Source organism: Dermacentor variabilis, chromosome 6, assembly GCF_050947875.1.
Source record: "Dermacentor variabilis isolate Ectoservices chromosome 6, ASM5094787v1, whole genome shotgun sequence".
NCBI classification, from domain to species: Eukaryota; Metazoa; Arthropoda; class Arachnida; order Ixodida; family Ixodidae; genus Dermacentor; species Dermacentor variabilis.
In genome coordinates this window covers 11453565-11525653 of record NC_134573.1, presented here as the reverse complement: position 1 = coordinate 11525653, position 72089 = coordinate 11453565, and the positions used below count along the sequence as shown (strand labels likewise).

At 46.9% G+C, this 72089-nt stretch overlaps 1 pseudogene; it reads left to right on the top strand.

Moving 5' to 3' along the window:
* The first annotated feature begins 59912 nt into the window (after positions 1-59912).
* Positions 59913-64295, top strand: LOC142584486 (uncharacterized; annotated as a pseudogene).
* The last annotated feature ends 7794 nt before the right edge of the window (positions 64296-72089 follow it).

The window sequence follows — 72089 nt, the reverse complement described above, 5'->3', positions numbered from 1 at the left end:
AGTTTACAGGGAACGCTGGTTAATGAAATGGGCCGATAGTTTAGTATTGAAGCTTTACTACCTGATTTATGCAATGGAACCACCTTCCCCACCTTCCAATCAGGAGGGATGGTACAACTCTGTAATGACTGTTCAAAGATTGCACAAGGAATCAATGATGAGCAGGTAGATGTACTTTTCAAGAACTTCGTTGTAATGCCGTCGACGCCTGAACAAGATGAAATCTTCTGTTTTTCAATTAAACATGTCAAACCAACCGAATCAATGAGTATTGGATCCATGGGTAGAAAGTCAGGTGTACAAGGATGAGGGAAAACATTCGGCAAGGCAGAAGAAAAACACCAGGCAAAAAATCATTCAACACTTTGCAGCAATCGCTCTGGTGTATTGGAGTGTTGTGATCATCGCAAAGATCTGTTGTATTCGGCTTATTCCCGCTGACCACATTGCAAAATTTCCTCGGATTATCTCTAAGAAGGAGCGGTAGCGTGTGCTAGTAGAAATGTTGCTTTGCTTCATACGAAGTTTGTTTATAATCCGTTTTAGCGGTGGCGTAAGCGTGCCAGCGTTCGGCCGTTTGAGTTGCCTTGGCCCGCCGGAATAGTCTTTTTTTTTTCTTGTTCAGTAGGCGCCGCAGACGCGCGTTAAACCACGGGGCATGAGAGATAGATATAATGCGTTTCTGAGGGATGAATTCATTAATTAAACAATTGACTTTATCTTTGAATAAGGTCCAATTTTCATCAATGTTGCGCGTGTGGACACTTGGAATGAAGTCAGTGACAAAATCCATTAGTTCGCTGTTTATAGATTCAAAGTCAGCATTTTTATAGTCTGATAACTTTTGGCGTTTCGGTAACGGGAACAGATATGCGCAGTTCAAAATAAATGAGGCAATGATCACTCAAACCAGGTAAATATCTTAAACATGAAACAAGCCGCGGTGTAGTAGTGAGAAGGAGGTCAAGAATGTTAGCAGATTGGTCAGTAGTTCGTGTAGGCTGAAGCACAAGTTGCTTAAAATTAAAATCCGTACAGAGGTTGATGAAGAGAGAGCGCTCAGATGAGCAGTCAGATGGGGGAGGATATTCGTGCCAGTTAATTGCTGGAAAATTGAAATCACCAAGAAGGAAGAGTGGACATGAGGGGAACCGGACAATTAACTCATTTAATACATCATGGAGATCTGAATTAAATGTTAAGGGCGAACTGGGCTGGCGATAGCACACACAAAAAAAGTAAAATCACGATATCCGAGAGTGACACGCGCACACACGATCTCCAAAGGAGTAGCAATATCTATAACACAACAACTCAAGCCGTCACGTACGGCGATCAACACTCCGCCACCAGTACGCGAGACACGATCACAGCGAGAAAATTTGAAAACTTTTTCACATTCAAAGATTTCATAGTCTGCAATATCACTCGAGAGCCAAGTTTCAGTTCACTTCACTTTATTTCCTTAAATACCCCACAAGGGGGTGTTACATAAGGGGTGGGTTGTACAGAGATGCTACAAATGCCACAGGTATTTAACAAGACAGGTATATGGATACACTTTGAATGAAACGTAATGGACAGGTGATTGAAAGAATGTCGTGGGGAAGGCCATTCCATTCTGAAGCTGCGCGGCAAAAAAAAAATGATGCAGAAAAAGTAGTGGTGCCAGAACGGGGTCGGGTGACTTGAAGTGTATGGCCCGTGCGGGGGGATGTGCGAGCGGCGGGAGCGATGTAAGGTGGATGGCTGAAAGAACTGCGATAAAACTTGTGGTAAAGTGATAGTGTGGCGATCCTGCGGCGAGACGAAAGAGTGGGCAGACCAGAGTTATTTTTAAGGGATGACACGCTGATATCATATGAATAAGAAGAATGAATGAAGCGAGCAGCACGATTTTGCACTGCTGCGATAGCGTTAATCAAATAAACTTGGTGAGGGCTCCAGATTGGTGATGCGTACTCAAGTTTGGGTCGAATTAGCGATTGGTAAGCCAAAAGTCTTACGTGGTAGGGTGAGTGACGCAGATGACGTTTTAGAAATCCTAATGATCGGTTAGCCGATGAAATGATATTCGTGACATGGGTGCGCCAGGAAAGATCAGGGGTTAGTGTTACACCAAGGTATTTATAGGATTCACTTGTTTCAACTGGTATGTTAGCGATATAGTTAAGATAACAACGTCAGCTGAACACGAGTCGATGGCTGAAGACAGGTCATCAGGTTTAATACGCACACTGCGCACATTGGAAAAAAGGAAGGAAATTGGTTTAGCCACCGGGCGAGCAGATAGCTACAGCGATGAACTACTAGCGGCGAACGAGGTATTCCCGACAGTATCCGTGGAAGCCGAAACAGATGTGCCTCTGTTCTCGCTGGAACGATTTTCGGCAATATCTACTTCACAACCACGGTCGCTGGATGAACAATAGACGTAGCAATTTTTCTTGATGAACAATCGGTTCAACCGCAAGAGATACTTCTCTCCCGAAGCCTTACCGAAATCAGCCAACTTTTTGCGGGAATGGCGTGTGGCGCGAGAGAAGTCTTCACTGAATGATACTTTGGAATTTTTGAACTTCGTACGTTGCGATATAATCTTGTCTCTTAATTTGGGAGAACCGAATTTAACTATAATGAATCGACATTTCTCCGAGACGTACGAGCCCAGTCTGTGAGCACCATGAATACCTTCGCCGGGAAAAGATAGATCTAGTTTTTCTGAAAGAATTTTTCGAACGTGTTCTTCAGATTCTGCCAATGTTTCGGAGCTAGTGTCCGGGATACCGAAAAAGATCAGGTTATCTCGACGGGAGCGATCCTCGAGATCGCCTAGCCGTGAATTTATAGCACCTGACTCCGCACGAACTGCTTCGGATATGGCATCGTTGAGCGCAGGAACACGTTCACTGTCCAGCGACAGTACCTGGGATTTGACAGCCGCAAGCCTGTTAGTAAGGTCGCATACTTTCTGCTCTAGCTCAACTTGGTTCGCCTCAAGCTGTGGTAAAGCATCCATCAACTCACTGTGACGGGTATCCGATTTTTCAGACAGGGCAGCAATAGCAGCTAGCACATCGGCATTTGGATTAGTATCAGTTGGTCCCGGGTTTGACTCAATGTCGCCTGCTAACATCAAAAGTTTAACAACATGAATACAATCACATACTGTAGAAACTAACACTAGTGGGCAGGGGAAGAGCAGCGTACAAATATTGCTGGTACGTTTAGCGTGCAAGGAAGGGCAGTCACCAACCTGTACAGCAAGCAAGCAGAACAGATTGTCAAGCGTGCGCATGGTAGTCGCTCTTTCCTGCCCACTGAAGAAGTCGTTGGAACCGCAGGCTTTCATATGTTCGGTTGACGCCGTTGATGTGCCGGGGCCGCAAGGTGTCGTTGGTCGCAGTATAACGTTGGCCAGAGCGTTAAAATCTTTGGTCCAATTTGTTGCCACAGAGCACGGTGATGTTGCAGCGGTGTCGGCATATCCCCGGGCTGGTGCAGATAGCCACGTGCCAAGAAGAACGGGAATCTGTACAGCAAGGAAGCAGAACAGATTGTCAAGCGTGCGCATGGTAGTCGCTCTTTTCTGCCCACTGAAGAGGTCGTTGGAACCGCAGGCTTTTATATGTTCGGTTGACGCCGTTGATGTGCCGGGGCCGCAAGGTGTCGTTGGTCGCAGTATAACGTTGGCCAGAGCGTTAAAATCTTTGGTCCAATTTGTTGCCACAGAGCACGGTGATGTTGCAGCGGTGTCGGCATATCCCCGGGCTGGTGCAGATAGCCACGTGCCAAGAAGAACGGGAATCTGTACAGCAAGGAAGCAGAACAGATTGTCAAGCGCGCGCATGGTAGTCGCTCTTTCCTGCCCACTCGCAGATACACGTAGTTCTCGAACAAAACACACCAAGCACTTAACAGAATACAGATTTCACAATGACATATTCAGGTACTCCTTTTTCCCACATGCAATCCGTGAACGGAACATGTTGCCTGATGACGTTGTCACCTGTACATCACTCGAAACTTTTATCGCCAAGTTATCAAACTATGCTCTGTAGCTACCATCTGCACATAGGTGAGCTGCGTCGTACAATGGCATTCTAATTCACTTAGCAGTATCTTGTATTCTGCCGTGACATAAACACATGCTGAATCTTGTCTTTTGCGCATCGCACATCCAAAAAATTTACATTTTCTTTTATTGTTCTTCTGTGTGCTAAACCTTCCAACATGGCGTTTGCTACCATTTTTCCCCGCTCCTTTATAGAAATTGTGTAATGATTATAGAGTGCATATGTACTGCCTTGTTCACCCAAACTTATCTATGTCCGCACCTACTTGAACTGTGTTCTCTTGAAGATGTATCCTGCCCATTTCCTGCAACAGCCTCATATGTGAGGCTAGCAGTATGTTCAAATAAATAAATAAATAAAATGTCTGCACATTGGCCCAGCACATATTAACTTTATATTATTGCTGCAACTGAAGGAAGCTATGCTAAAGAAAAGAGCAGCAGGGCTTGGAGCCGAGAAACTGCATGCCATAATCATAATAAAATCAGCATTTGCCATGACTGGCACGAGCTATGTCAACATGTACAAGCATCAATGACCAGAAAATTAAACTCCACCAAAAAGGAAGTGCACTAAACGAGACATTTGCTTGAGCTTTGGCGAAGTGGAATCACCTGGCACTTCTGCTTTCATGGCCTCACCAATAAAATAATGTCGCATAAGTAATACAATATTGCTTTTGCTGTAATGGACTTTTTATTGTTTATTTGCTTATGTTACTATATAATTTTTTGATGTAGTTTTATAGTTGCAACAAAGCACTAATTTTTTGTTATAATTTGTATTGAAAGATTTCAATTATGGGGGTTGTTACTCTTACATGTTTTATGCCAACCCATTGCCCAAGTTGTATATTAGCTTGTGCCACTAGATGTGTGGTTGTGTTTGTGATGCTATCGTGTTCGTTGCATTTCCGTCATTCCAGCTTTGTCATGCAGCTCTCGCGCTACCTGCGTTGAAACCAGGTGGCTCACATGAAAAGATCCGGTTGTCTCAGCAGCAGCACACCCACCCGTTGTTGGTCGCCTCCGTTTAAGATTCAAAAGCAAGTTTCACACGAGTGTTCATTTCGGAACGACCGATAGAAACACTTCACTTTGGCATAGCCAACAACCTGTAAAATACTTCACATAACATCAATTCCCACATTGCGTGCGATTACGCAAGTTTTATCTCATAGTTTTCATGTAGCGCCTTTTGGACCTTTATGTGGGGGATAATAAAACGGCTTCTTATGTCTAGCTCCACTGAAATATACATAATTCGACACCTTGCATGCTAAGCTGCAGCTTGTTAAGTCCCAAACAGGCATCAAGAAAGCCAGGACCGTAAATGATACTGGGCTGGACAAATCAGTTTCCAGATTTATGTTGCGTTCTTGACCTCCTTTCCACAGTTCCTGTGACAAGTTTGTGTGAAAAGACATTCTCAAAGCTAACATATGTAGAGGCCAGGCTGAGAAGCTTTATGTCAAGAAAGGCTTAGCTGGCTGATGGTGCCTTTGGTGGAGAAATGAATTGAAATTGTTTTTTATAATGCTATGAAGATAAATAACACTTTAGAATGCAGACTTATGCTGCAACTTTCTTTTCTGCCATGCAACACCAAAAAAGCAAATGAGTAATCTGCATATTGTATCCCAGCTGTATTGTGCCTGCCACGTTACCAGACCCTCCCGACATAAACATAGTCATAGCATCAAGCCAATATTTGCCCGCACGAATTTCTTCAAACATTCATTTTTCCCTAAAACAATATCCGACTGGAATTCCCTGCCTCATGACTCACCTCTCCTTTCTTCAACATTTTGAGAGCCTGTATATAATTATGTATATGTATGGTTAGAAATGATGATTACTTATTAACTGAGCATAGTGTGCTTCTTTGTCTATGTACCTGTGTTTGGGGCATGTGCTCTAACAAAGTGTATTTGCTTTGTAACCTTGTTAAGTTTTGTTATTATATTTTCTGGATGTAAATTGTAACTTCACCATTGTTGCTGATCCTAATGCGTAGTGCTTACTAACAAATGTATGTACCCTCTTCTGCTTGGACCAATCCGGTCTGCAGTACTCTGTAAATAAAAAAATAAATAAATAAATTTATAGTAGCTTATTGCTTGGTCAATTTTCTAGTTGAGCATGACATGCTTCATGCTTAAAAAATGAACTGTTGAAAGAATTCTTGGAGTAATATTAGGACAGGCAACTCTAACTGAGTGATCACTGCTATTGTCGCAAAATGTGGCAATCAGCTAGGCAGATGCTGTCACGACAGCGTAGTGTTTGTGTGAGTATAGAAGATACAAAGTTGAAGTTGTGAAGTTCAAAGCCATATTTTAACAACCCCTCTTTATATTGTTGGCATTAGAGAGCTTTACATTAGTGAACGCAAGCAGCATGCGTAAACAAAAACCCTATTTGGGTATTTCTGGGATCCATGTGGTTTGCATAACCAAGCAGCACACGAGTCACTTGCATCCTCTTATCCAATACTGTTATTTTCATTGTAAATCAACCAATATCGCAGTAAGTTTGATCAACCTGCATTAATATGCTAGAAATTTTTAAGCACTTAAGGCGTGTCGGTTGAGTGTTTAAAGCACTTTACCACACCCTTGGCCAGTAGACTTGTGCTTTCCGGTATTGTTTGCTAATCAACTCTTGAAGTGTTTACATTGTTTTTCTGTGCTGTAAGATTCGTTTGACAGCCCTAATAAAATTGGTAAAGTGAAGGCTCGGGCTGTTGTATTGGCCATGTCATTCTAAAACTGTAATGTCTGACACTATTAAAGCATTTGGCAACTTTAATAAGCTTCAGCTCATCACATATATGTATTGCGGTGGGATCATGCAGCATGTAAAAATAAAAAATACCGGCAAATAGAGAGTTCGAGAGCACCTGAGCTTATAGTAAAGGGGGCGGGGCAGTATATTCAGGGTAACGGGGACATCAAAGCTGTAACTAGGGCTGCTACATTACCCGTCATCGCAATACATACAATACAATACAATACAATACTGTTGGCTTCGTCACATTACAAAAATGCGTTGCGGTGAAGTTATTGCAAACGGATATATATACGCATACATTTGTCCGAACTTTGCACAGAACACTGCGTCCCACTTCTAAAACCAAGAGCGTGAAAAATGGGCAGAGATGCAGCTGAACATCACACAGCACGGTATCAAGCTCCACCTCACCGTGTTTATCGCGCCCTTAGTACCAATAATCTTAAACATCTACTCTGCATATTAGTTCGGGGATTCTGGCAGACCATGTCATGTCACTAAAGGTCCGTTAGGTTCGCAGAACTACGCGATAATTGTCGTAAAGTCCACGATAAAGGTAAATCACATGAAGTCACGGATGGCGCACTAGCGCTGAACACGATTGAAAACATGCGTTGCCCCATTTCAAGGACGCATGAACAGTTGTGAGCAAACACCACCTTAAGCATTATATTACTTACGTAACGTAAGTCGCGGCGAGGACCACGTACAATACCTCCGCCTACGACGCCCGTCAAGTAAAGGTGCATGTGCGATGTAATGACGCTGCCGAAAAGGGCGAACACGGCGACGCTGCTGCACAGCGCCGGTTCGCAAATTGCATTGCTGAGGCACTACGCCACTTGAATATCTCGATCGTCAGCACCACTGAATTCTTCCGAAATATGGGTTTACACCACCAGAGTTCACCGAGACCAAAAGCCGACATGCCACACTACCATTACTGCACAACTTTTCGCCAACAAATACTGAACCCCCTGCGGAGGCTCCTTACGGATCATACAGCGCGCCACGGCATCACTTGGCGCCACCATCGCGGCTTCTCAAAAGTCTCTAAACGATCCTGTCCCTAGGCACCTAGGATCAGGTCACGTGAGGTATTTTTGTACGACATTTAGACGCACGCTCTTTCGCCGCGTCTCTCAGGCTCAAAAAAGGTAGGCCCTTACTGTGACGTCACAAGTGGTGGAGGAGCTTCTTGATGCCCCGTCCTCTGCACGCCTGGCATACTCCCTGGAGCTTCGTTCAGGACGCTGCTTGTGCCTACTGTCCACCAGCATGTCGCAGGACGAGCAGCTTGGCGCTTCTACCGTAACCATCTCACCGCCGCAAGCCGCACCTTCTCTGATCATCAGTGGCCAGCAGTGTGATCCCCATCTGTTCGCTGGTCTTCGCGGTGAAGATGTTGAGGACTAGCTGGACGATTACGAGCACGTAATCTCTGCTAATCGGTGGGATGATCTGCTCAAGCTCCACCATGTCTCGTTTTATCTGATGGGTCTGGCGAAGACCTGGTTCCTCAACCATAATATTGATTTCTCCGACTGGACCGCCTTCAAGCCCCAGCTTCGACAAGTATTTGGAACGCCGGCGGTTCGCTAAGCTCTTGCGAAGAAAACTCTTGATACTCACAAACAACGCTCCGGTGAGTCCTACACATAGTAAATCGAGAATGTGCTTGCACTCTGTCGCCGTGTCAATGATGCGTTGGCTGATTCGGACAGGGTACGTCATATTCTTTAAGGCATTGGGACTGTGGCCGTCAACGCGCTCGCCGTGAGGAACCCGGCTAGCGTCACTGATATATCGTCTTGACATGCCAGCGCCTCGACGTACGCTTGCAGCCGGACTGCGAACCCCGTCCTACAGCGGACCCTGACCTGCGTGTAATGATTCTGGCGATTATCCGCGAGAAACTTCAATCACTTGGCTTTCCATCACCGTTGGTCCTTCCTCCTCAGCCTTCTAGTGCAGTGTTGCGCGACGTCATCAAGCAGAAGCTCGCGTCCATGACTTGCTCTGCGGATGTTGACCCTCCTGCTCCTCGCCCCCTACCAACATACGCCCAGGTTGCTACCGCGCCTCCAACCGGCGTCTGTTCAACGTTGACTCTACCCACATACACGCAGGTTGGTGTCGCTCCTCCGGCCAATGTCCCCTCAATACCACTTGAGTCTTCATCGCCAAATCTGACCGCACTCTCTCCCAGCGTATCGAGCGGGCCCTACCCGCCTTGGCGACCATCTCGTCCTATATGCTATTACTGGTGTTATCGCCGCCACATATCCCGCTTTTGCCGCAAGCGCCAACAAGATGAGCGTCACGGGTACGACATGAGTGAACGCGGTGCATATCTGGTGGTGCCACTTCTCAAAACCGGCGTTACGCGTCTCCTCCGCGCCGTTCCAGATCTCCATTAAAACTTCTTTCTGGGCGAGTTGGTGCATACTTGACATAAAAATTGTAACAGCGCAAACACATGCTACCACAAAGTACCAAAGCGCTTGGGTTTCGTCATTGGTACTTTGTGGTTGCATGTGTTTGCGCTGTTACAATTTTTATTCCAGATCTACGCCCGCAACAACCGAGACACCGAATGGTTACCGCAGCATCAGACGCCGCTCACCTTCGCCCTTCCGCCGTTCCTCGTCACTGCTCCGGCCTGCCACATTCACCTCTGACCGTCGCCCGGAAAACTAAGTAATGCAGCTTTCGGAAGAAAAACTGCATTTACCGACAGGACTACAATTCCTGCAGCGGGCTCTTGTAATATGATTTCTGTGTTCTTTGAGGGTGTGCAAGTTGAAGCTTTGGTAGACACTGGCGCTACTTTATCTGTTATGCATGCTGATTTGTGTAAGCGTCTCAGGAAAGTTACAGCGCCTTACGATGGACCACTGCTGGTTGCAGCTCAAGGGGACTCCATCCGCCCTTCCACGTTTTGTACTATGTATGTAATGATCGATGACATTATCCACCGCATACTGTTTGCTGTGCTGTCGCTATGCTCCCACCAGCTCATTTTAGAATGGGATTTTCTTGCCTCTGCTTCTGCTGCTATCTGTTGTGGGCTACGTGTCCTACATATGACCTACATGTGTCCTACATATGCAAGCCGCGCGCTCACACCAGCCGAGAAGAACTATACCATCACTGAGCAGGAATGCCTAGTCCTCGTTTCGTCCGTGCAGAAGTTTCGCGCTTATTTCCATGGCCGGCATTTTACCATCGTTACGGACCATCACGCCTTATGTTGGCTCTGCACACTGAATAACTTGTCAGGACGTCTTGGTCGCTGGATTCTTTGTCTGCAAGAATATGACTTTGAGATCATCTACAAGTCTGGTAAGAAGTACCAAGACGCAGACGCTCTTTCTCGCTGCCCGCTTCCTCAGCCACACTCATCAATGACTCCGCCACCACCTCCAGGGACGCAATCCCTGACGTCTCTTCTACGGCGATTTTGTCCTTCGCCACGCTTGACCATCTCACTTCGGACGACCATGAATCACTTTCGTCTCAACAACTCGCCGATTCGTACTGTCCACGTATTATAGACCGCCTTCGTGGAGCTTTGCACCCGCCTACAGCCAGGCTCCGTAGACAGCTAACACAATTCGAGCTACAAAACTTCGTGCTGTACCGCCATATCCATCATCCTGACGGACAATGCTGGGTGTCCGTACTGCCTCGCTGCCTTCGTGCTCGTGTCCTTCAGGCCTCTCGTGACGATTTGACAGCTGGCCACCTTGGCATCCAGAAAACTTACGACCACGTCAGAAGTCGATTCTACTATCCTGGCCTGTCTACCAGTATGGCGAGATACGTCTCTTGCTGTGCCATTTGTCGCGAAAGCGGCCAACAACAGCTCCTCCTGCCGGGCAGCTACTACCGGTCTACTCGTGTAGACTACTCGTCTCCTGCGGAACTGTTCGAGGTTGTTGGCATTGATCTCTATGGGCCACTTCCCATGACTGCAGCTGGTAGTCGGTGGATAGTTACAGCCGTCGACCACCTCACGCGCTATGCCGAAACAGCTTGTGTCAGTTCTGCATCTGCTTTCGAAGTTGCTACCTTCATCCTTCAAGCCATAATCCTTCGTCACGGCGCCCCTCGTGTCCTTCTGAGCGACCGTGGAAAGACATTTCTTTCAGAACTGGTAGGCGCAGTGCTCAGAGCCTCTGGCACAACTGGCACAACTCACAAGACTACTTCAGGTTACCATCCTCAGACCAACGGCGTGACTGAGCGGTTTCATCATACGCTCTCTGAAATGATAGCCGCCTACATTCGACCAGATCACAGAAACTGGGACGCAATTTTGCCATTCGTCACCTTTGCGTATAACACCGCCATTCAACGCACAACCGATTACTCGCCATTCTACGTTCTTTATGGCCGTTCGCCCAGTTCCCTTCTCGACGTTTCTTTCTTTTCCGCCCCTGTCAGTCTATCTCCATCTTCCTGCAAAGAATGTTTCCCGCCTCGACCATTGTTGCTAGCGTGTCCGCTTCAACACCGAAGCCAGACAACAGGATCGCAAGGATCATTATGACGCATCTCATAGCGTTGTTTTCTATCAGCCCGGCGATGAAGTGCTGCTATGGACACCAGTTCGCACTCCTGGGTTGTGCGAGAAGTTTCAGACCCGCTTTATTGGCCCATGCACGGTGCTGGAAATTACTTCTGCCGTTAATTATCGTGTGACACCTGTTGTTCCCTCAACTGACCGCCGTTGCCGCTCTACCGAAGCGGTCCACGTTTCTCGTATGAAGCCCTTCACGCGGCGTTCCCCGTAGGCTGCGGCCAGCATGGCCGTTCTCGCGTGGTGGAAATTAGTGTGGGCATTTATTGTGCACTTCTTCATCATCTATACATTATCATCATCATGTGTGTATACTCCTCTTTATCGTGCGGGTAGTCACATGATCATAGTGGACTGTGCCGAGGGTCTTTCGTCGCGTCTCTCAGGCTCAATAAAGGTCCGCCCTTACTGTGACGTAACAATATATATATTATAATATGAAAACCGTACAAGAGAGCAGCAGGCCGCGTGTATGAACCAGAGCAGCTCCGGCAATCTCAAGCTCGCCCCTTCCCGGACGACTGGCGATGTGGCTGCAGCGCCGGGCATTCCTCTTCACTACAATCGCCCCCCCCCCATAGGAAAATTGAACCATCCTGGCGACTCATGGTGAACATACACTCATGGGGTCGTAGTACGGCTTCAGGCATTGTACATGGGCGGTTTCACAACCACGACAGCGTTGGTCCGTAGGTGGCATGACAGGCTCGACAATATAGTTCACAGGCGATGCCTGCGCTACAACACGGTAGGGTCCTTGATATTTGGAGACAAGCTTGGATGAGAGTCCAGCAGGAACGGCAGGAACCCAAAGCCACACAAGGGAGTACAGAAGAAATTGACAATGCGGGTGATCATCCTTACGTCGAGATTTTTGTTGTCATTGGTCAACGGCTGTAAAGGAACGGGCGAGCTGACGGCATTCCTGTGCTCGGCGGGCAGCTTCAGAGACGGGCGTACATTCGGATGAGTCGGGTCTGTATGGAAGAATGGTGTCGAGGGTAGTCGAAGGTTCGCGGCCATACAAGAGGAAGAATGGGGAGAAGTTTGTGGTCGCCTGTGGTGCAGTGTTGTAGGCGAATGTGATGAACGTGATGACGAAGATGGCGAGTTGGCAGCGGTGACAGCGGCGGAGGAGAAGGCATAGTCCCTGACTGTTGCACATTGCAGATTTGCATCTACTTCAAGGCGTCACTGCGACAGCTTTTTCCGATGGGCAGGTGGGACCACGCAAGAAGACAGCGCAAGTCTACAACAAAGAGCGGCAGCGTACAGGCTTCGTTCATCGAGTCCTGACTGCGCAGGCTGGACGACGGAACACGTGGCCACCCCCTGGCTATAAAGCTACCGCTGTTTCGCGGACGCATCAGTTGGCAGCGGTGACAGCGGCGGAGCAGAAGGCATAATCCCTGGCTGCTGCACATTGCAGATTTGCATCTACTTCAAGGCGTCACTGCCACAGCTTTATCCGACGGGCAGGTGGGACTGCGCAACAAGACAGCGCAAGTCTACAACAAAGAGCGGCAGCGCACAGGCTTCGTTCATCGAGTCCTGACTGCGCAGGCTGGACGACGGAACACGTGGCCACCCCCTGGCTATAAAGCTACCGCTGTTTCGCGGACGCATCAGTTGGCAGCGGTGACAGCGGCGGAGCAGAAGGAGTAATCCCTGGCTGTTGCACATTGCAGGTTAGCGAACTTTTCAGATACTTCTAGAAGCCTAATAAGTATAGTTTTGCTGTCACCGCTGCCACAAAGTGTGAAAGTTTTGTTCGCCGCTGCAATCATTAGAAATGGCTAGGGATCTTTCAAAACAGCTACAAGAATTCAAAGATGAGCTAAGGAATGAATTCAAAAACTTAAAGGAATCTCTTGAAAGAAACATGCGTGCAGAAGAAAGAGGGCTCCGGGCCGATATTTATGACATGAAGCAAAGCATGAATTTCATAAGTAAAAGCCTTGAAGATGCTAACCAGCGACTTGATGCTACCTTGGCCGAGAATAATTCTCTCAAGAAAGAAAATGAAGTGCTCCGGCAGCAACTTCGATCATTGCAGAGGGATCTGGCTGAATGTCAAACCAGTATTGTGAAATCGGGGCAGTACTCGCGCAGCCGAAACCTTGAGATTAAGGCGTTGCGGAAACTCCGACTGAAAGTTTAACCGATATCCTTGCTAAAATAGGTGCGGCCATCAGTAAACCCGTCTCCGCCAGCGATATAGACGTAATTCACAGGGTGGCAACCAAAGACAAAACAATGAAGAACATTGTTGTACAGTTCATAAAGCGCGAAAAGCGAGACAGTCTTAGAGAAGGCAAAGAAAACAAAACTTACGCACAGAAACCTGGGTTTGTCACTGGAAGCTTCCGAAACGGAGGCAAATTTGCTTGTCTTCGTAAATAAACACCTGTGCCAATTTTTGAAGAGATTGCTTGGTATGGCAGTCGCACGCAAGCGCGAACATGGCTGGAAGTTTGTCTGGGTCAAAAGAGGTGGCATTTTTGCCCGTCGTGATGAAGCATCAGCCGTTGTGGCAATAAGACGTGAGAGCGATCTGGACAAGATTACCGCGACAGGATAAGAGTGCCCATGCTTGGCGCGAGCACTACGATTTTCCAGCATGTGCAAACATGGCTACCGATTGTGTGCTACCTCAGGTCATCGCGGTATCACATCTCAGAATCCGGACAAGCTTTTTAAGCTTTTTCATTTAAACATAAGATCCATTCAGTATAAATTTGACGAAATTATCACCCTTTTAGAATCATGCAGTGTTCGATTTGATGCACTCATGTTCACTGAGACTTGGTATGGCGAAAACTCTATTCAATTTATTTTACCGTGTTACAATCATTTCTTTTTAAATCGTAAAAATTGCAGAGGCGTCAGAGTCTCCATTCAGGTTGCTGTACCAGGTTTTGAAATGCTGCACGAAGTTAGCACCGTTACCAGTGATATGAAATAATTTGTATTAAGAAAAATAAGAATGTGTTCGCTGTGCTGTACAGACCGCCAAGCGGCAATCTCGTCACGTTCTTAAACTTCCTTGATTCTTTACTTTCTTGTGCCAATGTGAATGGATGGTTACTAACAATAGGCTGTGATATGAATATTGATGTTCAAAAGGTCTCGAGCCGGGCCAATGACTTTTTGTTTGTGTTGCAGAGTAATGGTTTTCAGAATGTTATAGCAACGCCAACACGCGTTACTCTTTCAACTGCATCTGTGCTAGATTTATTCATTACTAACTTAAATCCTAATAACGTTTTCTCTGGTGTCATAAACAGTGACATCAGTGATCACTTACCTACTTTTTGCAAGCTTCAGCGTAACAGCGCATTGAAACAAAAGGAGTGGCCTGAACACATGTACCGGGAAATATCATCTATCACGTTAGAAAATTTTAGGGATAATATTGCTCAAACAGACTGGAAGGAAACATTTACTTTTGAAAACAGCAAGAAGTGTTATGACTCATTTTTACAAATTTACAAGAAACATTATTTCGAGTCCTTCCCATTACGCACATACCGTAAACAAGAAAGGTTGCGTAAACCATGGATCACACATTAACATATCAAGCTTATTAAGCATAAGAACAATTTTTTTGACAACTTTCTTAAGTCACGTAGCATGGAAAAATTAACAGAATTTAGAATGTTTCGAAATAGGTTGAATAAAGATATAAAAAGATCGAAAAGCGAATATTATAAGCTTGTATTTGACAATTGCTTGCGTGATAGCGGCAAAGTGTGGAGGAAAAATAACGAGGTATTAAACAAGAACACTAAAGATGCCACGTTTGACAACCTTGTTATAAATAACAAGAGGGTTGGTGGAAAGGAACTAGCTAACCTTTTTAACGATTTCTTTGTTGAAATTGGCACTAGTACATACTGTCACGAAGCTGCTAATCATAGTCCGCGATTATTTCGCACAATGTACTTACTGCCAACATCCATCGCTACGCGCCGTGGTTGCTCAGTGGCTATGGTGTTAGGCTGCTGAACACGAGGTCGCGGGATCGAATCCCGACCACAGCGGCCGCATTTTGACGGGGGCGAAATGCGAAAACACCCATGTACTTAGATTTAGGTGCACGTTAAAGAACCTCAGGTGGTCGAAATTTCCGGAGTCCTCCACAACGGCGTGCCTCATAATCAGAAAGTGGTTTTGGCACGTAAAACCCCATAATTTTTAACATACATCACTGAAGTAACAACATTGTATCAGAAACTTAAATATAGCCGTAGCCGTGATGTAGATGATCTAGAAATAAAACCAATCAAATAATTCATAGATTTAATTGCGCCAGCACTTACACACATATATAACGTCTCTCTTTCGACGGGAATTTTTCCAAACACATGCAGGTAGCAAGAGTTTCAGTAATCTACAAGAATGGTGACAAAAATTGTTTAGGTAATTACCGCCCGGTGTCAATCTTGCCTGTATTCTCTAAGGGACTCGAGAAAGTGATTAATTCTCGTATTGAGAAATTTACTAGAAAATATAACCTCTTAACGGAAATTTGGTTTCAGAAAGGGACGCTGCACTGAGACAGCACTTCTAGCTCAGAAGGAAGAAATATTAAACAATTTTGAGAATAAGTTGATGACATAGGGTACTTAGACTTTAGCAAAGCCTTCGATCGAGTCAACCATCCAATATTGTTGGATAAGTTAGAGCATTATGAGTTTCGTGGCACAACACTACAACTTAATAAATCTTACTTGAGTGCGCGCCATCAATACGTCGAACTAAATAAGCATAAATCTCACATACGGTCTATTGAATTTGGAGTTCCACAGGGTAGCATACTGGGAACAATTCTCTTTCTTTTCTATATTAATGATATTGTAAATATATATGAGGATTGTAGATATGTTATTTATGCCGATGATTGCTCGGCACTCGTTAAGGGAAAAACATTGATATTGTAAGACAAAAGGGAAGTGCGTTCTGTCACAACTTGCAGATATGGTGCCAGAACAATAGGCTAGTTCTTAATGAGTCAAAAACTAAGTGTGTGTTGTTTCGCACCCCAGGCACCTTAGAAAATATAGACGACCATATTGCTCTCGGGCCATTCAAAATTAAAATAGAAAAGTTTGTTAAAATTCTAGGTGTCATTTTCGCAGAAAACATGTATTGGAATAAACATGTGAAAATTTTATCACCAAAATTAGGTAGAGCCGCCGGTGTATTAAGCCAGAGCCGTCCCACTTTTCCAGTCAGCACTAAAAAGATGTTATATTTTTCACTCTTTAACTCTGACTTACATTACTGCATGCTAATATGGGGAGACACGACAGCATCAAACTTGCAGAAACTCTTCCTTATTCAGAAAAAAGCACTTAGATCAATAGAAAATTCCTCGTTTTTAGAACACACAGAACCACTCTTTCACAAACAAAATTCTAAAAATCCACAATATATACAAATATAAGTTATTAAGAACCTATACGAACTCCATATTAGGTAGGATGAAATTATTCGGAGAATTATCAAATCTCAGGAAAAGTACAATTTCCTACCCTTTCCGATATCAACCGCCATACTACGTTCCCTTCTCGCGCACCCATTAGGGGAAAGAAAAACTTGACTACACTCTAGCAACTACACTAAATGAGTTAGACCGGGAAAATGTGGACGTTCTGGCCCTAACAAAACCTTATTTGACCTGTTTGTTTGACTGTATTAAAACTGCTTATGCTTCTAATTGTTCATTGAAATATGTATGCTGTGTAATTGTTCTTCTAATTTCCATTTGTGATGGAAGTGTCTTATCGTTTCTTTATTTGCTGATGGTTACATAAGTGAATCCTTATAGCAAATCGTCGTGTCACTGCTGCTGTACGGGTGGCTAGAGCTCAGTCAAGCTGCACAGATGCAGCTTTTTTCTCTGGCCCCCTATTTTCGCAGTAACAATGTACTGTCTGCGGCGAAAATAAAACTTGATTGATTGATTAATAGATTGATTGCAAAATGAGGTCCCAATCAGTGTGAGCAGAGGCGACGTATTTGTAGAGCATGTCGCCAAGGGTGCGGTTAAATCTTTCCGTCAGACCATTAGTTTGAGAATTGTACGCGGTGGTGGTGCGATGAACGATGCGACATTCAACAAGGAGCCCGTTTACGACTTCGAAGAGGAAGACACGTCCTCTATCACTCAAAAGTTTGCGAGGTGCACCGTGGCGAAGAATAAAGTTTTTCAGGAGTAAGGATGCTATATCACGAGTGGTGGCAGCAGGCAGAGGGGCTGTTTCTGCGTATCGCATCAAATGATCGATGGCGACGATTATTTAGCGGTTTCCGGAAGCCATGCTTGGAAGGGGTCCATATAGGTCAATGCCAACGCGATCGAAGGGCCTCGTAGGACACGGAATTGGCTGGAGTGAACGAGAGACATGCTGAGCAGCAACCTTTCGGCGTTGGCACTGAGGGCACGACCGAATGTACTTGCACACAAAGGTGTACATGCCACGCCAATAAAACTTGTAGCGAAGCCGGGTGTACGTCTTGAAGACACCTGCATGTGCACACTGTGGGTCAGTATGGAAGGCAGAACATATTTTACCACGATGTCGAGGTATGACTAGCAACCACTTCAGATACGTAATTCAGATACTTCATGACGTCAGATACGTAATTCCGGCGATAGAGAAATAAGTCCATCCCGAATTTCGAAGTGAGAAGCTGGACACAGTAGCACGACTGGCGGGAATGGCGCAAAGGTCGGAGGTGGTGGCCGCGCGAAAGCCTCGGCATAGCTGAGAGCATCGGGACAAGCAACGGGAGTCGGCATCGGCGGAGTCTCGCGGGAAGAAGGGAGAGCTGCGCAAACTTGCTCGTGGATGACCTGGCGAAGGTTGGCCGGCGAAGGGGGGGGCGTGGCTGAGGACAGAAGCGAAACCTGAAGAGCGACCTCAGCACGGACGAACTCTTTTATCTGGCAAAGCAGGGAGTCCATCCCAGAAGCCGCTTTCACGCTCGCGAGGGTTTCATCGGACGCAGGAGGGCGCCGTGTGAGAAGACGTCTGCAAAGCTCATCGAAACTCTGCCAAAGCTCAATGACCTGAAAAACAATGCCTGGGTTTTTGGAAAGCGGCATATGAAAGGCATCGTCGGAAATGCCCTTCATGATGTGACGTACCTTGTCCGTCTCTGCCATCGTTGGGTGGACACACCGGCAGAGCTCGACAATGTCCTCTATGTAGCTGGTGAACGTTTCACCAGTTTGCTGGGATCGGCTTCGTGGTTTTTGAACCACAGCTTGGTGGCGCCCGATAAATGGAATATTGCGTTGCCGAGCTTGAAGGGATCATCCCATTTGTTGGTGTTGCTGTCGCGTTCATACGGTTCCAGCCAATCTTCGTCTTTCTCGTCGGTGCCGTTAAGGTATCAGGATCCTGCTGACGCTGGGCACCAGCACATACGATGGTTGGAGTAACCGGTGGGGATGTCGGGCCGGGGTCGTCAGGCATGACGGATTGCAGAGTTCGGGTGCATAATTCTCCGTTGGGGGAAAACCGCCGCACCTCCACCAGAATATAATATGAAAACAGTGCAAGAGAGAAGCAGGCAGCGTGTCTCAACCAGAGCAGCTCAGGCAATCTCGAGCTCGCCCCTCCCGGACGACTGGCGATGTGGCTGCAGCACCGGGCATTCCTCTTCACTAATATATATATATATATATATATATATATATATATATATATATATATATATATATATATATATATATATATATATATTGGTTAACAGGACAACAGTACTTCTGGGAAGACAGCAAATACTGTTTCTGCATAGTCGTACATGCAAATAAAGTGTTCTTTATTACTGTCGTTATAAGAAAGAAGAAATAGATGTACTTGGTCGTGAACATATCCAAAAGATATTCGTTCCAAACGTGCTTCATTTGACAATTACGCATTAGTCATCTTATAGCTACATCTGCATCCAGGAAAATAAAGAAATAAAACAATCAAATAAACAAGAAATAAACGGCGCGTCTGAAGTCACGCGTCAATTCGCGCGAGAAGTCTGTTTTACGCGACGGTAACTATTCAGTATGATTTAACATCTCTCTGGTGTACGGCACCCCGATGCGGAGCGGATTTTCAAGTCAGAGAAGCAAGAACAGTTTGCATGCCTGCGACACCCGCCAGCTTTCAAGCACGGCGGAGCGGACTGATCGGCCCCGACTACGCAAAGCGGCGGCAACTCGAGAGCCATCGCGCGGCGCATTCAGGAGTGGTGCCGCTTGGCTACAGCACTTAGTTTGGCCACCCCTCCTATTCCACCACCGTGAACGCATGGAGGCGTGAACGTGGCTAGAACCATGGAGGTATTTTCCTTCCTCCATGGCTAGAACGACTCGGGCAAAATAACGCTTACCTCCGTAACGCTTTTCCACTCCATCAACCACCCGGGTGAATGCGCGACCGGGTCGCAGCATTGGCGTCCTTTGGAATGCGCAACAGCGGTTTCTGAAGTTCAGCGCTATGAGACACGGTACAGGTGAACAGCTGTTCGCAGCTGGTTGTTCAATGCCCTGTGTTGTCTCATCTACCTTCTATGACCGTTTCGTTCAGCGTGCGCAACAACGATCTACAAGATGACCTATCAACAAGTTAATATAGCTACCCTCACTGCATATGCAGTATTCGGAATTCGGCTGCCACAAAGTCATCGTGCTATCCGTGCTCAGCGTCAGCTTCTGGAGAAATGATGTGTGTATATTGCTCGTGATTGCGCATATGCGACGCCTGCTCCTAGCCATATTCTTGCACCAAACGCAACACGCACCAACCCAAAAGCCTGCGTCGGCCCATGAACGAAGCCGCAAAGGATCTGTGTGATGACTGAACGCGGAATGGAAATTGTGTTGTGAAATTCAACCTTAACGATAGCCTGGTGCATCCATCGCGGTGCGTGTGCTGTGTATATGGAGCTTTTCTTCAACTGCGAAGCTTTTCTTTCGAGGAACCCGTATGGGTTTCGTTTGTAGCACTTAGCTACATTTGGGTATCTTCCCTTTATTCTTTCCGCGTTTCGGGTTTCCACAGAATTTACGTCAAACTCTTGCCTTTGCCTCTCAATTGTTGATAAACTCGCCTGCCATTTGCTAGCTGCCGGGTTAGGTCAGATGGTAGAGCAGCTGCCTCAGAAAGGTGGTGGTTCCGGACTAGGACCGCCATTGCTGTTATTCTCGAGGAAGATAATCGTTGCACACGGCCACTCACGAACAAATTGCAACCACCCGCAGCCACACTGAATCAGCCAGCGCACCCGGAAAAAAAGTACTGCGCGTACGGAGCGGTAAAGCAAGCCACATTAAGGCACAAAAAAACTCACGGCATTGTCACATAGAATGCTAATAGAAAATGATGCAATTTCACTTTCGTCTTAAAGTCGTTCAGTTAGTAAAATGGCCGAGCTACAAGCCCGCTGTGTTATGAATACACACATAGAGATCATCATCATCATCATCAGCCTGGTTACGCCCACTGCAGGGCAAAGGCGTCCCCCATACTTCTCCAACTACCCCGGTCATGTACTAATTGTCGCCATTTTGCCGATGCAAACTTCTTAATCTCATCCGCACACCTAACTTTCTGTCGCCCCTTGCAACGCTTCCATTCCCTTGGTATCCAGTCCGTAACCCTTAATGACCATCGGTTATCTTCCCTCCTCATTACATGTCCTGCCCATGCCCCCCCTCCCATTTCATTTTCTTGATTTCAACTAAGATGTCAATAACTCGCGTTTGTTCCCTCACCCAATCTGCTCTTTTCTTATCCCTCAACGTTACACCTATCATTCTTCTTTCCATAGCTCGTTGCGCCGTCCTCAATTTAAGTAGAACCCTTTTCGTAAGCCTCCAGGTTTCTGGCCCATACGTGAGTACTGGTAAGACGCAGCTGTTATACACTTTTCTCTTGAGGGATGATGGCAACCTGCTGTTCATGACCTGAGAATGCCTGCCAAACGCACCCCGGCCTATTCTTATTATTGTTTCAGTCTCTTTATCCGGATCCGCGGTCACTACCTTTCCTAAGTAGATGTATTCCCTTACCACTTTCAGTGCCTTGCTACCTATCGTAAACTGCTGTTCTCTTCCGAGACTGTTATACATTACTTTAATTTTTCTGCAGATTAATTTTTAGACCCACCCTTCTGCTTAATTAATGAGGCATATTCAAGGTTAGATCAGACATAAGCGATATATAACTGTCGCTTGAGTGATGAAGGTGCGATAGAGAAGTTTCTTTTCAGGTAACCAAGTATGCGATGGGCCTTTGAGGTTACGTGGTCGATGTGGTACTTCCATGAAAGGTCATACGTAATATGTACGCCAAAGTGTTTACTGTATATGTAGTTACAGATTCAAGCGCCGTGCTGTGAAGAAGGTAGCTGGGGAAAGGAATGTTATTTCGCGATATTCTCATTGATTTACATTTAAGAATGTTAAATCTCATTTTCCACAGTTCCCACGAAGCAGAAATATTATTTAGGTCAGTTTCAAGGATTATTGTGTCAGCATAATTAGAAATGGTACGGTAGAGAATGCAATCAGCAAAAAGACAGAGCGAAGAAGCGATGCTAGTCGGTAAATCATTCATGTAAATCAGAAATAGTAATGGGCCTAAAACTGAGCCCTGTGGCACTCTGGAGTAAAACAAATGCCTTTAGAGAATTGGTTCCATTCACCGCGATGAATTGAGTGCGGTTAGAAAATTGCTTATCCAGTGTTGTACTAAAGGGTCAATGTTTAGGCTGGTTAGTTTTAGCATAAGGAGATGATGGTTTACACGATCAAAGGCTTTTGCAAAATCCAAGTATGTGCAATCAGTGATGAGACCGGCGTAAAGGAATGCGTGAATGTTCGGTTTATTGCTTGTCAGCCAACATTTACTCCCCACGTACATTAAACATTCTATTGTTAAACCTCCTGTTTTCTTGTTCGTCCTATTTGTTCTCTTGTGCCGTTTGCAGCTAGTAATTTTTTGGACTGCAACAAGTCTCATTAACGGCCCTTATAGTGCACCTTATAAACTCCTTTATTTGGACAATGTTGCAAGAGTGTATACTCTGAAGCAGTAAGTACAGTGCACGCAAGCTTCCAATTAGAAGGTTTATTGTGAAAATGCAGTGGTTTATAAAGGTTACCAGAAAGTAGTACAGCAAGAAAGCCTGATAAAAACCAGTGCTAAAAACAATCAAAAACAGGAAAGAGAGAAAATAAAAATAACTATACAAGTCCAGGGAGAAAAAGCATTGTGATCAACTGTACATGCAACTACCTTCCAAGAAACAAGTTCTTTTTCCCAATGGCATGGAACTTGAAGATTGTGCTAGCAGAAGCAAGCTTTCAGTCTGTCTATTGGAAAAAGAACAGTGTTTCTCGAAATGTGCTGATATGCATAATTGGACATTGTAGCAATTTGTTTTTTCCTACACTTGGAATATTTTGTTTTCTTTTTGTAACATTTTTACTTATGTTTGGTTGCATCAAACACCAATTTTTACCTGGCCTTCTTGCTGTTCACTCATAATGGCACAGCCTCTAGCGCACTTTAACATGGAAGGGACGTGACAGAGGACAGCGCTCTCTGTCCAGTCCTTGTCCTCTTGAAGTGCGCCAAAGGCTTTGCCATTATGAGTAAACCGTACCCAGTGGAACTTCTGCCTCTTTTGCTGGTAAACTACAAGTTGCCTCATTTTCAAAATAAATCTTAGTTGGAATTTAGCTCTCGTCCCTCTGTAGTGTCATCCTGTTGATACTGCTTCATGCTATGCGCCCTTGCTACATTTATACGTGTGTGCGTGTGTGTGTGTATTCATGCGAGTTCTATAGATTTGGACGCGAAATCAGGGCCTTGGGTGGGGGCACTGTTCTTCAGTGCAGCCCCATGAATTCATTAATTACAGCGCAACAGACAATAGACAAGAACAAAGCAAACATACAGAGTGCTTTGATCTTGTCCGTTGTCTATTTTTTCGCTGTATGTTATAATGAATCCATGCCAACGCACCCAGTTTTCATTTATCTAGGGCTCTTGAATCCACTTGTGTCCTGGAATATCTGCACGGCCATGTACCTATCGTCTATTTCTTGGCCCTGTGCTTGCAAGTCACATGTCAATCTCCCGATCTCTCCGACAACCTTAGTGAGCAAATTTCTACTTCAAGTGCTGCTTTGTTTGCTCTCAGTTCAGCTTTTCTGGTTGTACAGTATTTAATTTTATGTAGTATTATACTACTGTTCACTGTTATTGCCACATCAGTGTACTAAAACGTAGGACGCCGCAAGCTCACATGTAGAGACAGCAACGGTCTATGTTCTGTGGCGCACGCGCGCAGGTAGCGTTAGAGTTCGCGGATGGAAACGTGTTTCGTGAGGCCAGCTTTCTTAATTAAAATTATCAAAAGGCCGCGATCCGACATGCATGTGTGCTCTCTCACATCGAACTTGCAAATTTTGATTTTGTAGCAGGGGCGCTCAATTTCTTTAACTTGCTGTCATCTGTATTTTGATTCCCCATGCATTTCATTTGCGCGTAACTATTTTTACTTTTTCTTACACAGGAAAAAGATGTAGCCCAAAAATAGCCACATAGCCAAAAGGAAAATTCAGACGCCAACTCGGACAAAAAGTAGCCCAATCTGGCGACCCTGCTCCTGAGGTGCTTCTGAAGGGAGTGGTAGTCATCATTGCATCTCACATGATAGCTGGCATAGTATCTTGCAAACAGGTTCCAAGCGTTTGAGGCAAGGAATTTCGGTCGCAGACTGTAATCCTACTCTGTCTAGGTGCTTGTTCATTTGCTCTTTCTCATAGAGGTCTTTAGCATGGTAAAGTTGTAAATACCTGTCAGTACCCGACGCCTGCATTCGATGAGTTGTCTTTTTTGTGCGCTGCTGATAATTCGTACCATACGATACCTTGGACACAAGTACAGCATCTGTGATTTTCGTAGTATCCGCTTGTCCAGCCCCCACGATTTTGAGAGTATTCTTTTCACTGGGTGTAGAATTTGTGTCCAGGCATGGCATAATTGTTTCGCTCACACGCTGGCTCTGCCATCTTGGTCTTACACTAGCCAAATATTTGCGGTGTTGACTTGCAGATATATTTGTCCAAGTATGTGAAGCACAATTAATGTACACTCTGGTAGCACTTGGCACTTGGCAGCAGCGGCTGTGCCGACCGCTTCACTAAATCTGCGCATTTTATACACAGGACACCATCGCCTTTCCCGGTGGCTTCGGCCGGGTCTGCACCTTCGGCGGATCACCGCTGCACGTGCCGTATCTCTTCGACTATCGCACGTTTCGCCGCTCATCTATAAACTGCCGTGGCCTCCAGTGTGACGTCAGCGAGCCGTGGACCAGGATTGGCTGCCTGAAAGAGGCGCCGACTACAAAAGGAACTGTGCCTCACCGCTGATCCTCACTTGGCAGCAGCGGCTGTGCCGACCGGTGCACTCATCATCATCAGCCTGGTTACGCCCACTGCAGGGCAAAGGCCTCTCCCATACTTCTCCAACAACCCCGGTCATGTACTAATTGTGGCCATGCCATGCCTGCAAACTTCTTAATCTCATCCGCCCACCTAACTTTCTGCCGCCCCCTGCTACGCTTCCCTTCCCTTGGGATCCAGTCTGTAACCCTTAATGACCATCGGTTATCTTCCCTCCTCATTACATGTCCTGCCCATTTCCATTTCTTTTTCTTGATTTCAACTAAGATGTCATTAACTCGCGTTTGTTCCCTCACCCAATCTGCTCTTTTCTTATCCCTTAACGTTACACCTATCATTCTTCTTTCCATAGCTCGTTGCGTCGTCCTCAATTTGAGTAGGACCCTTTTCGTAAGCCTCTAGGTGTCTGCCCCGTAGGTGAGTACTGGTAAGACACAGCTATTATATACTTTTCTCTTGAGGGATAATGGCAATCTGCTGTTCATGATCTGAGAATGCCTGCCAAACGCACCCCAGCCCACTCTTATTCTTCTGATTATTTCCGTCTCATGATCCGGATCCGCCGTCACTACCTGCCCTAAATAGATGTATTCCCTTACGACTTCTAGTGCCTCGCTGCCTATTGTAAATTGCTGTTCTCTTCCGAGACTGTTAAGCATTACTTTAGTTTTCTGCAGATTAATTTTTAGACCCAATCTTCTGCTTTGCCTCTCCAGGTCAGTGAGCATGCATTGCAATTGGTCCCCTGAGTTACTAAGCAAGGCAATATCATCAGCGAATCGCAAGTTACTAAGCTATTCTCCATTAACTTTTATCCCCAATTCTTCCCAATCCAGGTCTCTGAATACCTCCTGTAAACACGCTGTGAATAGCATTGGAGATATCGTATCTCCCTGCCTGACGCCTTTCTTTATTGGGATTTTGTTGCTTGCTTTATGGAGGACTACGGTGGCTGTGGAGCCGCTATAGATATCTTTCAGTATTTTTACATACGGCTCGTCTACACCCTGATTCCGCATTGCCTCCATGACTGCTGAGGTTTCGACAGAATCAAACGCTTTCTCGTAATCAATGAAAGCTATATATAAGGGTTGGTTATATTCCGCACGTTTCTCTATCACCTGATTGATAGTGTGAATATGATCTATTGTTGAGTAGCCTTTACGGAATCCCGCCTGGTCCTTTGCTTGACAGAAGTCTAAGGTGTTCCTGATTCTATTTGCGATTACCTTAGTAAATAGTTTGTAGGCAACGGACAGTAAACTGATCGGTCTATAATCTTTCAAGTCTTTGGCGTCCCCTTTTTTATGGATTAGGATTATGTTAGCGTTCTTCCAAGATTCCGGTACGCTCGAGGTCATGAGGCATTGCGTATACAGGGTGGCCAGTTTCTCTAGAACAATCTGTCCACCATCCTTCAACAAATCTGTTGTTACCTGATCCTCCCCAGCAGCCTTCCTCCTTTGCATATCTCCCAAGGCTTTCTTTACTTCTTCCGGCCTTACCTTTGGGATTTCGAATTCCTCTAGACTATTTTCTCTTCCATTATCGTCGTGGGTGCCACTGGTACTGTATAAATCTTTATAGAACTCCTCAGCCACTTGAACTATCTCATCCATATTAGTAATGATATTGCCGGCTTTGTCTCTTAACGCATACATCTGATTCCTGCCAATTCCCAGTTTCTTCTTCACTGTTTTTAGGCTTCCTCCGTTCCTGAGGGCATGTTCAATTCTATCCATATTATACTTCCTTATGTCAGCTGTCTTAAGCTTGTTGATTAACTTCGAAAGTTCTGCCAGTTCTATTCTAGCTGTAGAGTTAGATGCTTTCATACATTGGCGTTTCTTGATCAGATCTTTCGTCTCCTGCGATAGTTTGCTGGTATCCGGCCTAACGGAGTTACCACCGACTTCCATTGCACACTCCTTAATGATGCCCACAACATTGTCGTTCATTGCTTCAACACTAAGGTCCTCTTCCGGAGTTAAAGCCGAATACCTGTTCTGTAGCTTGATCTGGAATTCCTCTATTTTCCCTCTTACCGCTAACTCATTAATCGGTGCATTAACCGGTGCACTAAACCTGCACATTTTATACACAGGTATGTGCGATCATTTGTAGCCAATTTTTAAATTTTTCCCCCTGTCACTGCTGCCAAGCTCTTGTACAAGTGTTTGCTGAACTGCTAACTTGAAATGCCTTCTGAAGTGACAGAACTTGAAAAGATTTTAAACAAGAAATGCGATCTGCGCAGTGCACTAGAGAAAGAACTTCGAAAAGAATATAAAGACCTGAAAAAAAATCCGTAGATTTCTTTAGTCAACAGTTTGATGCTATGGCTGAGCGCAGTGCAAAATTAGAAAAGGAAAACTCAGCGCTCAAGAAAGAAAATGCCGCATTATCACAGAAATGCAAAGGACTGAAACAACAACTATCCAACCTTGAATACCGGGCGACAAACCAAGAACAGTACTGGAGGAACCGCTGCATTGAGATTAAAGGTGTTCCGGTAAGCGACGACGAGAACCAGCCTTCAATCTTGAGGAAACTAGGCGACGTCATAAGTGAACCGATTTCTGATTCCGATGTAGACATATGCCATCGTGTGCCAAGGAAAGACAAAGGATTTCCTAACATTGTTGAGCAGTTCCGCTCTCGTGCGGAACGGGAAGCGGTGATTGAAAAGGCCAGGAAGAATCGAATTTTAACCTCTGATTTCGGTTACCAGAGTGCTGATGGTTCCAGTTCTCCCCCGGTATTTATTAATGAACACCTTTGCCCCGCCTTGAAGAAACTTCTTGGACAAGTTGTTGAGCGAAAGAAGGAAAAATCATGGAATTACGCGTGGACAAAGGGCGGCAAAATTTTCGCGCGCATAACAGACACTTCGAATGTACTGCGCATATCTTACGTTGCGGACATCGATAAGATGAAATGAGGATGAAATGAAGATGAAATGAGAAATGAGGATTTTTCCAACGGCCATTCACATCGATGGCTAGCAAATTGCTGAACCCTGCGGATGTGACTAAAATTTATCGTAAGAAGCCGTGCACATCTTTCTTCCTGTTAAACACTCAGTCAGCGCGCAGTAAGTCTGATGAGCTGTGTGCCTTGCTTTCATGTTTTGGCTTTCCATTTGACGTTATTATGCTTTGTGACACATGGTACCGACACAAACACGATGTAATACAGATCCCGGGTTACACAAGACACTACTTAAATCGCTCAGTCAAGAACGGTGGAGGAGTACCTTTCATGGCTAGAAAAAGTTTTAAGCGTGATAAAATCGACGACTTTACGGCGGTCACACCAGACTTTGAAATTTTGACTCATACATAACAAAAGCATATTTTCTGTTTTATATCGCCCTCCAGGCGGGAACATGGCAAAGTTCTTTACATATATGGAAAACTTTTTATCCTGGATAAGTGAAAACAGTTATGAACTTGTCCTGGGCGTTGATATAAATATTAACATGTACGAAACACAGCTACGTACTGATTTCACTCTACTATTAGAAGCTAATGCGTGTTTTAACACAATTACTGCTCCAACTCGCATTAGCAATGACTGAAAGTTTGCTTGATGTTTTTATTACAAACATTGAATCTCAAACTATTAACTCCGGAGTAATAATCAGCGCTCATATTAGTGATCATTTGCCAGTATTTCTTCTCTTGGAATCGTATGTCTTGGCTAAAGAACCGAAGCAGTGTCCCCCATTGACTATTCAAGATATTAATCGGTCTACACTTGAGGAGTTCCGCACAAAAATATCAAAAATTAAGTGGCTCGAGGCGTACAATCAGTCTAACGTGGATGCCGCGTACGAGTCATTTCTGAGTCTTTTCAAAAAGGCTTACTCGGAATATTTTCATCCTAAAACACTGAAGCCTAGAAAAGCTAGAAAACCTTGGATAACCAATGCACTTCTGAAACTAATTAAACAAAAAGATGCTCTATTCAAACGTTTTTTGGACACAAGAGACACATGCCATCTATCCGAATTTAAGAAATTTCGAAATAAGTTAACTGCTACTCTCAGACAAGCCAAGAAAGATTACCTTCATAGGTTGTTTAATCCTGAAGCTATAAAGCGAACGGATATCACGTGGAGAAACCTTAGCACAGTGCTTAACATTGGACGTCAGCATTCAGAGGGCGCACGAGATTGATAATTAACGGGGAACGTTCATCAGGCACGCATTTAGGAAACGCTTTTAATTATTATCTTGTGTCCCTTGTACATAGTTTGCACGATCCACGCTCCGCAGAGTACCTCAATTCCAAAAATTGTGTTAGTGCTTTTTTTACTTCCAACTGGCGCCGAAGAAATTTATCTCACGTTCTCCGCTCCGCGAAATAGTAAAAGCTGCGATATTAGTGACCTGCAACTACGCCCCGTAAAACACGTTTTAGATCTGATATGCCCAGTTCTTGAGCATGTGCATAACTTGTGCTTTGTAAACGGTATATTTCCCAAGCGCATGCAGCTCGCAAAGCCTACAGTGCTCTTCAAAGGCGGTGATAAAAACAACGTAACTACAGACCAATATCCATTTTGCCTGTATTTTCAAAATGCCTAGAAAAATTAACACTGAGAATGACCGCTTTCTGCGAAAAACACAATATTATTACTGACTGTCAGTTCGGTTGCCGAAAGGGTCGCTCGACAGAGTTAGCTCTAGTAACACAAAAGGAACTAATACTACAACCATTTGAGCAAAATTTAGTGACACTAGGCGTTTTCATTGATATTTCAAAGGCCTTTGACACGATTAACCACACCACTCTGCTAACAAAACTTGAAATTTACAGTTTCAGGGGCCCATTCCTTGGCTTAATCAAAAGCAATCTGCAGTTCAGGTGTCAGAGGATTTCAATAAATAACTGTATTTCCGATAACTTACCCACTCATTCTGGTTTACCTCAAGGAAGCATTCTTGGACCTTCGTTATTTAATATTTACGCAAACGACATAATGAATATTGACACCACTGCCCGATTCATCATATACGCTCATGACACTAGTCTGTTCTTTACATCTGGTTGTGCAAGGGACCTGAAATGGGTTCCTCGATTATCAACTTTGTGCCATCCATTAAATGCCTCGGGGTCGTATTTCAAGAAAACTTACTTTGGAATCTTTATACAGACTCAGTTGCTAACAAAATCGCTTATGTTGTAGGAATACTAACGAAACTTCGATTTTTTTCTTCCCTTGATCGTCAAAAAACTGCTTTATAACTCTGTTCCTGTCCCATCTGAATTACTTTCATTTAGTCTGGGGAAACACCACGATGTCTAACATCACAAAACTTCTTCTATTGCACAAGAAAGCAGTGCGCGCTATCGCCAGTTCTTCATGTGACGCTCATACGCAGCCTCTTTTCAACGCCCTTAATTTACAACCAGTCACTGTAGCAAGTATGTGACGCCCCCTCGGACATAATCTTGGTTCGCACGCCAAGCTCGGTGGCCTGATAAAGCTCGGCAGGCAACATTGGTCACCGCACCACAATAAACACCGACGAGCACGGCTGCTCGCCGGTCAGTCATCGTTCAGCACCACCACGTTGCGGTGCGTTCGTCTATCGGAGGGTGCCACAAGCCCTCCCTTGTTCACGACCCGGAGTGGATCGTGACACTGGCGACGAAGCTGGCGACGAGCACCCACGGAGCGTTCCACGCCGCCGCGAGCGCCGAAACACCGCCCCCCGTTGCTGTCGCCATGCCGCTGTACGGAAGGCTCGAGCCATTCGAGGGAGATGGGTCCGCCTGGCAAATTTACGAGGAGCAAGTCCACGTGTTCTTCCGGGCAAACGACACACCTGAGGCCCAACAGCGGGACATTTTCCTGGCCAGCTGCGGGACCCGCGTCTTCAGTCTCTTGCTCGACCTTCTCAAGTCAGCCACGCCGCACGTTAAGACGCTGGGTGAGCTGCTTGCCATACTGCGCTCGCATTTTAACCCAGCAGCGTCCACACTAATGGAGCGTTTCCGCTTCAACAACCGGAGCCGCCGGGAAGGAGAGACCCTCGGGCAGTTCGTTGCTGCGCTACGAGGGTTAGCGAGTGCCTGCGCCTTCGGGGACCAACTGGACTCGCTGCTCCGGGACCGTTTCGTCTGCGGAATCAACAACCCCGCCATGCAGATGCGACTCCTGGAGCTTCCCGACCCGTCGCTGGACGACGCCGTGAAGGCAGTGCTGGCAATGGAAGCTGCCGCCAAGGACGCCGGCGAGATTGCCCGTGCGACTGGCTCACCGTCGGCGGAAGCGGCGGTCAACAAGTTCGCGACAAAGGGCAGTACCTGCGGTCGCTGTGGTGGTGCCCACTCCCCTGCACAGTGCCAGTTCTCTCAAGCACAATGCTTTACGTGCGGGAAAACTGGGCACCTGGCACGTGTATGCGGAAGGGGGAGGACGAACAGCAAGCAGCAGCCTGATTCAAGCCCAGGTACCAGACAAGCCCACGGCCAGGGTAGCCGTCGCAAGCGTATGCGGCGGAGGCGTGTGGCAGCAGGCTCAAGTTCTACCGCGGCCAGGCTCCACGTCGTGGCCGAGGACCCGCCGATTTTCGACATGTGGCACACAGGCTTTGTTCCGTCGTCTGTGCCGCCATACATGCTGACCGTCGAAATCTGCGGGCACCCCATTTCCATGGAGCTGGACACAGGGGCCAGCGTGTCTGTAATGGCCGGGAAGCTCTTCAAGCGTGCTTTCCCCGGCGTGTCCGTCGAGGCTTCGGGCGTGATGCTGCGCAGCTCCTCCGGGCAACTCTCCCAGGTCCAAGGTCAGGCGCAGGTCAGCGTTCGCTTTGGCGACAGGGAGGCAACCCTTCCTCTTTACTTAACGAAGGGGTCGTCGCCGACGCTGCTGGGCCGAAACGATTCATGCACTGGGCATTCGTCTGCCAGAGTACCCGGAAGCCAGCCTGCATGTGATGCAGAGCTGCCAAATCTGCCAGGAGCATCAGCGAGCCTCGCGTAATGTGGAAAGCACCCCCTGGCCGTTCCCACATGTCGATTTTGGGGGCTCTGGCGGTGGTGGCGGAGCAGCCTCCCTGAGCTTGAAGGACTTGCAGAGCCAGCTCGAGGAACAGCGGGAGCTGGCATCGGCACGGCTGCTGGGGGAGTTGGAGCAGCTTCAGCATGACCACAAGGAGGCCCTGAGGACGGTGGAGCGGCTGCGGCTAGAGCTGCGGTCGCTGCCCGAGAGCCTGGTGGTGAGCACGGCCGAGTACAAGTGCCTGCAGAGCCAGTTCTCCGTGCTGTACAACGAGAGCATGCAACTCAAGACTCAGCTGGACGAGTGTCGCTCCTTGCTGTCGACAGCCAAAAACTCACACCTTCGCCACATTGAGCAGATGGAAAGCGAGGAGCTGGTTGTCCAGAAGAAGCTTCGCTCGGAGGTTATCCGCCTCGAGGACAACATCGCGCAGATTCGTCGAGAGTACAAGAATCTACGCATTGAGTTTGAGGTGTTCAGCGAGCAGGCTCAGCCAATCAACTGGGAGATGCGGCACATTATAACGAGCTTGCAGAGCCGCAACAGGCAGCTCAAGAGCGAGGTCTCCCTCAGCAAGCGCAAGCTGCGCGAGGCCCAATCAGAGACGCTGAAGCAGAAGCTGGCTGCTGACCAAGGGTGCCGTCCCGGGCTTTTGCCCGAGTCGGGAGCTCCAGTTCTCGCCAGGAACTTCCGTCCTGGCCCACCCCGGTCTGCCGGACAGGTGGTGCCCCCTGCCAGCGCCTCATCGCTGCTCGTGCGCATGCCAGACGGGGACATGTGGCACAGAAACGCCGACCATGTCAGGCCTCGCCTCGGGACCTGGCCAGCACCCTCGACTGCCACTGAGTTCCAGCCCGCAGGAGGACTAGCGGCAGCACCAGTCGCTTCCAGCGGAGTACCACCCACCTCGGAGGCGGCAACCGTAGCCAGTAGTGCGGCACCCGTTGGACCGGTGTCGAGCCCAGCACCACTCGCAAGGCCGACTACTACGAACCCTCCGGATGGAGCAAGGCTGGCCCAGGCAGCACCCGGCGTTGCCACACCTGACCCGTCAACACCGGTGCCCAGGCGGAGTACTCGACGGCGGAGGCCACCAGACCGTTACTCGCCTGAGTAGCAGGCACCGTCGACCCGGCTAGGGTAGAGGCAGAGCCTCATAGTGTGAACATGGACGTTTGTTTTTCATTTAACAAACAAACTGGGGATAAGGGGTTGTAGCAAGTATGTGACGCCCCCTCGGACATAATCTTGGTTCGCACGCCAAGCTCGGTGGCCTGCTAAAGCTCGGCAGGTAACATTGGTCACCGCACCACAATAAACACCGACGAGCACGGCTGCTCGCCGGTCAGTCATCGTTCAGCACCACCACGCTGCGGAGCGTCCGTCTATCGGAGGGTGCCACAAGCCCTCCCTTGTTCACGACCCGTGGTGAATCGTGACAGTCTCCTCCATATATCGTAGTATTTTACTCAGCATTTCACTACTGCGAAAAAACAGCACGGAATTTTTTGAGCATTTATCTCTATTGACAATGAATTCTAACATTTACAACACACTTCACAGAGAAACGTGGTACGTTCCTAAAGTGCGCACTAACTACGGTCAACAAATGTTACGCCACGCACTGCCATCTTTGTTAAACTCATTAGAAACTCAATAGACACCTATCTCTCCTTTTAATGGGCTCATTGTGAATTCCTTCTTTTTTTTTTGCCCTGGTATACACTGACGCCATGAATGCTTAAGCAATTTTCTCTGCTTGTAAATAACTTATTTATAGATGTGCATTTCAAGGCTGTATTATTTGTATCATTTTATACTATTCGCTTTCTCTAATATAATTTCTTGCAACATTCTATTGTTGATATTTTTTACCCGTATGCATTTCTGTTGTACAACGTTCAGTGATGTTCACTTGTTTTTCTCGTTTATCCATTATTGTATGTTTGTGTTCTCTTTATTGTGCACAGTGCAATTTCTGTAGGGGGTACAGACCCCGTCAAGCCGAATTAATTTGGCTTTTTGTCTGTACTCCTGTCATATCTGTACATTGGTGCAAATCTGCACTGGTTGTAAATTGGTGCACATAAACTTGAATTGAATTGGTGTACGTGATTCTGGTCTTATTACTGATGTCGATGTAAGCCGACTTATCAGAAACTTGCCAGACTGGCAAAGAAAGTCTGCCATGTTGTTGAGAGCTTGTTGCATCATTCTTGATTTCTGTATAAGATAGCTTTCCACCCGCCGTGGTTGCTCAGTGGCTATGGTGTTGGGCTGCTGAGCACGAGGTCGCGGGATCGAATCCCGGCCACGGCGGCCGCATTTCGATGGGGGCGAAATGCGAAAACACCCGTGTGCTTAGATTTAGGTGCACGTTAAAGAACACCAGGTGGTCAAAATTTCCGGAGTCCTCCAGTACGGCGTGCCTCATAATCAGAAAGCGGTTTTGGCACGTAAAACCCCAAATATTATTATTAAGATAGCTTTCCCATAGACTGTAGTACTTCTTGTTGTATGCCTGTGCTGTTGGTGTGGGTGGGCGAAATTTACCTCCAACCCTCACCGGAAATTTTCTTTCTTTCAAAGAGTTACGGTTTAACTTACATGCTCTACGACCAATTTTTTTGCTCATCGTTCCTCCTATTAGAATATCATGAGGTACTGTATTAAAAGCCTCTTCACTCTTTCGTAAGTGGTATTACACAATGCCCTCTAATAAAGGTACTGCTGCTTATGGGCTACTCATACCTAGTATGAGCATTAATGTCTTTTGACATTTATACATCTGTAGAACCAGCTACCTGACTGTTTACTATACCTGACCATGCTTATTTATGCAGTGCTGTTGAACAATGGATATTGATGCAATGAATGTTTACACATTCAAAACATCGGGAAAAATGCTTGTTATACAACTGCGCCCTTTGCTTTCGATTGGTGTTAGTACTGTTTGTTAGATTTTGCATATGCATGCCCCTAATGCAATAGTCCTGCAAAGTTTAAGGGTTCAAAAGTGATAAGGAACTAAATCGAAGTGCAAGATTTTTTTTATGTACGACTCCCATCGAAATGCGACTGCCACGGCTAGGAATTCAACCCTTCACCTTGTGTTAGCAGCAGAGTGCTATACCAAGTCACAGGCGAAAAAATTGAAAAATTTGTCTACAGGCGTTTTTTTTTCTTGCCTGTATGTAGGTAAAACTTGCCATCAGTGCGTCATTGCAAAAAAAGGAAAGAGCAGTTTGTGGTCCTTTATTGAATAAACTGCACAGTGTGTATAGTTGAAATGCAGAAATTTCTTTTAAAATCTCAGGATTATGTGTTCTTGCAAGTGGCATGGGATCCCAAACTTATGAGAAACTGATTAGAAACACGTATAGCCTGGATGTTTCTGCACACTTGATTAGCTGTGGGCGTGCAAGAACCATCTATACTTAAAAGACTCACAGAAAGGGCTGAAAATAGCCAACTTCACTGCACAGTTTCGATTTACTTTAACGTGTCGTCTGCCACCGTTTCGTCTACACAAGAACAGGCTGTTCGCCTGCTTTTCGCATTTTTGCACGAGTTTTACATGACAGTGCAGGAGGCTGCGTCGTCACTGTGCCACTATAGCGAGCCAATAATTTACTAACTTCAGAGTTAACTACTGTTCAAAGCAAATGTTAATGCAGGTGCCGTAGTGATACAAAGTCCGTATCATATTCAAGGTTTACTGGTTCCTGTGCATTAAAAATGAAATGTCAAATTTAATCCTTTGTGGGTCAATGACGTAAATAAACGGCGCCGCGAACAAGCCCAAAATGGTCGATGTCGTATGTTTATGGTGCCGTCGGTACGTTTAAAAATCGCACTTATTTCCTAACTTGTTCTTTTCTGGCGTGTGCTGCCACTATGTCGGAATACAGGGAATTTTTTTTTCTCGTGCCTCCCTCTTTCGGTTTTCGTTGCACGGTTTGTTTTAGAGCTAGCCAGCTTGCTGCGGCGCGTCTATATACTACTGCTCGCGCGTTGGCGTGTGCGCGGGCAGGCAGCGGTTTGGGTTTTGTTCCATGGGCGGTTTCGGCTTCTTGCGATCGCAAAACTGATGCTTATCTCGTTACTAATCGCTCAAAGGGCGACCACCTGTGTCTCGCTCGTTTAGTGCTCACAGCAGTGCGCATAGGAAGGATGCCGCCGTGCATGCATTTCCTTTTTGGAGACACGCGAAGACGCCTCTGGTTGGTGATAAGATGACGATCAGCAGAAGTCGCACGTTTTGCTTTGGACGGGCCACACAGTTTTCTCGGGTGTGCTCACCTACGCAGTTCGGTTACACTATGGACGTAAATATTAGTACAAGAGCAGGAACATTTCAGTTGCGAATTTTCTAAGCCTTGAAGTATGTGTATGTGTATCACAATGCATCAAATTTTTGATTCTTATGTTTGAATCGCACCGCTGGTACGAGTTGTTGTGGTCGTACCCGCTGGTACGATTTGTTGGGAACTCTGCGCTGACGCCCGTGGTTGTACCTGGGTCGCAAGCCCCAAGGGTAGCGTTGGCCTGGCGGCCTGGGGTACAACTGGAAGCATCCGAAGGTCCCGGCAAAGCATGAGTCGACTGGTAACAACAAAACAACTTGTTTATTTTAACATCGCAAAGAGTTGGCGGTCAGGTTGACCGAAGTAGAGAGACGGGAGAGCACTTTACTCAACAGAAGAAATCGGAGCCCTCCTTTTGGCGTCCGGGGGCAGCTGTTTTTATACTCTCGCAGTTGAGGGCAAGAAGGAACCCCTCAATAGACGAGCACGTGATTGTACAATGGGCTAAGGTGACGCACACTGTCGTAGCGCCGCCGGTCGGGCACAAAGACTGGGAGGAGAAGGTAACTTCGGCTCTCGTAGCGCCTCTGGTCGGGCACAATGACTGGAAGGAGAAGGTAACCTCGGCTCTCGTAGCGCCTCTGGTCGGGCACAATGACTGGGAGGAGAAGGTGACCCCCTGCTGTCGCATCGCCGCCGGTCGGGCACAATGGCACATACACTCACACACGCACATGAAGACACGTGGCATCGGAACATGCCTGGAAACGCCTGGAAACGCCTGGAAACGCCTGGAAACGCCTGGCGGGGAGCGTAGCGGCGACGCCGAACGGGCCAAAATGTCTGCCGCTTTGTTGCAATCGCGCCGGCTAAACCGCGCGTCGTAGGCGAAACGTAACAGACCGCCCCGCCGGGGAAAGGAGATCCCGATGGACAGGGGACTGCATCCGCTGTCCGGAGGGATGTCGCTCGATGATGCTCATAACCGAAGTCGGGCGTCCCTCGACGTTTCTTGAGCGCAGCGCACAGAGAAGGCCTCGTTCTCTCGTTCAGGTTCGCACAGGACACTGCAAAGTGACTTCGGGAGAGTTCACATTCTTGTTCTCGTTCCCGGCAAGCGTTAGAACTACGCTGAAACTCAACCGCTCAGTCAGCAAGCACGGCACAACCCTCACTAAGCCCTGCCAGGCTCTTTCCCCTTTTTATACCACTGCCTAGTTCCTTACAGTAGTCTAGCATCACTCAGAACGCGTCCACAAATTGGAAAATTGCACTAGAAAGCATATCATCACTTTGAAACACTAAACAAAAGCAATATGTTAAACAATCCTGCCTCAGGAAGAAAAACATCGGTAACAAACAATTTTGAGGCTGATTCCTACGTTAGGGGCTTCGACTTAAGCCATCGGCGTTACCGTTGAGACTCCCCTTTTTGTAACGCACCTCAAAGGAATATTGTTGCAAAGCGAGGCTCCAGCGCAGGAGGCGGCCATTTTTGGGAGAGATGGTCTGCAGCCATTGGAGAGGGCAGTGATCCGTCTCAATGATAAACCTCGAGCCGGCTAGATAGCATGACAATTTCTGAACGGCCCACACGAGACATGCACACTCTTTCTCGGTGGCGCTATACGCCTGCTCACGACTGGTCAGCTTACGACTAGCATACAGGACGGGGTGTTCTACTTCTCCCTTTTCCCGTTGGCACAGTACAACGCCCATGCCTCGCTCACTAGCATCGCACTGAACAACGAACCCTTTTGTATAGTCTGGCGATCGTAGCACAGGCTGGCTTGTTAGGGCACTCTTTAGGGCGCTAAAAGCTCTTTCCTTTGTCTCGTCCCAGACGACTGTTTGAGGCTCTGACTTTCTTAGAGCATCCGTCAGGGGAGCCGCGATATCAGAGTACCTGGGGATGTACCTCTGATAGTAGCCGGCGACACCTAAGAACGACCGAATATCGGTCTTTGTGCGCGGTTGCGGAAAGTCTCGCACAGCGGCCACTTTTATTTCAGAGGGGCGGCGACGACCCTGACCAATCACGTGACCGAGGTAGACAACCTCGGCCTGTGCTAACTGGCACTTAGGAGCCTTTACTGTCAAGCCCGCTTCGCGCAGGCGGGTTAGCACTGCCCGCAAGTGTGCCATATGCTCAGACCAGGATGCGGAGAATATCGCTACGTCGTCTAGATACGGTAAAGCGAATTCTTGCTGTCCCCGCAACACTTTATCCATGAGGCTTGAAAAACAGTATGGCGCGTTCTTCAAACCAAAACTCAATACTTTAGGACGGAATGTTCCCATTGGTGAAATGAACGCCGCATACCTACTAGCCTCTTCTGTAAGTGGAACCTGCCAATAACCCCTGACAAGATCTAGGGTGGAAATAAACTGAGCGCTACTAACTTTCTCAAGGCGCTCCTCGATGTTAGGGATCGGATAAATTTGATCCTTAGTGATGGAATTAAGCCTGCGGTAGTCGACGCAAGGACGAGGTTCCTTGCCCGGTACCTCAACTAAAATCAAAGGGGAGGTATAATCACTCTCACCTGCCTCAATAACACCGAGCTGTAGCATTTTCTTTACCTCAGCCTCCATAATATCGCTCTGGCGGGGTGACACCCGGTACGCCTTGGATCGTACTGGCTCTGGGGAGGTAAGTTCTATATCATGAGTAAGTACGGAAGTCCTAGCAGGCCTCTCAGAGAACAGACCTTGAAACTCTTGTAATAGCTGGTGTAGTTCGGTTTTCTGCTCAGGCGACAGCGGTGCTTTACTGATAAGGTCACTAATGACCTGACCGGTGTCTTCCCTGTTCGTCACTGAGCCTAGTCCCGGAAGCTCGACCGGAAGCTCTTCAGGAACGTTTACCATCATGCACACCACTGCTTCCCTTTGTCTATAAGGTTTGAGCAGATTACAGTGGTAAACTTGCTGTGCTTTCCGCTTTCCTGGCAGACTTACCACGTAGTTAACGTCCGACAGTTTCTGAACAATTCGTGCTGGGCCCTCCCACTGCACGTCTAGTTTGTTGTTTAGCGATGTGCGCAATATCATGACCTCATCGCCCACCTCAAAACGACGGGCCCTGGCGGTCCGATCATAATAAACCTTGGCCCTCTGCTGGGCCTTTGTCATTGCTTCACCTGACAACTCCTGTGCCCTTCTTAAGCGTTCGAGGAGCTTAAGCACGTACTCCACCACGACTGGGTCGTCGCCCCTGCCTTCCCATGATTCTCGAAGCATGCGAAGCGGAGACCGAAGCGAGCGACCGTACACCAGCTCAGCTGGCGAAAACGCCGTAGCTGCATGCGGCGCGGTTCTTAATGCAAACATCACCCCAGGCAGACACAGCTCCCAGTCAGTTTGATGTTCAAAACACAAGGCTCTCAACACGCGCTTCATGACGGAGTGGAGCTTCTCAACGGAATTCGACTGTGGGTGGTACACTGAGCTGTGTAGCAGCTTTACCCCACACCTTTCGAGAAAAGTTGTCGTCAAAGCGCTAGTAAACACTGTGCCCTGATCTGATTGGATTTCTGCAGGAAAACCAACTCGCGCAAATATGGACAGTAGTGCATTGACTATCTCAACTGAGCTGAGTTCTTTAAGCGGCACTGCTTCAGGGAACTTTGTCGCTGGGCAGATCACAGTCAAAATGTGTCTGTACCCCGTGGCTGTTACCGGCAGAGGTCCCACTGTATCAATAACGAGCCGTCTAAAAGGCTCCGTAATGATAGGTACCAATTTCAACGGCGCCCTCGATTTGTCCCCTGGTTTGCCCACCCGCTGACAGGTGTCACATGACCTCACGAAGTGGTCTGCGTCCCGAAAACACCCTGGCCAATAGTACTCTTGCAAGAGACGGTCCTTAGTTTTCTTAACTCCTAGGTGTCCGGACCACGAACCCCCATGCGTCAAGCGCAACAGATCCTGACGATAGCATTGAGGCACGATCAGCTGATCGAACTCCACTCCTCTGCGGTCTAGATACTTCCGGTACAGGACTCCACCTCTTTCCACAAAACGCGCATTTTTCCTGGCGATACCTTCCTTGACATTGCAGCGTATGTTTTCTAGGCTACCATCCTTCTTTTGCTCGGCTATCAAAGCCGACCGGCTGACTTTTAGCAACCTATCAAGTCCGTCTGACGTAGGCGCGATGAGCAAATCAGTAGATAGCTCTTCTAACTTTCCCGCATCGGGATTTTCGGCTCCGGTATCTGGTGCCTTTAACGTTACAGACTCAAGTTTATTCAGTTCGGGCGTGCTCTGAATATCAGCTTGCTGCGCCTCTGACCCTTTTTCATTGTTCGATAACGTCGGCCCCGCAACTACCGCCTTTGCAGCGAGCTCCCGAACCTTCGACCTGGTTAAGGCCTGAACACTAGCTTCACCAAACAAAAGCCCCTTCTCGCGCAGGAGGTGATCGGACCTGTTTGAAAATAGGTACGGGTACTGGGGGGGCAGCATAGATGACACTGCCGCCTCCGTCTCAAGCGCTCCGAAAGGTCCTTCAATAAGCACCTTTGCTACTGGCAGACACACGCTATGAGCTTCCACGGCTTGCTTGATCCATGCGCACTCGCCCGTGAACATATGGGGTTCTACGTAAGAGGGGTGAACTACATCCATCGTAGCTGCGGAATCGCGAAGCACACGGCACTCTTTCCCGTTCACGAGGAGGTCTCGCATGTAAGGCTCGAGAAGCTTCATGTTCTCGTCGGTGCTGCCTATTGAAAAAAACACAACTTTTGGTGTTGTTTCCGGACACTGCGCCGAAAAGTGACCCGGCTTCTGGCACGTATAACAAACGCGCGCTCGCCTCATCTCGAACCGCTTTCTGCGTTCGGCTTCGGCTGCCGCCGTCTCCTTAGGTTCGGTCGCACTGCTTTCACTCGCATCCGCACTACGTGTGTTCCCCTTTGCTCTCATGGGTGTGAACTTCGGCCTCTCAAACTTCGAGCCAAATTCACCCTTTTGACCGTCCTTAGCTCCGCGAGCCCGACGCGTCACAAACTCCTCGGCTAGCTCAGCGGCTTTAGCCACCGTACAAACGTCTGGCCTATCCAAGACCCAGTACCGCACGTTCTCCGGTAACCGACTATAAAACTGTTCTAGCCCGAAACACTGCAGAACTTTCTCGTGGTCACCAAACGCTTTCTCTTCTTTGAGCCACTCCTGCATGTTTGACATAAGCCTGTACGCAAACTCTGTGTATGACTCACTTCTGCCTTTCTCATTTTCCCGAAACTTCCGACGGAACGCCTCCGCTGACAGCCTGTACTTTTTTAGCAGACTCGATTTCACTTTGTCTAAATCCTCTGCCTCCTCTCTATCCAAGCGAGCGACTACGTCGGCCGCCTCGCCGGGTAACAAAGTGAGCAAGCGCTGTGGCCACGTTTCCCGAGAGAACCCCTGCTTCTCGCACGTTCGCTCAAAGTTAACCAGGAACAAACCAATGTCCTCTCCAAGCTTAAACGGCCGCATCAGGTCAGTCATTTTGAACAATACGCGTTCTCCTGCACCGTGTGCCTGACTTCCATTACGAGCGCGTTCTATCTCTATCTCGAGACGCTTCATTTCCAAAGCGTGTTGACGGTCGCGCTCTTCTTTTTCTTTCTCTTTTTGTTCTTTAAGTTCGCGCTCCTGTCTTTTTGCAGTCTCCCTTTCCTCAATGGTCTCAAGGCATTCCGACAGCTCGTCATCCTCAGCTTCTAACTCAAGAATAGCCCTTAGCAGTTCTGGTTTTCTGAGTTTGTCCGAGACATTCAGACCCAACTCTCTTGCAAGCTCCAGCAATTTCGGTTTGCGCAACGACTTCAAATCCATGGCTGCTCTGAATGCTGCTTTCTCTACTGCTTACTATTGTCTTGCCGCAAACTAACCCTGCAGCAACGACAACCACAATTACCAGCTCTGTTTCTGACACTAACAAAAGCCTGGCAAAGCTCAGAAGAAGAAAGTCCCGCACTCACCAAACCTCGCAGCCAAGAGTCCAGCGCAGTCGTTCCGCTGCAGGCAACCAGTCATCACACAGGGCTCGTTGCACTGCTCCCGGATCGTCGTTGAGCTGCTCAGCATACAGTCAACTGCATCTCTTCGCTGCTGGCCTCCGTTGTCGCGATCTCACCGCTGGCAGACAGTTGTTTGGATCGCACCGCTGGCGCGAGTTGTTGTGGTCGCACCGCTGGTGCGATCGGTTGGGAACTCGGCGCTGACGCCCGTGGTTGTACCTGGGTCGCAAGCCCAAGGGTAGCGTTGGCCTGGCGGCCTGGGGTACAACTGGAAGCATCCGAAGGTCTCGGCAAAGCATGAGTCGACTGGTAACAACAAAACAACTTGTTTATTTTAACATCGCAAAGAGTTGGCGGTCAGGTTGACCGAAGTAGAGAGACGGGAGAGCACTTTACTCAACAGAAGAAATCGGAGCCCTCCTTTTGGCGTCCGGGGGCAGCTGTTTTTATACTCTCGCAGTTGAGGGCAAGAAGGAACCCCTCAATAGACGAGCACGTGATTGTACAATGGGCTAAGGTGACGCACACTGTCGTAGCGCCGCCGGTCGGGCACAAAGACTGGGAGGAGAAGGTAACTTCGGCTCTCGTAGCGCCTCTGGTCGGGCACAATGACTGGAAGGAGAAGGTAACCTCGGCTCTCGTAGCGCCTCTGGTCGGGCACAATGACTGGGAGGAGAAGGTGACCCCCTGCTGTCGCATCGCCGCCGGTCGGGCACAATGGCACATACACTCACACACGCACATGAAGACACGTGGCATCGGAACATGCCTGGAAACGCCTGGAAACGCCTGGAAACGCCTGGCGGGGAGCGTAGCGGCGACGCCGAACGGGCCAAAATGTCTGCCGCTTTGTTGCAATCGCGCCGGCTAAACCGCGCGTCGTAGGCGAAACGTAACACTTATAAGTTTATTTTCTTTTCTTCATTGTTTATTTATGAATAAACAGTACATATATACCAACACAAGATATTTTTTTTCTCACTTTACGGTTACCCTAGAAAAATTAGTAATTTTTTTTCGAAATAGTTCCCTCAGAAGAATTAGAATCTGCAATAAAAAAATGGACCTTGTGCAGTCGCATATGGTAAAAAAAATCGATCTTCAAAGGGTTATAAGTGAGGCGAGATAGCCTTTCAAGATGCATCGGGAAAGTCACACTTGAAAACCAACAAGAAAATACAACTGAACAGTACCGCGTTCAGTACAACATTAAAACTTCAGATACTTTGCTGTCTTGTCATTTGCCCTTGTCGAGGTTGAAATTATTTAAGGTGCTCTGTATGTGGGGCCATTTTTGTATGCTACTCAACAAAAAATTGTGATGACCCCAAAAAGCCATGTCGTCTCGTGGGGATCGAACGCCCAACTCGCAAAGGCGCACGAAGCAAACGTGAAAATGCACTTCATTCAGTGCGTAGCATGCCGACGAACGCATAGAAATGGGTGAATGGAATCTGCAGTACAAGTTTTTTATTCTCCCTTCGCGTACGTACCGAATTCAGCAATCCACGTCTCCGCACATTGCACTTGTTGAGCAAGACGCCATTTTTCCAAAACAAACCGGTGAAATAGCTTTCCGCGCGATTTCGCGCGATCGCTATGACCAACCGGTTGGTCGCAGCAGAAAATCAAGGGGGGGGGGGGGGGGGGCGGGGGGGTCAGCACTGCGACTCATCGCATCATGTGAAACAGGCTTAATGCGTTCAAAACGCGTGCACCCAAAACCGTGTGGTTCAGGTATTAATACTGGCGGCTTGGAGTGCTACACTCAATTCGGCCGCTGGGCCCTATGGGAGTGTCCGCTCTTGTTGAATTTCTTTCTCTATGCTTCGGCCTTCTGGCTTTTAATGGCTTCGTGACTGTGCAAAGTGATCATATTATTACGCGAAGGACGAGTCAGGAAGACGAGCAACTATTTACAGGTGATATTTACAACAGCGGTTGCAGTGCTGACCGGTTAGGTTCACAGCGCGAGCCCAGTTCGTTCTTCCGCCTCTTTTCTTGAGTGATGTCGCCCACGCGCCTCGTTCAAACAATCAAATATCACAAGCGTGTAGCATAATCCCCCGGCGGCAGAAGCGACGTCCCAGAGCGTCTAAATGTCATCCCTGGGAGGGTGATACCATAGAGAAAGAAGTTCAACAAGAGGGGGCACTCTTCAAAAACTGGCAACAGGAAGCACCTCACGCCTAGTTTCAACTCCATCCATTAGTTGACGCGAGCATCAGAAAAAAAAGAATGTGAAAAAAACTTCCAGACAACGTTTTATTTTTTTTATTCGTTCCCACTAAAAGTGAAAAGGTTTTGCGTGTAAATAAACTCATACTTTGCGACTTATTTTTATTGCGTTGCCTAGCAGCAAGCTAGCGGCACGCGACACGCGCCTGCATACGTCATGCGCCAGACAAGCCGCAGGAGTGAGCGTGGCGGCTGCCCATGTGAAGCTCGCGCTCTCGGCGACCCGTCTCTTTTGGACGTAGCCCGTTTTTTGGGCTCCCGGCGTTCTTTTGTGTTCCGTTTGCATTTCGACACGCCACAGCTGCACTACTGGACTACAGCAAGGTGAGGAATTTCGTTTGACAGTCTGCGACGCACTTCAAGCACATTTAGGCTTACTGCACAAAACTGAACCCATATAGTGACGCAGTTATCGAAAAACAGCTCCGCCGTCCAAGCCTAGTTAATTTGAGTTAATTATTCGTACTGGGAGATGTTTGCAACGCTTTCTATGAGCCCAAGCCTAATTAAAACTTATTTCGGTAGTTTTAGGGCACGCTCGCCGCACCTGGCATTGTGACGAAAAGCACCTTGGCCGTGTGACGCAGTTTCGCGTGTACTGAAGCTTACCGGGACAAGACGCTTTCTCTGACCCCAGACATTATTGTAACTAATTTCGCTACTTTTTGGGATACTTTTCAAGCACAGTGGCCGCGCTCGGCGTAGTGGCGCAGTTAGCGAAAAGCAGCTCGGCTGTGTGCCGCAGTTACTTTCGCGTGTACTGAATCTTAGTGATAGAAGTTTGTGACGCATTCTCTCACCCGAAAAAGTATTGTAATTCATTTGGTAACCTTTTCGGATATTTTGAGGCATGCTCGCCGCGCCTGCGGTTGTGAAGCTGTTAGCAAAAAATCAAGCCGGCCATAGTGAGTTAGTTTTGCGTGTACTGAATTTTAGTGGGACAAGTTTGTGAAGCATTTATAGCCCTGCAACAACATATACCTTATTTCGGTACTCACGCTCTTGTCGAAAACGCGACGAGCGATTGCCGAGAGTGATAACACGGAAGTGTTGCTTGCGCCGGCAGGACGCGCAAAAGATAACACGGAGGAGCTCAAGAACTTGAGATTCATATATTCTGAGCGACTGAAAAAAACAGGCTTTGCGCCCACGAATCTGTCTTGAGTGCGACTAGAAGGCAGTCTGCGAGCGTGTAACATAGCCTGACTGAGCCTGTGTTGTAGCCACCTCTGTGTACTTGGCGTACCATCGCGTCGACTGAGGCCAAGTTGTTTTGGAAACGCGCAGTCGCCCGTGTATTTGTGCTCTTAAGGTGCAGGAAATAATGCCCGGGAAGGGAGGGATGCTTGAAAATCGGATGTTTTCTTCACATTTTATGGCATTTTTTGGGAGGAGTCTTTGATGCGAAAAGTATGTAAAAGTGAATTTATCTGTAATGTCGCTCATTCACCATTTACGCACGTTTCGCCTCTACACGCAATACTCCTGTTAGGTCAATATACCAAATATGATACATGCTTGTAATTTACTTTCTTTCAGCTGATGGCATCCGGTGCAGCTTCATGCGGCAACGACTGCTGCTTACCTGGTGCCACAACTTTGGAGGAATGCAGAAGAAGCCCGGAACGCGCATTTATATAGAGCAAACTAAACATTTCATCACTTAAGAAAACGTCTTTCGTTTTCTTTATGAAATTGCACCCGACAGATTCGGCGCAGTCTTGTAAAGGTCGTTCGCAATCATTTTTACTAAGTAATGAAACGATTCCACGCCAAGGCCACGCGGGGTTCAGCAGAAGCGAAAAAAAAAATGTCGCGCCGAACAGCGTAGCCGGCGCGGCGTGTACCAACTGGTATTCAAACGCGCGCGCCCAAAACCGAAACCTAAAGGAGTCAATATCATCCGCTTGGTGTGCTACAGTCAATTCGGCCGCTGGGCTCTATGGGAGTGTCCGCTCTTGTTGGAATTTCCTTCTCTATCGTGATACTGCTTCAGCCGTGTAACATGCACGATATCGCTGGACTGGGAAGCAGATGGGGCGTCAGGGGCGATGTCGTAGGTGACGGGAGTCATGGCACAAATCACTCGGTATGGGCCTGTGTAGCGATACAGCAGTTTTTCTGATAGGCCGACCTGACGCGACGGAGACCACAGAAACACCAAAGAACCAGGTAGTAAGTGCACGTCTCGGTGTCGCCGGTCATGCAAACGCCTTTGACACTCTCGAGATTTCTGAAGGCGGTCACGGGCACAGCGAGCGATGGCGTCAAGTGCGTATTCACTGGTTGGTGCCGCGTGAACAGGGAGTCTTGTGTCGAGGGCACGGTGGAAGATAGGCTAGGTGAGAGAACGAAGCACTGTCAGCGCTCTGTGGAAAGGCGCGGGCGGCGTTCTGGTAACTCGGTGCGACGAGAGAGGGCGCGAGACTAGTGCCCACGAGACTGTAGCCTATTGCATGGCGAGCTAGAGCTCGCCATGCAATAGGCTACATAAGCATGCAAGGCGGCAGAAGAAAGGAAAAGTGGGCAGAGATTGAGGAGCAGTTACATAGAGAACAAATAGGGGTGTATGCGGTTACAGAAACGCACCTTAGAGACTCAGAAGAGCCGCCAGTTATTGAGAATTATGTATGGGAAGGGGGGTGCAACAAAACTAAGTCTGAAAGAAAGGGAGGGCGAGTCGGAATGCTCATCCATCAGGGAGCCAAATGGAAAAGAGTAAATTCACAATGTCAAGACCATCTTTGGTTATCAGGTACAATTAGTGGGAAAGAAACTTGGCTGGGAGTTACGTATTTGTGGACCGGAAAAAATTGCACAGAGAAGAATAAAGAGTTAGTGGAATGCATAAGCGCTGATATTAAGGGTTTCGGGAATGGTGCTGAGATTGTCCTCTTAGGTGACATGAATGCCCACATACAGGATTTAGATGGCTATACCGACAATAACGGGAAGTCAATGCTAGACCTTTGCGCGCAGCATAACCTCGTGATAGTGAATACAGGGCCTAAGTGTGAAGGACAGATCACGTGGGAAGTGGGACACTGACAATCGACCATTGATTACTGTCTGATGACAGAAGGAATTCATGATAAGTTGAGAGAAATGGTCATCGATGAGGAAGGGTTTAGCAGCATAGGGAGTGACCATACACGCATCATTTTGAAAAGGGGATAGGTAGTTCGGAAAGAGAGCAAGGAAAGCACAATGGCCAGTCCAAATTTGAACGCTGAACGAATAGCAAATATAGTCACTAGAGTTGAATAACTTGGCAAGTGGACAAGTAAGGAGTGGGAATATGGTGAGCTTCTAAGTGTAATAACGACAGAAATAAGGAAAGGGAAACAACATATTCGTTGGAAACGAAAAAGAAACCGAAAAGCTGGTGGAACAAGGAGATACGAGAAGCGATCGCCGAACGACAGAAAGCATCTCGAGAGCACAGGCAGGCAAAGAAAGCGCAGGTGCCACAGGATGAAGTAACCAGTAAATCGGAAATATACCGGGAGAAAAAGTCTATGGTTCAAATACTGGTGCAAGCAAAATTAAAAGGTGAAAGTGAACGTTGGTTGTCAGAAATACGTGAGAAAAAGAAGGCCGCACCTGGAATATTTTGGAATCGCATAAAATTATTAGGCAGGAAGTCAACAACAATACAACAACATATCCTAGACGAAGATGAAAACAGACTGGAAGGAGAAGCGGCAATAAATTACATCCAAAAAGTAACAGCCGAATCTTTCAAAGGCAAGGACGACGTTGTATTTGAAGAAAAAAAGAGCATGAAAGAGACCCAAGTGGAAACGGAGCTAGTGCTGACAAATTTAGACTGGAAGAAAGCGGTAGAGAAAATTCCCAAGCGCACAGCCACAGGGCTAGACGAGGTTCCCGTTGGGCTGATAAATGAACTGGGACCAAAAAGTAAGGAAGCTCTGGTGAAAGCAGTGGAAAAAACCTTAAAAGATAGACGAATACCAGACAGTTGGCGACAAAGTAGAATGAATTTATAAAGGTAAGGGGGAGAAAGACAGAATTCACTCGTATAGACCGTTGACCATTACATCGGTAATATACAGGCTAGCAATGCAGGCAATCAAATTAAAGCTTCAAGCATGGGCAGAGAATAATGACATTTTGGGAGAGCTTCAGAATGACTTTAGAATAGGTAGGCGTTTGGATGATAACTTGTTCGTTCTTACTACTGTATTGAAATATCAAAAGCAGATAGCAGACCGTTGTATGTGGCCTTTTTGGACATTACAGGAGCATACGACAACGTAGACCGCAACATTTCGTGGGATATTCTGGAAGGGGAAGGCTTAGGTAACGATTGTCTACAGCTTTTGAGAGAGATTTACCTAGAAAATACCGTTTGCGTTGAATGGGAAGGGATGAGGAGCGCGGAGAAAGTTCATATCAACAAGGGACTGAGGCAGGGGTGCCCTTTATCTCCGCTGCTGTTTATGATGTACATGGTGAGGATGGAGAGGACGCTAGAAGGAAGTATTATCGGGTTTAATCTCTCATACAAACAGCCAGGTACAGTAATAGAGCAGCAACTCCCAGGTTTATTTTATGTGGACGACATTGTGTTGCTCGCTAACAAGCAAAGTGATTTGCAACATCTGGCAAATATCTGTGGACAGGAAGGCAACAATCTAGGTTTGAAATTTAGTGTTAGAAAATCAGGTGTTATGGTATTCAATGAAAACATTGAACAGACAGTGGAGATACGGGGCCAAGAAATACCCCGGGTAACAGAATATAAATACCTTGGTATATGGATAAACGAAGGCAACGGATATATGGAAACACAGGAAAAAACCATAACAGTCATGGGGAAGAGAAATGCAGCCATAATGAAGCACAAAGCGCTACGGGGATACAATAGGTACGAGGTCCTCCGAGGTATGTGGAAAGGGGTAATGGTTCCAGGACTTACTTTTGGAAATGCGGTTGTTTGATTTAAATCAGAGGTACAATCAGGACTCGACGGGACCCAAAGGTCAGTGGGTCGCCTCGCATTGGGCGCTCACGGGAACACTATAAATGAAGCTGTGCAGGGGGATATGGGCTGGACTAGTTTTGAAGTGAGGGAAGCTCGCAGTAAAATTGAGTATGAAGAACGGCTGAGGAATATGGAAGAAAGTAAATGGGCTGGGAGAGTGTTCAGGTATCTGTACAGGCAAAACATTGATTCACAGTAGAGGAAAAGAACTAGGAAGCTTACCAGCAAGTATGCGGCCTGTGGGGTGGGCAACACTGCAACAAAGAAGGTCAAGCGGAAAGTCAGAGAGCCTGAATTAATCTCATGGATGGCGGCAATGGAAAAGAAAGCTGCCATGAGTAACTACTTAAGAGGAAAAAACGAAATCAGGAAAGAAACCATTTATGATAACTCTAAGGAAAGCTCATTACTTTTCGAAGCGAGATCGGAATGCCTTAGAACACGCACCTATAAAGCGAGATAAGAAGGAAGAAGAAGCATGTGCTTGCTGCGGTAAAGCTAGGGAAACGACGCAGCATATTTTATTAGAATGTGAAGGCGTCTACCAAGCGGTCGATTTAGGCACCACTGGCCTCCTTGAAGCCCTTGGGTTCCGCGGGAGCAGTGGTAAAGCAAACAGATCCGCAATAGACATTAGTAAGAGGCGATTGGAGGATTGGTGGAAGAAAAGTAGGGAAACGACAAAAGACGGAGACGTACAAAAGCACAGTTCGCAATAGGGAATCAGAAAATTTGGACGTGGTAGTTCATAGTGTGTTTTTTCATTGTTTAACCTAGGTAGGCAGCATAGTAGCGAGACCTTGGTGGCGCAACCCACCGCCCCGTTCCAAAGGGGACGCTCAAAACATCCATCCTTCCATCCATCCCATCCATCCATTCATCCATCTCCATCCATCCATCCATCCATCCATCCATCCATCCATCCATCCATCCATCCATCCAACCATCCGCTTTGCTTCCCGCTGGTGCCCGCACGCCTGCCAGGGGGATAGACAAAATTCCAATCAAGTTAATGAACTTGGGCCAAGAAGCAAGGAAACGCTGATAAAAGCATTGGAGGCAGTCATAACAAATAAGCAAATTGCGCACAGCTGGAAACAGAGTAAAATGAATTTGATTTATAAAGGGAAAGGTGATAAGAACATAAAATCCTTCCGACCAATTACGATAACATCAGTTATATATAGGCTGGCGATGCAGGCGGTGAAATTAAAAATGCAGTCATGGGTAGAAAGTAATAGAATACTCGGAGAACTTCAGAACGGGTTCAGAAGTGGTAGGCGCTTAGATGATAGCCTGTTCGTGCTTAACCAGTGCATAGAAATAGCTAAGCCCGAAAATAGACCTCTGTATTTAGCCTTCCTGGACATAACTGGTGCATACGACAATGTGAACAGGGAACTCCTGTGGAACATATTAAACGTGAAGGTATCGGTCATGAGGTAATTGATTTTCTATAGAAAATATATCGAGAAAATAAGGTTGAAATAACATGGGAAGGAATTAAGAGTACGACAACTGTCGAGGTACACAAAGGATTACGGCAAGGTTGTCCTCTATCACCGCTGCTGTTCATGCTTTACATGATAAGTATGGAAAGAAGGTTACAACGAAGCAATCTAGGGTATAATCTGTTGTACAGATTAGGCGGAAAGGTTGTTGAGCAACGACTACCGGGTTTAATGTATGCGGACAATATTGTACTGTTAGCAGATAGCCAGGAAGATTTGCAAACTCTGGGTAATTACTGTGGAGAGAGGAGACAGTTTAGGTTTCAGTTTTAGTGCAGCTAAGTCCGGTGGGATGTTTTTCAACGATACAACTGATCAGGAGCTTACAATACAAGGGCGTGAAATACCCCGAGTGGCCGAATACAAATATATCAGGGTATGGATAAACAAAGGGCAGATGTACATGGAAAAGCACGAACAGTCTCTCATAGCAAAAGGGCGAAGAGATGCCGGGATAATGAGAGAGAGGGAGAGAGAGTAAAACATCTTTATTAATAATATCTGAATGGCGAGAGCAGTGTGGGAGGAACCCTCAGTCCAGGGTCCCTAAGATGATTCCGGCGATGTTTCGAGCCCGTTGTATCACTGCTCGGAGGACCTCGGGAGATCCGTCACGGAGGGCATCGTCCCACAGCTCTTTATTGCGTAGGGGGTAAAGGAGAGTTGGCAAGGGAGGAAAGGGGTTTGCAGTGCACTCAATCGTGACGTGGAAGATTGTGGGCGAGCTGCCACAGCCAGGGCAACGATCTGCATAACAGTGTGGGTAGAATTTATTGAGAGAGACAAGATTAGGAAAAGTTGCGGTTTGTAACTGGCGTAATGCCACCGTGCCTCTCTGGCGACTGAGCAATTGAAGTCGCAGGCTTTATTCAACATGGCGTCGACGTTCAATATGGCTAATCTCGATTACTTTTCGCGGACTTCTTTCACCGCCTTCTCTCCAGTGTCATCTCTTACACTACTCGCTCCTGCTAGACACAACACAAACACGCAACGACCTTAATGAAGTATCAATTACGCGCTAGTTGACACGCTGTCGATATATATTTCCGCTGAGCACCAGGATTGTACCGTGGTCCTGTCTATGGTGACATTGTCCGTCTACAGCCTCGCTCAACAACACCGCTCGTTACTCGCCACGTTCTTTTTTTGTGTGACAAGTGCATAGTGTATTTCTTCTGAATGTGCTTTCCGGCTTTAGGGGTGACCTTGCACGCCCGCTTATTCTGTTACGTTGACGGCAACCGTTGTCGTCAGGATGCCGCCTCATTCTGAGCTTCGCCGTCACCAGAGAGCACAGAAAGCTGTCTTCAAAAACAAACCACCGGGATTCGAGCCCATCGCCCAAATGCACCATTTTTCACTTGGGAGATGGGCACGCTAACCATTACGCTACCACCTGCCTCCGCCAATTTCTGTTGATATGCCTTCCCACTTCACGTTTTTGCCGCAGACGCAGGCAGAACGGATGCGGAAACGAAAAAAAGTCAAGATTGCTTCAGCCGCCAGCTGACACATGACCTTAACTTTGGCAGGTTATTCTCATTGGAGTGCATGTAGGCTTGCGGCTGCGTGCAGATTGTGGGTCGCCTTAGCTTTATTGTAAATTTGCTTTCACCGACTCTTTTCAGCTAGAACTGAAATGCCGGACAAAAATGGGACTTACCGTTCAATATTTTTTTCTTGTTTTCTAGGTTTAAACTAAAAACGCTCATTCACACAAATAGTGATTTTTTTTTAAAGAAATGGCATAAGGATACTATATATCGAGGTCATGTCGTTTTGTCAATACAGGCCGGCACCACGTATCGACGAAAGGGTATCACAGTGCCGATGTACGCGGCAGGGTACTAAATGAAGAAAACAGGAAACGAGTGTTCTTCAGTTCTCGCAACATATTGTACACAGAAAACAGGGCACCCACCCCCGTGAAATTTTTGACAACAGCGACACACAGTGGCGGACTGATATACATCCTAAAAGGGCTTCAATTTATTTTTTAATCGCAGAACCGCAAGCACAGGTTGCTTCGCGTGTATACCGCAGCCACGTACTGTGGCCGCGCTCCTTTTCCTCTAACAATGTGGCCCTCGGCGGCTTCAAGCGCTCCTGTAGGTGGCGGATTGGACTATCACTCCAGAAGTTTAAATACATAACCTCTTTGCATAGAATCGACTGCATGGTTGTTAACATATTGTTGGCTTGGATATGTTTGGCACGAGGCCCAAGACCATGTCTTCTAACGCGTTCTTATGTTTGCGTTCGCGTCTCTGTCTCTGTCTCTGACAGCGCGCGTCCCTTATCTCCATAAGGGACGCGCGCTGTAACTTGCTGCAATGGTGCTTGCGTTTAGCGTATGTAAGGCGAAAAACGCGGTTCTAAAATGTCTGTTCACTAACTTGCGCAGTAAACCCATGTTTATAGTATTCGCGCAGTATAGTAGTAGTATAGTAAGAGTCAAGAGTATGGCATCCGCAACCGCAAGCGTCACGTTATGGTCGTAACTTGTCGGGACAGCGTAGTTGTAATCCACAGACCTTGCCACTAAGGAATACGTGGCTAGGCATGGCTGATGAATAAGTAATTGCGAAGATTGGTTTTTAGTAAAGGTTTGTTGCCAAGAACGGCGGGAGCTTATACTGCCGCGAAGGACGGATGCTGGGCAGTGACTCCAATCATTTACTCGGCACATCACACATCTACACTGGAATTCAACTGGTTTCCCCAACTCTTGCTTATATTCTCTCGCCCCTAAGCTGCGACTTCGCCTGCCACCCGGGCCCCAGCTTTTCCTCTTTGTCCCCCGCTTCTTTCCGAATCTGCTGAGACTTGCTTCCACTGATGCTTGCTCCTCCTTTTTCTCAAGAAATGAAGGCATTAATTCATGCATTCCTCAGTTACTGCAGAAAATAGCGTGTCTTTATCTCCATAACCACCCGGTCCCTCACCTGGACTCTCCCCTCGCAAAACGAATTTGCTGTGTTACAAATGGCTGGGCGTCACATATACAATTTTCTAGGAATGGCCAGTAGCACGGCGGGCAATTTTCGGTGGGTGACGAGACAGTATATAGAAAACCTTCTCTGCCATATCCCCACTCAGAGCTCTGCTTCGTGAGCTACTATTAGCCGCTACGACGAAGTTTGAAATGAAAGAAACCTAGCTGGGTTGGTCGCGGGCAGCTCTTTTTGGACTCGTGATGTGTCGATTAAAAATATATATACTTATCTAAGCCTAAATGACAGCGATATAGGCGAAGTGAGTTACGGTAGCTCGTTGGCATGGACTAAGGACGCTCTTCACGCAGCTCTTTCATCTTATGCGTGTTTGCGAACGGGAATGAAAGACAGGAGGGTAACACACCTTCCTGAAATGAAACATTCGGAATAACCTTTTGTTTGGCGGTTGGTCATATGTCGGGGGTCCCAGATACGAACCACCTGCAAGTCTGTATCACCTTGCAAAGAGGAACTCAGATGAAACGTTGTCAAACGGATAGGCTTCTAATTATCATAAGTATATATTTATTGAAATTTCTTACCATGAGGTGAAAGCCGACTAATAAGCATATAAATTTTCTGCACTTGGAATATGCTAGTATATATTCTCTCTGCGGCAAAACCCCCTACTAGTGTCACTAGAGTCTGTTTTGGTAAACACATTCAGAATGTCTAACTCAAGAACTTTTCTAGATCTTTTTGTCTAAAAGTGCATAAAATGCCAAACGACGTGTTAAAGTGCGGTTACCGTCGGCCGTCAGCGTTAGCGAATAAAAAACGCCACAGGCAAATCGAACTTGTTGGAAGCAACATAAGTTAATTGGCTTTAATATTACATAATTTCACACCAGAACTTCAACAATCAAGCGCGTGTTATTGTTTTCCATACGGGGCGCGCACACGACGCCTGGAAACCATTCTATGCTCGCGCCGCAGGTATATGACAGCAGCAGAAGCGAAACGCCGGCGTTGCACAGCGGTGTGACAGAGACACCGCGCTGCCATCACTTCGGCGGCACAATCCAAATTTGTCGGACATCTCATTCTGTGCTGGAAACACTGGGAGGCAGGAAGTTTTAAAAAACGGCCACTGCCGCCCGCAATGTCTCGGTCGTGGGTTCGTTATCTAGTTGTGCGTCATTCTAAGCCGTTCTGTACATCTATACTGGATATTAACTGGAGTCATTTAGCTGTGCTGATGCTGTTTGCCGTGTGTTTTGCATCAGTGCTTCGTGACATCGGCTGTATTGCCTGTTTTCGCCGACGGCTTACTACCACAATGGCGGGATCTGCGTTCGCCGCCTTCGTGTCTCGGTGCGTCTTTTTACGTCGCACGTTCGGATAACACTTTTTCTGGTAGGTGAAATACATTGCACTTCGTTTTTCGTCAACAATGTAAATATTTTTTGGTGTTACCTGCGACAATTCTTGATATATGGGCTCTTCTGCCCTGCGAGTTTTCGTCATTACTTTTATACGAGGGTTCTGCTTGTGTTCAGCCGTTCAGAACTACCGCGCTCCACGACTTCCGCAACACCAGTCAGAACTTTGCCCTGCTTTGTTAGTCTTTGTGGTTGACGTAGCACGAACCAACCGAAAGGAGTGCATTCGAAGACGACGCGCTAGCTGTAATGCTGAACCAGGCTGAACTCACCCTATTTTGTGCCCTTTTGTTCTTGCATGTAATAATAATAATACTTGGGGTTTTACGTGCCAAAACCACTTTCTGATTATGAGGCACGCCGTAGTGGAGGACTCCGGAAATTTTGACCACCTGGGGTTCTTTAACGTGCACCTAAATCTAAGCACACGGGTGTTTTCGCATTTCGTCCCCATCGAAATGCGGCCGCCGTGGCCGGGATTCGATCCCGCGACCTCGTGCTCAGCAGCCTAACACCATAGCCACTGAGCAACCACGGCGGGTGTTCTTGCATGTGCGCGCGTGTGTCAGTGACTATGCAGTTTGTAGCGTTCCCACTTTATAGCAAAACAAAAATATAACTGCAATGTTTACTTCATCTATACAATTCCAAATTAAATCGTCTGCTCATGTACAAATTTCACTTGTGTTTTGTTCCAAATAAGCAGCAAAACCTTTAACCTAGTAGGCGCTTCATCTGGTAGTGAAATCACGACAGCTTGGCATTTATTGATGAATGACTGTGACTGAGTCACCTTATTTGTAATTGCGAATCTGCCTTTCAACTGACTTGATGCTATCTTATTTTGTCCCTTTCACTCTATAGACGGCTGGACATCATTCTTGTACCTTGGCGCTAGCGGGATGACGGGACCTCGTCGTGATCAGTGTAAGCCAATGTACTGTACCCTCTCTGGTCGTCCCAGTGATTTTTATATGGGTTAAGGCCAGGGAGCGCTTCGTGGTAAAATACCTAGTTGGTGTCTCACAAACGGGCATTTTTTTTGCACTGGTCCATTATAAGCTGCCACTATTTTAACCAATTTCTCAGTGCCAGTGTACATACACAGTTCTACTACTAATTAGTTTCCCTAAGCCTTACAAAACTTACCTGTAGACAGTTATTGCTATGTAAGAACTCGCAAATTAACTCTGCTGTGTGATAGAAGTATTCCATACATGAGTAAAAATTTTTTACAACAGTGTACATTACACCTTGCTTCCCTAATGCACAAATGTATTCAAGCCAGTATTTGATTAGTTTGGTACTCTAAATGTTTTCTGTGTGATTTAGTTTCTTTGCAGGAATTTACTGTACAGCATCAGCAGTCTAATTTAAGATTTATGTGTGCTGTAAAAGGTGTGCTTTGCCGCAAGAATTGATAAAACATGGGCCGAGGCGTCCATACAAGGACAAACTTCAATTTCGCTCTACCACCATCAGCACTTGGCTGGCGCTTGCAAAATGAATCACATCAGGTAGCCTGTGCCAGACTGTTTTTTAACCTTATTGTGAGGAGATCACAAAGTGATGTGTGGAGGCGCCTGTGTCTGAGATATAGATTGCGCTGCAACATGTGCGTGTAGAACAGGCATAATGCTGAGGGTTCCAGCAGTTTGCAGAGGTGCTTTTAAAATTTTGTCATAACTGCAATTTTACCTGTGCTGTTTCTTATCACCGATTTCAATAATATCATTGGAGGTGTTATCAGAATTTAGCAATCTATTTGCCCTGGCCCATTAGCCTGCCACATTTGCCTTTTCACTAGGTGGGCATTTATTCAGCGTGGACCATTACTTGAATGCACCTTATTGTGTGCAGTGGCTTCTCAATTGCAAGTAAACATAGATGCTCAGAATTACCTGAGGCTATAGATGCACTGATGAATTCGCCACCTATGCGAATCACTTTGCACTTTCTTGCCAAACAGCACGTTAACACTTCCAAGACAGTGGGCAATGTTATCGTTTGATCACATCATGAGATACCTTCAATTTTGTATGACGCATCATCCAAGGTGTTGCATCATTTGTGGTAGGTATTGCCCTAAGCCAATTAGGGTCACATGACAATATATCAACAAAAGTGATTGATCCAGCTAGGAGTGTTGCTTTGGAACACTACTTTATCACCAGACCTCCTTTGCATGCTGCCTGCTTACTCTACTGTGTCATGTTTAAGTTTGAAAGAAAGGCAACAGCTACGCAGCACAAAATGCCAAACTTGCTTTTAGTTCAACAATATAAAACGCTATTTAACTTTTTAATTAAGTTAGTACATCATTTATCTGCAGAGTGAATTACTGTTTTAAATGGATTATATTTTGCAGGAAGCTTCTCAGACTTGTTTGACAGGTTGATAAGTGGCTTTTTAGCCACAAAACACCATATAATAATTTGAAGGCTGACTTTGACTCTGCTATGCAATTTAATGACTATATGCCAGGAACAAGGTCTCTGAGTTGTGGTGCTGGCTAATACTCCCAGGGTTCTGCTAGGACACATAAATACCCAAGAAAGTGGATGGGAAAACGACGCCACTGTAGCTCAATTGGTAGAGCATAGCACGCGAAATGCGAAGGTTGTGGGTTCGGTTCCCACCTGCGGCAAGGTGTTTTTTCATCCACTTTCATTTCCATTAATTTATCGTTTCTTTATTTCGTTTATTAAGCACAAGTAATTTCCCCTATGTTGTCCTTGGTGTCAGTGTTTGTTGGCTTCTTATGGTACGGAATATACTAGTAATTTTAAACATCATCACATACATACCTTAAGATACCCGTAAATTAAAAGAAACGAATGCTTAAATTTATTTTTAATGTGAGCCAAACTTCTTACTTAGAACATATTGCTAATTGAAGTTCCAATTTCAACATTCCCATTTCCTCCCTCGCTTTTTTTTCCTCTTCTGTGCAGGTATTGCTTGCCTATGTCTACAAGAACCGTCACGCGTGGCCTGTGACCGCAAGCTTTTGTGGGCAGCAAGTGCTCTCCTACGAAGGCTGGCCTACTCTGGCAGCGGCGGCAATCATCTTCAAGATTTATCCATGATCACCTTTGCTGCTATTTGTCACTCTTGTTAATTACACTTCCTGCATCTTTTCTAATTTATTAGGTAATAAAGTATGAGTATGTGACATGGTGTGAAGTTGATGTCTTGCTGCATTTTCACTTGCAATCATCTTTTATGCATGAAAAGCTCATCTTACAGTTTATGAAAAAAATAACAGCAAATTATGATTTATCTTTCAGTTCTGGTAACATGCTACGTACAAGGAATTCACTAATGGATGGTATGCCGAAGAACTCGCCATTATTTCTGCATGATGCTGTGCATGCATGTGGCGTTACCTTACAAGAGGCACCCACAAAGTTACAATTTACTTTTAAATGATGCATGGACATCAGAAAAAATATATTTATGTTGCTAGTTAGAGTGGTTTGCAGAGTGTTTTTCCAGATGTGTACTATCCTTTATTTCTTAACTCATTGTAGCACAGAGTTGTTTCGTATACTGGTGTACGGCTATTGTGCCCCCTGTAGCTGAAACCAGGATGTAATTTTTGCCTGAACTGCAGCATCACTGACAAAATTTTTCTTTCCTAGAAACTATTTCAATTTGGCAGAGACCCAGCAGGGCGAAGTTTTGTCAGTAATGACGTGTTTCACGCAGAGATGTTCTTGTTTAGGTCAATGGGTGAATATTGTTATTATATCAGCATACAATACAGATCTTGCTTTATTTGCAAAATAATTCTGACAGGCGGCATTCAATTGATTGGTCTAATTAAAAAGCACTAATTGACCAATGAGGCTGTACTACATTATTCCCATGGTTCACATCTGGTAAAACTACCTGTTCATCACTCTATCCGACAATATAAACTTTTTTTTCTGATGTCCATGCCACGTTTAAAATAAATTGTAACTGTGGGCAAACATCGTGTTACTGTAACAGCTGCCGCAAAAATTTGAGAGAACGTCTAATAAAAGTCTTCAGTTGTTCTTGTCAAGCTGTCCATTAGCCAACTTTTAGCGTAACGTTAGCAGGGCTTACTGAAGTACTTCTAGACGTCCATGGCTACAAAATGTCTTGATCAAGACAGCTACTAGGCTTTTGAATTAGCCATTCAAGACATCTTTTAGACATCAAATAGCTGCTTGCGTGTTTCGTGGGAAGAAAAGGCCTAGTCCGTTTCCCAGTATTCACTCAATGAAGATGGAGCACCTCTATACTCTCACGTTGTAGTAATGTCAAGAACAAGACACTTCCAAAAGAGTCAGTCACGAATGTTACTAATTATAATATGAGCTTGCGCTGGAAAAGAAAATAACACTCAAACATAACGATGGCGGCGCGCAAAGTGCTTCCTCTGATTCCGATCTACGGATCAAGGCGTCGGTTCATCAGATTGGAATGCTCGTAAATTGCAGCGCAATCTCGGGTCGTCAAATGTGATGGTGAATGTACGCCAGTATTCGCCTCACGTGCGCAATGTGATAAGATAACGCTCTTTCGCTATTGAATCCGTTACAACATACTGGATATTAGGAACACATGCAGGCGCATCTTGAGCTAACTGATAACTTTGGAACTGTGGTTAGACGCTAAAGAAAGCCCCCCCACCCCCAATAGAAATATGCAGTTGCTTTCAATATTAGCTGAAACATAGTGCTTGTGGTTTAAAAAGGGCCCCCAACACTGCACAGCGGCGGCGACATACAGGAAATTCAAAAGCGAACAACTTTCCAATTACTGGTATTTATCAAACCAGCATATCGTGGTTCAATGTAGCCCTGTAGTCCAGGGGCCAGTTCCACCGCGGGTACTGTGTCGGAGCTCATATTTCATGTCAGCTATAAATGCCACAAAATCACAGTATTTTTTCTTTAGATCTTATCATTAGACAGCTAAAGTACATGCAGCGAAACCCTCACCTTAATATTTCAGTACTTTTCGTTCTAACGTACATATCTGTGCTGATCCATATATTACAAAGTACTGAAAATGTGCCCAGTGCTTTCCTCCAGGAAGCTGTTTTTATTCCTTATGATGCCGGGAAACCGAGCCTGATGCCACCAACGCTCAGAAACCTAATCGGGAGCGCGCACAATGTTCTCGCTCACCTTGTGGGATGTACCGTAGCGCTGAGGTGCTTCTTGTATAATGTATGAGAATCGGTTGTAGAGACAGACGTGCAAGGTTGGGCCATGTGCTTAAGCTCATGAAGTTGATTTGTGCCAAGATAACCTGTTCAAGCTTTCACACTTACTTTATAAGAAGTCTACAGCACCATCAATATGCCGGCTGCTTTTAACTGCACGAAACAAAACTATTGAAACGATACAAACAGTGTTAACATCATTTTATCATTCGAGTGTTCACATTGGTAACATCTAGATGCGGAGTAAGTTGAGAAGTTGTTTGCAGAATCAACAAAGCTACGTTAATTAATTTTTCAGTAATGGTGTTTACGTGGCTAAAGAAAATGAGCAGTTTGGAGCCCGTGCTCGAGATTATGCAGCCAAGCGAAAAAATTTCGGCTAAACATGCTTCTGTAAGAGCCATGCGAACAAACATTTTCCAAGTAAACGCTCTTGGAAGACGTAACTGACGCAGAAAAAGAACAACTGTAAAGTCACAGAAAGAACAGCACTTCATGACGGGACATAAAGGAGGAACCACACACAAACTGCGCTAACTTTAAGCGCGGTTCTTTATGTGATATGAAGCAACTAGCCCGTCAGTCATTCGTTCCAAACCTGTAAAGTCAACCTGACCACATCTAGCCTTTTGTGATGCTGTCATCAATAGTATGGCCCCGTGAACATGTTCCCCATGGCCACATAGTCGCGTTCCATTTTTATTCATGCTGCTTTCTCGAAGGCAGGCATTTTAAAGTTTTAGTGTCAATACGGCAGTGAACGTGTGCCGCCGAAATCTTGCTTGGTCGCAGAAGCGACGCATGACGGAATGATTGTGCAGATTTAGGGCGTCGCTGGCATCAAGACAATGCGCTGCCGCCGAGGAAAGGAAGATAACGAAAGTGAACAGCTGGGTAGCTGCTCACGGAGCCGTGCCGATGGTGGCGGTGCCATCATGACGAAATCTGAGGCGGCGATACTGAGGGCTGAGGCGGTTTTTTTTTCTTTTTTTCTTTTATTCCTTTTTTTACACCGAAGTCGTTAAGAGTAAGCTTTAACTCGGGTCCAACTCCGACGCGGCCTATTCAAGTAGACGTAAAACGCCTAAACTCTTTTCTGAGATAACCCCTCGGCCGATTTTAATGAAATTTGCTGTATTCGGGAGAGAAAGGTAAATTCTAGTGACTATTGGAAGCGGAATTTCTAGTTAGGGCTTGAATACTGGTAAAAGATTTTCAAAAATTCCTAAGTGCGAAAAATACAGAAGCACGAAGATTACAAATTAATAACTCCGCATCAAGAACTGATATCGCGGTTCTGTAAACACCATCCTTTAGAGAATTCAAAGCGGACAACTCCAATATGCCGATTTATATCTTATGTGAAGTCATTACGTTGCGAACAAGGGTTGTGGAAAAGTTGTATTTCCACATTACTATTTTTTTTAGATTCATGCGTATAATATCAATTTTTCACGCTTTAGATATGCTGTTAGATACAATGTACAGAACTGTGATATCAGTTTTCATTGCCTGCGGCGGAGGTGAAGCAGGCATTAAGCACTCCCCATACGTGGGCCGATGCCGAAGACAGTGCAATGAGGGGTCGATATACGGCGGAGGTGCAGTTCGCCATGAAGGGGCCCACATACACAGCTTTGCTGGTCATCTTTCTTCACAGAGTGGGAGGGCACTGAAATTTTTTACTTATCAAACATCAGGACATCGACGGCGAAACCAGGGACACCAAAGCCGTCCTCCGACTCGACCTAGAAAGCGCCTTCGACAAAGTGACGCACTCTGTCATTCTCACGCAGGTATCCCATGTAAACCTAGGCGAGAGGTCGTACGAATATTTCAAAGACTTCCTCACCGGCTGAACGGCGGAGCTCAGAGCCGGCGACCTGAAGACGGACGAGAAGACATTAGGCAGCCAGGGCACTCACCAAGGCTCCGTCATCTCACCTATGCTATTTAATCTTGTTATGATTCAAGTTGCCAAAAGACTATCCCAGCTTGAAGAACTGAAGCACACGATATACGCGGACGACATTACGCTGGGGGTGGAAGGGGGCTGTGATGCCCGCATAAAATCCACACTACATACGGCCGCCGAGACGATCGAAGAAAGCCTGGAAAGTACGGCACTGCGTTGCTCCCCAAGTAAATCGGAGCTCCTGCTTTACCAACCGATCAAAACGCACAGAATCAAGAAGCAAAGAAAACACGAAAAGATCAAGATCCGCACCAGCGATGGTAACACAATACCGACGGTCAGCAAGGTCCGAGTCCTGGGCATGACGATCGCAGCGCTCGGCAGGAACGGAGACACCGTCACCCGCATCATGGGTAAGGCGGCCAACGCCACCAGACTGCTCAAGCGCGTTACCACCAAGAAGGAAGTCATGAAGGAGGAAAACTTCATCCGACTTATAGACTCCTTCGTACTCTGCCACATAGGGTACATGGCAGCCTTCCACAAGTGGGGGAAAAGCGAAAAGAATAAGCTAGACATCCTAATCCGGAGGGCTTACAAGACACCACTCGGTCGACCTGAAACTATCAACACGAAACGTCACCTCCAGCTGGGCAAACACAACACGCTTGACGAGATCGCCGAAGCGCAAAGAGCCGCTCAGTTGGAAAGAGTGTCATCAACAAAGGCCGGCAGAAAGATCCTGGGCAGTCTAGGCATCGGTTATCACGAACAGCAGGGACCAAAGTGCCCCGTCCCCGACCACGTACGGCGGAACGTGCGGGTTGAGCCCTTGCCGAGGAACATGCACCCGGAATTTAACGAAGGCAGAAGACGCGCTAGAGCCAAGGCACTGACAGACCTGCATGCGGAAGACACCGGCGCCAGATACGTGGATGCAGCCGAATATGCCGGCCGCAACGGCTTCGCGATCGCGGTGGTCGACTCCGGAGGCAAATTGCGGGCGACCGCCAGCACATTGAGCAAACAAGTGGAGGAAGCAGAAGAAATAGCCATCGCCCTGGCCATCGTAGACCGAGAATGCCACATGGTCCTCAGCGACTCCTGACAGGCGGTTAGGAACTACGCCAAAGGAAGAATTGCCCCAACGGTGGCACGCGTCCTGCTCCGACAGGCAGACCGCGACAAGAGTACTCGAATCAAGTGGTTCCCGGCACACGCAGGACAAGCGTCGGAGAAGCATGCCAATCACAACGAAACGGCACACGCCCGAGCGCGAGGACTAACCGACCGCGCCCAAGGCAACGGCTTCTCGCTGTGATTCAGCGCCAAAGACCGGATGACCAGCTACAACGAACTGACCAAGGCTTTCGGCTGGCCCGCAAACTGCTCCCGTCGGCCTGCAAAGGGCTGAGCACGTCGCAGGCCGTGCTTTTCAGGCAACTACAAACGAGAACGATTCCAAGCCCGGCACTCTTGCATAGGATGCACCCAGAATCGCACCCCCATGACAAGTGCAGAGCGTGCTGCAGGGAGACGGCCACATTCGAGCACATGCTATGGGATTGCTCCAAACATCGAAGCGAAGCTAACTCAGGACGTATACCGCCGCAGCGTGAGGAAGCAACGCGGAACGACGACCAAGAAAAACAACTCCAGGCCGTCCAGCAGGTCATCGAGGCGCTGGCTAGGCAGGAGCCCGGCGAGCCGGCAACGGCGAGCGGGGATCCTCGTAGAGCACCCACCATGACGACGACGTAGGCCACGTCCGAAGCGCGCCTAAGCGCTTTACTGAGGCTTAATAAACGTTTTTGCAATGCAATCCAATTAATTATCCGCGTTTGTCCTGCATGCGTCTGCGATGAAAACAAGAAGCAGGTATGCATAGGAAATCTGATGTGGCGGCGGCAGGTGGTAGCGCAGAAGTTAGCATGCCCAGCCCCTGCACGTACTTATACCTGCATTGACATGGGTTCGTGGTACTGATAGCGATCAAAGCTCTACTTTTTCTGCGCGCTCTGGGCATTGCGAAACTAAGGATTTAGTTAGCATGCCCAGCCACTGAATGCAAATTGCAGCAGATACGAGTGGTGGAATCCCGCTGGGGCTGATTGTGAAGAAAGCTTCCTTTCTCTGTCCAATCTCGCGATGGTGAAGCTAAAATGAGGAGGAGGCCTGACGGACACAACGTTGATGGTCACCATAACAGAATGGATGGACGACCTGCGGGAAGGACCAAGCACACCAAATTTTCAGCACTTCTCCTAGAGTAAAGCGCTACAATGGCTAGAATGCCCTCATGGGGATGGTAGACCGAAGTGCTTCTCACTGCTAACACTGGACTGATAATAAGAAAATATTCCGTTCGCAGACACCACCCTACACTGAAATGAGCAAAACAATATCATGTTATAAACTGATAGTGTCAATTATCTGGTGTCCTTCTTGTGTATGTGAAGGGCATAAAGGTCCTGGCAATGAAATGGTAGTACCTTTGTTTTTGCTGCAGTTACACACAAACAAAATTCGTTGAAGTGATCGGACAGCGATCTACCAGCGGAGAAGACCAACCCGACAATTAAAAATAATTGCTGGTTTCAGATCTTCCAATGTACTTTGCTCTTAGCTACTATCTGTAAATTTTTTTTTGCTTTTTGTGCTCTTATGAAGAGGAAAACTCCACACTACTATATCAACAACAGTACACAGTACTGGGTCAACAGTAGTAGTACTACAATACTACACAGTAGTATTGGGGCAACACGTTTGAGCAAGATGATTAGGCTTTCGGTCAAAGCACTGTGACAGGCGGGAAGAAATCGTTGTCATGCCCGGTCGAAACAATACCATCTGAAATCTTATTTACTTATACATATTTTTTGAAATATCACTACAATACTTTATACATTTGCTTCGTATGAGTTATATACTAGCTTGCCTCGTCAATCTCAAAAATGTATTCTCTTTGCAGGAGAAGACATTCGTGAAAAACGACGCAACATAACAGTAAAACATTCAGCAAGGTTCCTATCCAGATGATTGACGAAATCGTGCACTGAGAACGTGTCGACTAGCGTGCGATTGAAAGTTGAGTTATGATCGTTGTAAGCTTGTGTTGCGTCTAGCACGAGCGAGTAGTGTTAGCGATGACATTGGTGTGAAAATGGTCAGCTCGGTTTGCTATTCGTTCTTGTGGATCTCCACATTGAACGTCGCAGTCGTCACGATGAGAGTACTTCTGGGACATTATTAGCCCAGTGGGCTGGGAAGGCTCGAGTGGTAGCTCACCTTGAGGGGTATTGGGTAACAATTATTAATGTACGTACTTTGACATGATGAAAACCATGCGGAAACACCACTGGTGTTGCTTAACTATTCGTAAACAGGCCCCCAAATTTCAATTGGCCCACCCCAAACATTAAGTAGGCCCACCCCCAAATTTCAAGCTGCCACACCCTCAAACTTAAATTGGCCCACCCTCAAATTTAAAGTCGGTTGGGCCCGATTTTCTATTCGCCCAGCCTTAAACTTCAAGTTGGCCCAATCCCAAATTTCAATTGGGCCACCTCTAATTTTCAAGTTGGTCCACGCACGAATTTCCGTAAATCGTCCTCCAAATTTCGAGTCGAGGCACCCCAAAATTTAGGTTGGCCCACCCCCATATCCCCCCCAAATTCAGATTGGCCGATCCCGAGATTGCCCCCACATTTAGGTAGGACCAACCCCATATCATACCGAAATACAGATTGGCCCGCCTCCACAACACCACCAAATTTAGGTTGGCCCACTCCAATACCACCTGCAAATCAAGGTTGGCTAGCCCCCATATCCGCCCGAAACTAACGCTGGCCCACCCCTCGATCACCTCAAATTTACGATGGCCCACCGCAAATCACCCACCAATTACGGTTAGTCCACCCATATATCACCCTCATTTCAGCTTGGCCCAGCCGCACATCCCCGTCATGGTTAGGTTAGCCCGTCCCCATGTCATCCCCAAATTTAGGTTGGTCCACTCCCATATCATCCCCAAATCCAGGTTGGCCCATCCCCATATCAACCCCAAACTTAGCCTGGCCCACCCCTCTATCACCTCAAATTTAGGATGGCCCACCGCAAATCACTCCCACATTTAGGTTAGCCCATCTCCATATCACCCCCGATTCAGCTTCGCCCAGCCCCATATCACCCCCATGGTTAGGATGGCCCAACCCCCATATCCCCCCAAATTTAGGTTTTCCAACCCCCGTATCATCCCCAAATCCAGGCTTGCCCACCCCCCATATTCCTCCAAACTTAGGCTTACCCACCCCTATATCACCTCAAATTTAGGTTGGGCCACCCTCATATCAGCCTAAAATTCAGCTTGGCTCATTACCATTTCACCCCAAGTTTAGGTTGGGCCACTCCCATATCACAACCAAATTCAACTTGGCCCATCCCTTTATCACGCCCAAATTTATGCTGATGCCACTTCCAATTTCAAGTTGGCCACCCCAACCCTTTCTATAAATACCAACGTATTCATGTAGGAAATGCGTCAAGTTTTTTGGCGTTAGAGACCCCGATTTTGCACGATTTTGCTACCAAATTGCTGGGGTACTCGCCAAAGAAGGCTGCGCATTAAAAGCAACTGCACCGAACAAGCGACGCCATATGGTGATCCCAAATACTGACGGCTAGCCAAGCTAGCTTCTCTGTAGAGCGACCGGGGCAGACACAGCATGGGACATTTATTCAAATGGTTTCATACCACTTGGCTGTAGGGATCACGTTAACAGTAGCTATTAATCCACACACTGCACATCTTCTCCTAGTTGGTGCATTTCTTATCTGGATGAATCTTTAGAAATAATTAACGTTCGTGCAGCGACTCAGATTAGCAGACCCTTTGTTCCGCACGAATGTTGCATAAGAATGGCACTGGCCACCGGGCGACATTGTGGCTTGGATCGACCTGATTCGCTCGGAGTATGTGCCATTAAGGACAGGCGAAAGTCGAAGAAAACGGACCTTCCAGAAGAACTGAATAACAATAGCCATTTTGTTCGCCCTGGTTCCACGCTACAAAGCACGAAAGTTTTCTTTTTGCATAACACAAAGCTATGCGCAAGCTTCCAGTTATGATGTCGAATGAATAAAATCTTCATAAATGCGATGACCTAACAAATGAACACGACACTGCTATGTTTAGGAAGAAAAAATAGAAAACATAATATTTGAAGAGAACCACTGGAAAACCAGAACCGAAAGTAAATCATGAGTTTTGCGTTCCTGCCATCTGGTGGGAGACTATAAAACTAAGTCCTATGCGACTTTTTAAAAATGCGCCGCTGAAAAACCAGAACCGAAAGCAAGCGTTGTGTTTTGTGTTTCTGCCATCTAGTGAAAGGCTACAAAACTATGTCCTATGCGGCTTAAAAAAAAAGTGCGAAGAGGGGATCGAACTGCGGCCACCGCGACGCGCGACTAAAGGTGCGCAGGATTCTACCACTCGGCCACGGTGTCTTTTTTTTTTCTTTATTGCACGGTTTCCGAGGCAACGCCCAATGGTACGCTTATCTTTTCATAGATACCACGTGAATTTTCACGTTAGTGTTACAAAAAACGCTTTCGGGAACAGTGTTACGCCATGTGTGGAGAGTCGAGATAGGCATCAATCGAAAGCTGAGTGTCCGGACTACATACGCTGCACTGGGTATTACGATAGACGCCATAGTTTTATAACCGGCATCGTTCTTGCCTCGAAAATCGAGTACAAATTTTCGTCGTTTCCATAGGCTTCCATTGCTAAATCTTCAATCGCTGTGGGAACAAAATTCGTACGTCCCATAGAGTGATCACTGCATTTGGCTCGTGTGGATTGTCTTCCAGAACACGTCTGTCACCTACCTTTTTCGATACTCGACATGCAGCTTTTGTTATTCGCGAAAAACCTGCTCGTTCCATTGAAAACGCGCTAGCTTCGTGCCGGGGCCGCTTGGGGCGCTGGTTGGTACGTGTCCACTGTACGTGTACGGTCGCCGTGTCGTAAGCTGTTCGTACAGACGCTCCTGTGGTCGAGGCTTCAGCGACTTCGTTCGTAGCTAAGTACTTTTTTATCTTTATTAGCTAGTGTTTTGAAGTGTTTTCTATTGCATGGAGTAGAGGCGCAAATTTCGAATTCTTGGTTAGATTAGCAAACGTACCGGCTTTGTCTTGGTCTGGCGGCTCCCCCGTTAGGCCTAATTGGTAGGAGGGACCTATTGATAGGCTTAGTTAATTCTTTCAGCTAGCTCCTCGGATTCTTACATGGGGTAGGGAGTGATAATTCTTTATTTTAGTTTGGGATAGCGGTCGAGGTCGGCTTTGCTTGAGTGATTTGGCGAACTTCCTCGTTGGGACTAGGTACGTAGGCCTAGCGATGAAATCGAAGAACGTGAAGACTGCGGGGGACGGGGAGCAAGTGCAGTGCGACGAGTGCCTGCGATGGTGCTTCCTGGACGAGACTAAATTCCAGAATTTAGCAGACGCGGAGGGGTCTAGCTTCACGTGCAGGTCGTGCGAGGGCGTCAGGGAAGCCGTCCAAAAACTGGAAGGGAATTGGGCGGCTAAGTTCGACGAGCTTAAGGCAGACCTGAGGGAGGAACAGGAGAAGCGGGTAGCACTGCAGGCGAAAGTTGACAATTTCGTCAAGGTGGAGGCGGCCCAGGCCGCGCAGTTAGTAAGGACCGTGGCCGAGCTTGAGGAAGAAAAAGAAAGGAGCGCCGAACTGGAAAGGCGGCTCGACGCGCTGAAGACGCGGGCAGCGGAGAAGGTCGGGTTAGGACAACAAAGTGCTGGCAAAAACTCAGAAAGTAGGGTAGAACCTACAGGCGAAGTGGGAGGCAGGGAGCCAGAGCAAGCCGTCGTCAGCTCGCCGCCGGTGAAACGGCGTAGTTATAGTGAAGCTGCACAACGCGCCCCGAGTGAGGCGACGCTGCAGCCACAGGGGCGCCATCGGGCGCTAAGGGAGGGGCAACGGACACAGGCTGCAGTCGAACGGTTTGCACGCAGAAGGGTCCTGGTGATTGGGGACTCCAATGTGGGGAGGGCCCAACAGGGCGTGATGGCGAGAGTGAAGGCGGACGGGCGAGTACAGGTGGAGGCGCAAGCGGGCAAGGGCATGGCGGAAGCAATGACCAAGGTGCGGGAAGTAGTTGGGGTCAGCACGGAGAGCGACAGCTTCGTCATTATGCATTCTGGGCTCAATGACGTGCTTAAGGGGTGAAGCCAGGACCTTGAGAGGCACATTGAGACTGGGCTGAGTAAGCTTAGAGAGGCCTCCGGGAGGGTGCATGTGACCATATGCACTATCCCAGAGGTCCAGGGCCAGGCTTACCAGGTAGAAAGGGGGGTGGTTGAGGCCAATCGGGTCATTAGGAGTCTGGGCGGACGGCTCGGTTACAGCGTGATGGAGGTCAACAGGGATGTGTACGGAACCGGCTTCCGGCCTTTTGTGCAGGATGGCATTCACTACAGTGGTGCCACTGGCAAAAGGATAGGGGGCAGGATGGGTCGCCAGGCAACAGCTTTTTTAGGGGGACCCAGAGCCCTGAAAGAAGCAGTGTAGGCGTGGACGATTCGAGGCAGGAGCCACAAACACGCAAACATCGGTACTGTAGGAGAGGTGGCAGGAAAAAGCGCAGGAGCCATATTAAGTCAGAAATAGGGTTCATTAACATGCAAGGTGGCAGAAATAGGCTAAAATGGGAGGAAATCGAAGAACAACTAAGACAGGAGAACTTGATGGTTTATGGGTTTGCAGAGACACATCTTAGGGACATGGAACAACCGCCCTGTAACCCTGATTATGCATGGGAATACTGCAACAGAGTGCAGGGTAGCAGAAAGGGTGGGGGAATTGGAGCACTCATTCATAAAAATACAAATTGGCAAAGGGTCAAACAGGAATGCAAGGATCATATATGGCTAAAAGGAAAAGTAGCAGGGGCCAAAAAACACTTCTAGGCATTGTATACCTTTGGACAGGATCAAATGCTAAAGAGGAAAACAAAATAATGTTGGTCTGTGTAGCAGCGGACATCAATGAGCTAGGAAAAGGATGTGAAGTAATTGTATTAGGAGACATGAATGCGCATGTTGAAGATATGGATGGGTACACACACTCCACAGGTAACATGCTGCTGGATATGTGTGAAAGGCTTAACTTAGTTGCCTGTAACTCTACTGAAAAGTGTGACGGGATCATAATATGGGAGGTAGGGGGTCGACACTCGACAATAGATTATGCGTTAATGTCACATAGGATGTACGATAGATTAGGAGCCATGATTATAGATGAACAGGGCTCCAGAAGTATAGGTAGCGACCACAAACGTATCAAGTTGAGTTTTAAGAGGGAAACTAAAGCACGAACGACGCGCGAGGAAATGCCAGATGTGATTTTTTACTCAGAAGACCAAGTGGAAATGGCGGCCAAACAAATTGAAGAGGAAATATCAGAGGGTACTGAAACTGATTGGACTTACCCAAAGTTAATGAGACTATTTGAGCGTGAGCTAGGTAAGGGGCGAGTCAGGAAAACAAGGCAAGGGATACGAAACCTCAAGAGCTGGTGGGATGAAGAGGTTAAGAAGGCCATAAAGAAACGTCAGGAAACCTCCAGGGAACACAGGTATTCCAAAATTAAGGGAGAACCTGAAGCAGAAGTAGAGAGGAAATGGGTAAACTACATAAAATTCAAAAGGGAAGCATTCAAGGGAAGCAGCAGTTCTATGTATTAGAACAGAGACCCGGCAACAGTTGGAAATTAGGCAACGTGGTGTGGGTAGGCTCGCTCTGGGAGCACATGGCAAGACACCAAATCTTGGAGTGCAGGGGGATCTGGGATGGTCTTCTTTCGAGGGCAGAGAGGCTAGTAGCAAGATAGCATTTGAGGAGCGATTGAGAAAAATGGGGGAAATTCGGTGGGCTAGGAAGGTTTTCAGTTACTTATACACGAGGAATGTTGACACGAGGTGGAGGAAGCGAGCTAGAAAATTCACAAGCAAATACTTGGGCAGTAGCGGAGGGACAAGTAAGGAATCATCTGTCAGGAAAAAGGTTAAGGAGACAGAGAGGGGTATGTGGAGTACAGAGATGCAAACCAAATCGGCATTGGAGACATACAGGACGTTTAAGCAAGAAATAGCCAAAGAAAATATTTACGATAACTCTAAGGGAAGCTCATTGCTGTTTGAAGCCAGGACAGGTGTACTGCGGACTAAAACGTACCGAGCCAGATACCAGCAGATAGATTTGGTGTGCGAGGCGTGTGGAGAGGAGGATGAAACGGCTGAACACCTAATACTTGCTTGTAAACAACTTCACCCTGCAGTTGAATCTAACGGGGAACTATTCAAAGCTTTGGGTTTTAAAGACAGTGAAAGTAGAATAGACTTTGAACAGGTAGAAATAACTAAACGGAGACTATCTGATTGGTGGATAATATCAACGCAAAAGTAAAGGAGTAAATACATAGGTATGCATGCATATAGAACCATTAAAGGCCAGGTGGCGCGCGCCGTCGCCGCC